At 50.7% G+C, this 70,200-nt stretch overlaps 1 protein-coding gene across 2 annotated transcripts; it reads left to right on the top strand.

Moving 5' to 3' along the window:
* Positions 1 to 19,838: 19,838 nt before the first annotated feature.
* On the top strand, positions 19,839 to 59,324 carry Cntfr (ciliary neurotrophic factor receptor). 2 transcript variants are annotated; one of them, XM_042696080.1, is made up of 10 exons: positions 19,839 to 20,009; positions 28,301 to 28,412; positions 41,833 to 41,917; positions 45,973 to 46,206; positions 52,242 to 52,359; positions 52,536 to 52,702; positions 54,030 to 54,193; positions 57,837 to 58,017; positions 58,423 to 58,591; positions 58,684 to 59,324. In XM_042696080.1, coding segments are annotated over exons 3-10 (1,119 nt in total). In that variant the 5' UTR covers positions 19,839 to 20,009; positions 28,301 to 28,412; the 3' UTR covers positions 58,685 to 59,324. The 2 variants fall into 2 exon arrangements, with proteins under 2 accessions (XP_042552014.1, XP_042552023.1); XM_042696089.1 differs by lacking the exon at positions 19,839 to 20,009 and adding an exon at positions 20,040 to 20,105.
* Positions 59,325 to 70,200: the final 10,876 nt, after the last annotated feature.

The following is a 70,200-nucleotide window of genomic DNA, read 5'->3' as shown; positions in this document are numbered from 1 at the left end:
TCAGTCATGAGAAAAACAGAAAATTAGGGTTCTGGGTTCACAAAGCGGAACCAACAATTTGAGGATGTTGAAGTGGTGGTTTCTTGAGAGAAACCAAGAGAGACAGAGATGTTAGGAAAAAGAATTGTGGGCACTGGCCACCTTAATAAGGGCTTCAAAGATGGATGAGGAGACCACAGAGCCAGCAGGCTTTAGTCAGAGCTCAAAACATACTGTTTGCTTTTCAAGATAGGTTACCCAATGGAAGACCCTGGGGCAGGTGGTGAGGATTCAGAGTATTAAGCGATCTGAGACCTCAGTTGCTGCACCATAAGGCCCTATGATGCAGGTATCAAACACCCCTGAAGGTGATTATGGCTTCTGTGCTGATTAGGTATCCTGAGAGCAACAACCTGATCTCCAGCTAATTCAGGATTTGGGGTTTTGGCTTTCTCTCACCCTCTATATTCTTCCAACCCCTCCCTCTCCTTTCTTGTCATTAAGAGACCCACACTGGCACTAGCTTTTAATACTGCATCAGCCTCCCCAGTGCTGGATTAGGGGCATGTGCTTATACTCCTTGGAATTCACTTATGTCTTCTGCCATCAGCAGAAGTTCTGGGTGTCCAGAACTTTGGGGTCAGAATATCTTGCAGACTACTGATATTTGACCCTGCATCCCATCCTGATCCATTTTGCTGTGGCAGGGTCACATGTGCTAGGCATGGTGATCTGGGCTGAAGGAATGATTTCAGTAAGGTGGCATTGAAAGCTATGGAGTCCTATGATGGACTCCCAATTGTGCTGAGATACCATCTAAGTTCCCCAGGGTGATGGAAGAGGTAACGTGAGTGGGAACAACTGAGGTCACAATCCTTGGGAACACAGGACCCACACCTCGGAGATTCAGGACATAACTACAGATTGAGGGAGAAGTAGGTTAGCAGTTCTAGGAATTTTCCCTTTCCCTGTTCCCTATAGGGCCCAAGTGAGACCCAGGCAATAGAAATAGAAAGTGAGAGGGGTGAAGTCTTTGGAGCAAGAAAGTCTGCCCAAGTTTGTTTGTTTTTTTTTTTTTTTGGTCCGGTTGTGGGCTTGAACTCTGAGCCTGGGCGCTGTCCCTCAGCTCTTCAGCTCAAGGCGAGCGCTCTACTCTACCACTTGAGCCACAGCGCCACTTCCAGCTTTTTTTTCCTGCTTATGTGGTGCTGAGGAATCGAACCCAGGGCCTCAGGCATGCAAGGCAAGCGCTCTACCACTGAGCCACCTTCCCAGCCCCAATGCCCAAGTTTTTGTTTTTTTTTTTTTTTATTGTAAAGCTACTATACAGAGGGTTACAGTTACATGAGTGAGGTACTGAGTACACTTCCTCTTGAACATTGTTACCCCCTCCATTGTTTTCCCCCTACCATCCCCTCCCTCCCTCCCTTCCCCGAGGTTCTTTTTTTTTTTTTTTGATTGTGATTAAATGATTACATAATTTCAAAGTCACAAGTTCATTCTAACTTCCCTGGAGCAAACTGTCTACCACAGTCTGTAATATATAACAGTGTTCACATGTTATATACCATATTTGTGATCAGCAGCAATGCCCAAGTTTTAAGAAGGTATAACATTCAAGTATGATTCTTCCCACTTTCTCCTTAATCCACTACAATGTGGCCTTTGCCTCTGACTTCTTAGAACAGATTTTGCCTTGGCCAAAAGATAAGGATGTAGGGATACCTCTTTCAAGAATTTGGAGGAGAGATGGCTCCCCGTGAGAGGAAGGACTATGGATGTGTATGCAGGTAGATGTGGAGGGGAAGGTAGAACCCTAGGAAGTTCTGTCTTTGTGAAGCAGCAGTCCAGCTGAGGGTGAGGCAAAGAAACGGGATGAAAGGAAGAGTGAGACAGATGTTGGAATTAGGAGTACATGGAGATGACCAGGCAAGGCTAAAAATGTGGAATGGTAACTATGAACTTGTATAATCAGTGGGAGGGTGTGAGCTCCAACAGCACCCACGAGACAAATGAGGACACAGAAAAGGCACAGATGCATTCTTCCAGACCGTGAAGTTAAGACAGGCAGGAACAATTCACTACTAAGAGAGTTCATGTAAGGAGCTGGGCCCCAGTGGCTCAGACCTATAATACTAGCTCCTTGGGAGGCTAAGATCTGAAGATCTCAGTTTGGAATGAACCTGAGTGGCCAAACATGTGAGACTCAACTAATTTGCAAAAAGCTGACAGTGGAGGAGGTATAGCCTAAGTGGTAGAGTGCCCAGCCTCAGGTAAAAGAGCCAAGCAAGAACACAAGGCCTTGAGTTCAAGCCCCAGTACTGACATGCATGTGTGTGCGCGCGCACAGCCACACCCACACCAAAGATGTAGTGAAGGGCCCAGTTATGAAAACTGTTGGAAAGGACGAGAGGAAGGGCTTGGGTGAGTGGCCTAGGAGTCCTCATGAAGAGCTTTGGAGTGAACAGAGATGAAATGCCATAGCAAGAGAGGAATGGCGTGGCTATATTCGTTTCCTAAAGTGGTCGCAAAGTGCTACAAACTGAGCAGCTTAGAACAGCAGAATTTATTGACTCATAATTCCGGTAGCTAGAAGCCCCAAACCAGGAGGTCAACCCGGTCACTTTACCTCTGAAACATGTAGGGGAAACCTTCCTTGACTTCTAGTTTCTGGTGGTTCGCCAGCAATCTTTGCTTATAAATTTATCACTCCAATCTTCTGTCATCACAAGGCATTTCCCTTGTGTGTCTCTTCACATCATATTCCTCTTGTATGTATTTGTCCAAATTTTCCTTTCTTCAAGAAAACCTGCCATATTGGATAAGGGTCCACCCTAATGACTTCATTTTAACTTATCTCTGTAAAGACTCTACTTCTAAATAAAATCAACATCCTGGAGTACTGGAATTAGGATATTGAATATATCTTTTTTTTTTTTTTTTTTGGTTGTAGGTAGGGGCACACACATAATTCAATCCATAAGTATTGATGAGAGAAGTCAGTGGTTTGAGAGTTTTAGAAGTTGATAGGATTTCTTTGTGGCCAATAGAGTTAGTAGCTGGGTGGCCTGGAAGAAAAGTCACTGATGACAAGGCAGGGACAAAGGAAGAGTCATCCAAGATGCAATGTATTGCCAATACTCAAACCTGCTTTGGAGATAGCTTATGTAGCCTCATATATGTTACCTTAGGAACGGGATCTTCAGAGCACAGTATTTCTGGAAGTATTACATACCAAATCTAAGCAGGCATCAAGTTCTGCCATTTACCTCTCAGGTGTCCCTCCACTTCTGAAGCCTGGGTTGGAGTGTGTCCTTCATTATCTTACAACAGTCTTCTTGTTAGTTTCCCTTCTTTACTCTTCCCCTCCCCACCCCCACCTCCCAGCTGTCCTCCACACCAAGCTACTGGCTTTTCTTTTGTTTAAAATGCTTTTCCCAAATATCTTCATGGTTGTTTCGCCCACTCCTTTAAGTCTTTGTTCAAATGTTTATTAGAGAATCAAGTCTGTTGATTTCTTTTGAAACCACAGACCATCAGTGTGTGTGTGTGTGTGTGTGTGTGTGTATGCTGGTCATAGGGCTTCAACTGTCCCTGAGTTTTTTTGTTTTTTGTTTTTTTCTCAAGGCTAGAACTCTTTTACTTGAGCAACAGCTCCACTTGTGGTTTTTTGCTAGTTTATTGGCAATAAGAGTTTCCTGCTCAGGCTGGCTTTGAACTATGATCCACATATGTCAGCCCCCTAGCTGTAGCTAGCATTACAGGAGTGAGCCACTAGTACCTAACCAGACTACTATTGGTTTTTTGTTTTTTTTTAATTTCCCCTTACTGTGCCGAGTGTGTGTGTGTGTGTGTGTGTGTGTGTGTGTGTGTGTGTGTGTGTTTTACCTTCTAAATATAAATTCTTTAAAATCCAAATTTATTCACCAAATAATCTAAAAGGACTCTATTGCTTGGTTGTTGCCCATGACTCAGTCCATCTTTGGCCTGGTCTCCTTGAAACCTGTTCTCTGACCACACTAATGCCTCACTCCCAAGTGTAGTGAGTTTTTCTTCTTCTGAAAGACCTTTCTTTGCCCTTAACTTTCTGCCTTGGAAATCATTAACACCTTTGCTAACCTCTGAGAACTCCCTTGGGGCCAAGCTTCCCACTCCCTACTGTTTAACTGGTTCACCTGCTAGCTCAGGAGTCAGGCCTGATTTGGGTGTCTCAGGCTTCCACATTGGTCATTGCACTGGGTGTGGCGTCCTGACTGAGCTGTATTTGGCCACAAGGTGGCAGCATATGCAAAGGGATATCCCATCCATTCCCTTTGCAAGATCTGTAGATTCCTAGAAGCCTTAACCAAGAGCAGACCAGACTTGAAATTTGGCCCTAAATAGGCTCAGTTACTTCTTAGTTGTTCAACAAACAGATAATTATTGGCTAGATGACAAAGCTAGGTACTGGCTCAGCATCAACAACTCTATGTGTTATAGGCAGATAATAGATGATGGACAGAGATAGATAGATAGATAGATAGATAGATAGATAGATAGATAGATAGATAATGTCACATAACATCCTCATGAGTGTGACTGAGGTGCACAGATCCAAGATGTTGAATATTGAAGAAACCAAAGTCTTTAGGCAAATTTCTTTTTTCTGTAGGTCCTTTGCTGGAACTCAGAGCTTGGGTACTGTCCCCGAGCTTCTGTGCTCAAAGCTGATGCTCTGCCACTTGAGCTAAGGCTCTGTTTCAGGCTTTTTGGTAGTCGATTGGAGATTGAAAGTCTTATGAACTTTACTGCCTGGGCTGATTTTGAACCACAATCCTCAGACCTCGGCTTCCTGAGTAGCTAGGATTACAGATGTGAACCACTGATGCCTGGCGGACAGGCAGATCTTCAAAAAGTATAGTGTTTGTAAATTAGTTAGCTAGGAGAAACATAGAAAGGGCATCCACAGTGACCAGAAGTCATGAGCCAAGGCATAGAAGCTTAGAGATGATCACTGACACATGAAGTTCAAGGCAGGGAGTAGGAGGAGGGCAGCTCAGAAGTGAGTGGAGGGCTGAACTGGAAGGCCCATGGGCATAGCCAAGGAACTTGGACTTTATCTAGAAGGCGATGAAGAGTCAGTGAAGGCTTTGAGGAGGGAGTGAGATAGAACTCAGATTATGTTTTTAGAGGAAGAATTCTGGTGCAGTGGACTGGGGGCCTGGGGTAGAAGTGAGGAATCTGTTGTAGGGATCCAAGGAGAGACAAGGAGGTAAAAATGATGACCTGATCAGGCCCTGGAGAAGTTTTACCCTGCTCACAAGGGCATTCAATGTTCTGTACTGTTCATTGTTCTATATTTGGTCCTAAGTGTTCTTTGCCTCTCCATATGAGCTACTTCAGCTTCTGCTCCTGAGGCTCCTTTGAGCTCCATCCTAGCTCCTCAGATTGTTTTGGCTGGAACCAGGATCTCTGTCAGCTTTCATATAGAGGCCACAGCATCCTAGGTTCCTCTGTTAGTAGATCTTTAAGCTTTCAACTCATCCTACATCCCAGCGTCTCTCAGGGTGACCGTTGTCATGGGTCCTCAGGAGTATGGCTGAAGGACCTCCTCTACCAAGGAGCCAAGGTAAGCATTATTCATTCCTTGCTATCTCCCATAGCCCCCTACTTGAATGTGGGGTGTTTGGGTGACACCCTCAGTGGGCAGAGAGGCATAACTGAAGGAAAAGGCCTGGAAGTAGGAGAGTACAAGTTGGTGTTTGAGGAGCATGGGAGAAAGTTGTTAGTAGGGTCTTGCAGATTCAGGTCAGAAACTGGAAGGTCAGGCCTGGTGCCATGACTGTGGATTTCCAGCAGGGGGCACCAGAATCAGGTTTTTGAGCAGGGATTAGAAGAGTCACCTTCATTTACAGCCTCATGAATATGCACAGAACCTGTTGAATTATGCAGACAGAAAGGATGTAAATGTGTATGCAGATCTGGTGCTGCCCTCCTTGTTGTTATGGAAACCAGAAAAGGAAGGGGCAACACCTTAGGGAGACCAGGACACTTCTTTCACTGCTTTTTCCAGTCCTGTCATTTCGATCTCTTCACCTCACTGTTTTTGTCCCCCTTTGTACCTCTTTCTACCTTTTGATCTTGCATTTTTTCCTCTCTCCTCTCTCCCAGCCTTTTTCTCCTCCTCCTCTTCTTGTTCTTCTCAACTATTTTTTTTTCTGTCTCCCAGTCTCTGAGTTTCAGTCTTTATTTGCCTCCATACCATTGTTGCTTTGTGATCGAAACACGGACTGATTTCCAGTCTCTTTTTGTCCTTAACTTCATGTCTCTCCCTCCTTCTGCATTGCACTGTCTCTTTGTCCTTGGTTCACATATCTCTTTCTCCATGTCTGCAAGTTTCTTCTTTTTTTTCTTGTGGGGCTGAACTCTGGGCCTGCCCACTGTCCCTCAGCTCTTCAGCTCAAGGCTAGTGCTCTACCACTTGATCCACAGCACCACTTCCAGCTTTTTTCTGTTTGTGTGGTGCTGAGGAATCGAACCCAGGGCCTCATGCATGCGAGGCAAGCACGCTACCACTGAGCCAACTTCCCAGCCCCAAGTTTCTATTTTTTGGTCTCTCTCCCAGGTTTGCTCTCTCTTTTGCTTGCTCTTGCTTTTCTGAACCTTTTGTTCTAAAACTTGTCTCTATCTGATGGGAAAGACAGGAAGCGGCACATCTGTCCTTGCCTGATGAGATGTTCCCCCCCCCCCCCCCCCAGCCGGCTGCCCACATGTTCAAGGATTCCTAGGCATTCTCCCCACATAAAGTCCTGTTTTGGATCTGGCCCCTGCCCCTGCCACAGTGTTGGCACAGGATCTCCATGACAGACCCAGGCTGGCTGCCAGAACCCCAGGACTCCTGACCCAGCTTCTGCCTGTTATGTGACCCTTCCCAGTGTTTCTTCCTCTCTAGGTTTGTACTCACTGAGTGCTCTCCTTGAAGCTGCTTGGCACCTTAAGGCAATGAAGTGTCGGGACTAGGAAAACAAGGGGAGAGTCTTAGTTGCTCACCCATCTGGCCCTCTGCCTGAGAGCTGACGTGAAGGGTCTGGCTGGAGCCCAGGTGTGGGGGCGTCTGGGGCAAGTTGAGACCAATCCAGGCCCCCCCAGAGAAGCCTCCTTGCTGAGCTACCAAGTTGAGCAGCAGTCTTTAGGTGATCTACCTTCCCTGCCTTTTACAGCCTCAGCTGTCCAGTTCTTGTTTAGGGTCCTCTTCCTATATTTCATGAACACCTACTCTGTACCATGTCCTCTGCTTTCACAGGACATTGTGATATAGAAATGAAATCGGGACTGCTTCTGCTCCTCCTCCTACCTGCTCCTCTCCTCCCTCTCCCTGCTCCTCTCCTCCCTCTCCCTGCTCCTCTCCTCCCCCCTCCCCCCGTTGCTGCTCCCCATCCCTGGGGCCAGGAACTCTTTTGATCAGGTGAAGAGCATGGACTTTTCTGTCACCTGACAGCTTCAGTTTGGGGAGGGCAAACAAGCAGCTGCCAAAGTCATGGATTAAATCTGAAAAGGACAGCCACAGTAAGAAAAGGCGACAAAGGGCTGGGAAGGTGGCTCAGTGGTAGAGTGCTTGCCTTGCATGCCTAAGGCCCTGGGTTCGATTCCCTAGCACCACATAAGCAAAAAGAAAAAAAGCCGGAAGTGGCGCTATGGCTCAAGTGGTAGAGCGCTAGCCTTGAGCTGAAGAGCTGAGGGACAGCGCCCAGGCCCAGAGTTCAGGCCCCACGACTGGACCAAAAAAAAAACCAAAAAAACAAAAAAGAAACGGTGACAAGAGAAAGTAGGTGGATGAAGGCAGTAGGCTTCCATACAGAGTATTGGGTGAGGTGTGAGAGTTCTGGGGGTTTGTGGGGTTTTTTGGTCTTGTTTTGTTTTCTGGTGCTGGTCCTGAGACTTGAACTCAAGGCTTAGGCATTGCCCCTGAGCCTCTTTGCTCAAGGCTAGCGCCCAACCACTTGAGCCACAGCCCCACTTCGGCTTTTTTGGTAGTTAATTGGTGATAAGGTTCTCATGAATTTTCCTGCTTGGGCTACTTTGGACCTCAATCCTCAGATCTCAGTCACCTGAGTAGCTAGGATTCCAGATTGAGCCACCAGCTCCAGGTGGTTCTGAAGTATTTTGAGGGCAGGTAAGCCATCCTATGTTGGAGGTAGAGAGGTTCCCCTTTTGGTCCTGGCCTCTGGGCAGGTTACTTCACCTCTAGGCAGGCAGTAATCATGGGGGATCTGGCCTTGGGCCCAGGTGTGGGGGCGGCTGAAGCAGTCAGGACAAGTCCCCCTCCTCCAAGCCCCCAGCTCTCCTCCCCAGCCAGGAAGGACCACAGACACAAGCGCTCTCCTCATTCACCCATGCTCAGGCCCAGGCGTGATCCTGTGGCTGGGAATTCCATGTCTGAATTGAAAACATCCCTGGACTCCTCTATCCCAGCCCACCCCAGCTGTGCCAGAGGGCTGGGGAAGAGTCAAGGAGGGCTGTCTAGGGGGCTGCAGGTCTGCAAAGCCAGACACAGAGAGCTACAGATCAAGGATGGAGAGAGAGACAGTTAAACACTGAGGGTGAGGAGATGACATAGAGAGATGGAGAGAAGAAAGACATCATAGAGAAGGGACACACAAGGATTGGCAACAAGACAAAGCTAGCGTACGAAAGGGCCTGCCGCCTGGTGCCGGGCTCAGGCCTCCTGTAATCCTAGCTACTCACGAAGCTGAGAACTGAGAGACCACAATGCAAAGCCAGCCAAGGTAGAAAAGTTTGTGGGACTCTTATCTCCAGTTAACCACCAAAAAGCTGAAAGTGGAGCTGTGGCTTAAGTGCTAGCCTTGAGCCAAAAAGCCCAGAGACAGTGCCCAGGCCCAGCTTCAAGCCCCAGGACTGACACAATAAAGCAAGAGGGGGAAGGGGGGAAAGGGGGGTAGTCTTACCAAGCCTACTGCTAAGAACACTTAACTGGGTTATTTTATTTAACTCAATCTTACAACAGTCTTAGGAAATAGGTCCTATTATCATCCCATTTTACTGCTGAGTTAATTGAGGCCCATTTTACTCCTGCGGTAATTGAGATATGAAGTCATTTGCCTGAGGCCCTAAAGCCAGTAAATTACAACCCCCTTCCTCCCCCCAGTTTGACAGAAAAGCCTGGGAAAGAGACAGACATAGAGACAGAGGTGGGGACAGATTTCCACATCAGACTTCTGAGGAATCTGGAAATCCTGGAATCTTCAGGCAGCTGTGCAGGGGAAGGGCCTTCCCATCAGGCTGACATGACTACAGCTTCCGGTCCTTTCTGTCAGAGTCAGAGGAAGGAAGGAACGGGGGAAGGGCAAGAAACAGCAGCGCAAGGTGAAAGATGGAAGGGATCCTAGGCCACAGAACTCTTTATTTGACCCTCCTCCTGCCACCTTGATGTTGTGACTTGTCCCAACACTGTTCAGATCAGCCAGCCAGTACCTTGCTCTGGGGGACACAGGCTTTAATAACTATTCTTTCTTCTCCATAGATTTATTGAGCACCTGCTAGTTGAGGGCACTCTGCCCCATGTCTAGAAATACTCCCCATTGTCTAACTTACACACACACACACACACACACACACACACACACACACACACACACACACACACACACACCCCGCCCCACTCCAAGATCAGTTCTGCTGGAAGGGAATAAAACTCGAATTTGGGACCCTTCAAAATGAGGAGGTTAACCTGGTATGCAAGGTGGTTGTCTGAGAAAAGAGAAGAGGTCCCTAAGGGCTGAGTTGGGGTACCACCTGGTTGGAGGCCCCTTTTAGTTTGGGGAGAAGGGTCAGCAGCCCAGCTGGTGGGGATCTTGGGGAGCCAAGCTGTCAACAGCAGGGAGGACCAGGGGTGAGAAGAAAACCAGGAGCTGTCCTGGGGGAGCCAGGGAGTTGGCGTTATGGTTTCTAATGTCTTAGCCCTGGTTTCAATTACTCTCAGGGTCCCTAGGGGCTCCCCAACCACTGCAGGCTCCTGAGCTTGAGGAAGGCTCAGCAGCCTCCTGGGAAGACTAGAAACCAGGGCCTCAGGGATAGAAGCCTAGGGACCCTGAGCCTTTTCATTCTCTTCTGCCCCTGTGCCTGACTGAGAGAGGCCCCTAGACCAAGAGGGGGTTCTGGGAACAGCAGAGAGGCTGGGGAGGGATGGATCTGTGCTACATTGCATTAAGGCCCTGGAAAGGGGTCTGCAGTATCAGCTCCATTGTTACAGCCTGGTCCCACCCTGCTATTGGCTTTGTGCTAAAAACCCAGGGCTCTTATTTGGTCTCTAAGCTCCTCTTTAGGCTCATAACGCCTCTCATGAGGTAGAAGAGACTCTAGACTCTCCTTCTAACTCTGAGGCCACCATACCTTTCTTGTCTTCAGGGAGTCTCTCATCTTCCTGTTCCAGTTTTTTTAGGTCCAAGACAGGGACTTGAACTCAGTACCTGATATTTTTTTTTCTGGTCCTGGGACTTGAACTCTGAGCTAGGGTGCTCTCTCTGAGCTTCTTTTGTTCAAGGTGAGTGTTCCACCATTTGAGCCACAGTACCACTTCCAGCTTTTTTGAGTAGTTTGTTGGAGATAAGAGTCTCACAGACTTTCATTCCTGGGCTGTCTTCAAACTATGATCCTTAGATCTCAGCCTTCTGAGTAGCTAGGGTTACAGGTGTGAGCCATTGGCACCCAGCTGGTACCTGACGTTTTTGCTCATTGGCTAGTGCTCTACCAACCGAGCATGCCTCAAACCCCCGGTTCTATTTTTTAATCACGGGTCCTAGGGTTTACTTTCTATCCTGCCTCCTCTTACCACATTCCCTCCTCCAAACCTGACATCCATCTCACCTCCCAGTATGGTTAGAATGCCCAGATTGGCCTGGGACTTTGAAGAAGGTTCAAGTTTCCACATGTTCTGGAAACTAACAGAGACAGCAGTGCATCTCCAACCAGCTAGCCCTCACTCGGTGGTTTGAGACTTCTCTCCTTCCTCATTCTTGCTCCTGCCTAACCATTGTTACACAGCCCCCCCCCCCCCCAACCAAAAGCTGGGTATGTCAAGGACCTCCTCTCCTCGCTCTGTGAATGGTTCCATCATCTCCCAATCACTCATGCCAAAAACCTGGGAGTCGCCTATGCTTTAGTACACAATGTTCCCTCTGGGCCTGGCACACAGTAGGTGCTAATAAATGTCTGTTGGACTGAATTTAATTCAATTTTCTCTCTTGGGCGCTCCCTCTGCCTCTTTCTATTTCCCTCGGACTTGATGTCGCTAGCATTCAGTCTCCAAATTTCTAAATTATCTCTGTCTTCCAAGTCACCACAGTTGAGTTTCCTGGAGGAAGTTGAAGCCTCTTTTATTTTTCTCCCTCTTCTCCCCAATCCTGGGGACTCACAGGCTAGCCAGAGGTAAAGTCATAAGAGGTGAAGGAAGAGAACCAGTTTTTTTTGTGGGGGGCTACATGACCCTCATCTCTTCTTGGAAATCCCAGCCTTATTATCAACAGCAGCCATCAGACTATGCTCGCACTGGAAAGGGACAATTCTTTGAGGACAGATGCCTCCAGAAGAAGAAAAAGAAGAAGAAGAAGAAGAAGAAAGAAGAAGAAGAAGAAGAAGAAGAAGAAGAAGAAGAAGAAGAAGAAGAAGAAGAAGAAGAAGAAGAAGAAGAGAAGAAGAAGAAGAAGAAGAAGAAGAAGAAGAAGAAGAAGAAGAAGAAGAAGAAGAAGAAGAAGAAGAAGAAGAAGAAGAAGAAGAAAAAGAAGAAGAAGAAGAAGAAGAAGAAGAGAAGGAGGAGGAGGAGGAGGAGGAGAAGGGAAGAGGGGAGGAGGGGGACGAGGGGGAGGAGGGGGGAGGAGGGGGAGGAGAGGGAGGAGGAGGAAGAGGAAGGGAAGAGCAGGAGGAAGGGAAGAGGAGGAGGATGGAGGAGCTATGTGCCTCTGAGCAGGGAATCTGTTTCATGCAAATTTTTACAAAATGAAAAATTGCATCTGTGATTTTTGCAAGTCTGTTTCCCTGTTCTTGCCTTCAAAAAACAGTCTTCTGATCCCAAATTTCCTCCCCCCCCCCCCATCTCCCATCCTCCAATCCCATCTGGATCCTCTGTTCCCTCTCTGCCCACCTGCTTCACTTTCCAAACTTAACCCCACCCCAGTATCACTCCATGGGGGGACAAGGTCCTCTTTCTTAATATTAAGGCATGTATACAGAACTTTCCCCCATGGTGCACAGGAGAGATGGAGATGATTATTTTGAGAGATCCCCCCCTCCCCTGCTCCTCAAAGCCTTGTCCTCACTGCTCAGCCCATGACCTTGTCCCATCAGGTTGGAAGGTGGACCTTACCCAGCAGTCTCAATGGTCTTGCTGACATTCAAATGTGCTCCTTATCTACTTTCTTCCTTCCCCAGCCTCTGTGGCCTTGGCACCAAAGGCATTTTAGGATGTGGCCTCTGGAGTCACTTGGGCTTCTTCAGCCTGCTTTCCAGGCTTCTGATTAACCCCTTCCCCGATCAACGCTATCCTACTCACTTGTGGTATTTATTCATTCCACATTTATTTAAATCTATTTCAAGAGTTAGGAGTACCTGTTCTATGCCTGACCTACCGCCTGGTGTTGGCCAACACAGTACTGCTTTCATAGAGGTCGCAGGCATCACACAACTAACTAGGTCTTTTTTTTTTTTTTTTGGTCAGTCATGGGACCTGAACTCTGGGCCTGGGCACTGTCCCTCAGCTCTTCAGCTCAAGGCTAGTACTCTACCACTTGAGCCACAGAGCCACTTCTGGCTTTTTCTGCTTATGTGGTGCTGAGGAATTGAACTCAGGGCATCATGCATGCAAGGCAAGTACTCTACCACTGAGCCACCTTCCCAGCCCCAAGGTCATTTATTTTTAATGGTAGTTTTAAAATTGTTTGTCGGTCATGGGGCCTGAACTTAGGGCCTGGGTACTCTCCCTGACACCTTATGCTCAAGGCTGGGGCTCTAGCACTTTGACCCACAGCTCTACTTCTGGCTTTTGAGTGGCTAATTGGAGATAAGAGCTCACAGGGACTTTTCTGCTGGGCTGGCTTCAAACTGCGATCCTCAGACCTCAGCCTCCTGAGTAGCTGGGATTACAGGCGCCTGGCCTAACTAGGTAATTTGACAGCACACTAACCATTCTTTTACCCAATACTAAGAATTGAACTCAGGGCCTTAAGCTTGCTGGCAAATGATCTACCACACTAACCATTATTAGGTAAAAGTATTATGGCACTAGGGGAAAGGACAAATGGGTTTCGTCTAGGCCTCTCTTAGGAGAGAGACGCTTCAGCTATTTCCTCTTGGCTGAGGAGACTGGGGAGTCAGGCACAGGACAAAGTGCTTTATTTCTTTTTCTGTCTTTCTTTTCTTACTTTTTTAATACCCACCTTCCTATCTTCTCTGACTAGAATGTAAACACCATAAGGGAGGATACATTTAATTTGTTTTTGAGACAAAAAGGTAAAGTATGCAAATCTTGAATTATAGCTCAAATTTTAGTTTTTCCTGTTCTAGAGCTTTGTCTAAATGAAATCATTCAGTATGTCTTTTGTGTCTGGCTTTTTCCCATCTTTGCTCACCATTTTCTCTGTGAGATCTGCCCATGTTGCTTTTGAAGCTGTAGTGTGTTTTTTCTTTTGCTGTGACCATAACACAATCGATGTATCTACACTGTTTCTACCTGGGGACTATTATGAATAGAGCTGCTATGAACTTTCTTGGTGAGCATATTTGATCATTTATTTGGGGATATATCAGCTTAGTAGAGCCTGCCAGTGTTCCAAAGTGGTTGTACCAACTTATACACCATACACAATGTAAAGGATGTAGTTGTTTCGCGTTCTTGAGAGATAAGTGTCTGGTACACTGCAGTATTGAGATCAGTACCTGACACGGTAGGGGCTTTATATTTATTATCTGATTTATGAACAGGAGGAGCCATTAGCATTCCTGAGGTACTTCTCTGGGTCTGGCACTAACTTACTAAGTGACTCTGGGCAAGGCAACTTCCCTTCTTTGGGACATTTCCCTGACTGTAGCATGAAAAGACCAACACTGAAGGCTTTGCCTTCCAGTGCCAGCTGGGTACTGTGAAAGCTGGACACCTGTTCTTTCACTTACTCTACTTATATTGCTTAACAACGGGGCCTACTATGTGCCAGCACGGTGAAGTTGGGATGGGTGATGTGCCATTTTCAGGTCATCCAGGGCCAGGGGTCACTGCCTATTTTGTCCCTAACTCGTCTTCCCAGAGCCCGCTCCTCCTCCCTCCCCTGTCCAGCCCTGACCCTGGTGGGAGGGGGTCTGGACTGAGCCTGTGGATGGAAAATGTGATTAATAATCAAAAAAACATCCAAGAGGAAGAGACCAGGAAAACAACTTGGGGAAGGCTCCTCGCCCAGGGGAGCGGGGCCATGTCCTGGGCCTTGGGACAGCTTCGGCTGCCCTCCCCGCCGCCCTTTCTGGGTAGCTGCCACAAGAACCAGTATTTTAGCCAAAAGGGAGGGGGGACACCCTAATTATTTACTTAAAAGATGCTCCCCAATGTAAATCATGCTTCCCCTAAGGGCTACTCTGGTACCCCTCCACAAGTGGTCTCTCTGCTTGGTTATGTGGGGGGTGGGGGGAGGGCTAGAGATTCTGGACTGGGGGCAGAGGAGGAATTTCAACATGCAATGTTTTGTTCATTAACAGAGAACATGGGGGGAAATTCCCTTCCTGCTTGGGTCTGGGCAGCCCAAGCGGACACTCCAAAGCTAGTTTGAAAAATGGAGTTTGGGCTCTAGAGTGAGGCGAGGGTTTCTACTGAAGCACCATAACAAGAGACCTCGTCCTTCTTTTCAGACTCCTAACTACTAGGGGTGGTGGTGGTGGTGGTGGTGGTGATGGTTCTCAACCTTAATCCTTCCTCCTTCCAGGGATTTGGTTCCCAATGCCTTAGATTGCCCTCAAAATTCCTTCATAGTAAAACAGTAGAAACTGTGATTAGACTGGAGGTAGAACTTCCCACTGAGGAAGAAGAAGAAGGGGGAAAAAAAGAGTATCAAAGTGAGGGAGGAGAGAACTTGGACCTATCTGAATGAAGTAGAACTCTGATAGAACGTGCTGGTTTGATAGGCAGGGAGGCAAACATGGGAGGGGAACCTTTATCAGTGGATTTAGGCCCTAGTGAGGAGAGAAAATGCGATCGTTCCAGGGTATTGGGGTGGGGTGGGGGGGACTTCTGGTTCAATACTTAGCTTCCCTCACTATGGCTAAAGCCCTTTCCCATTTTCTACCTTTGAGAAATCGTTGTCCTTTTCTGGTGTGGGAGGTTGGAAGGGTCAGGGCACACAGAGGCAGAAAAGTCCAGATAATAGGATTCCAGGAGGAGGTGGGCAGAATGAGGGTGTTTGAGTGCAACCCAGGTGCTGTCCCAAGATGGGAGGGTAAGTCGTCGAGCGGGGGCGGGGGGGGGGGGGGCTGGACTGGACCCTGGACTTGGTGGGGCTCTGGGCCCCCCTCCCTGGCTCGGCCCAGGGCTGTGTTGGGATCGGGTTTCTCGGCGCCTGGAGCCTCCGCGAGGCCGAGCTGTTCCCGGGCCTCGGCCAAGCCGCCCCGGGCGCTGGCACTGCTCGAGGAAGCAGGGGGGGGGGGGGTTGGGGGAGCGAGGGGGGGGCTGTGAGGGCGTTTACGTAACTGCCTCCCAAAGCCCGCCCCGACCTGCCAAACCCCAGTGTGATTGAGAGCGTGTGTGACTGCGTGTGCCTGTGTGACAGTGTGTGTGTGTGGTGTGTACGTGTGATTCCCACTCTTGTGCAATCTTTAGCCATTAGAACGTGCCATAGCGAGGTGGAACACAGACATTTTACTGCCTGTGTGAGGCTGTGTGACCCCATATTGGGCGCTTGCAGGACAGGGACCCCCCCCCTCCCCCAGTGAGGGATGTAGAGCCAGGAATGGATCCACGGTGAAAATACTGCAGGGCAGACATGGGTATAGCATTTCCTTTCCCAGGAGCATTGGTAAGGGGAGATTGAAGAGGAGGGATGTGGGCTTTCCTTCCTTGGATGAGGGAGAGTCCTTGCAGCCCAAAGGCTTGAGTCTGGTGAGAAGCTGTGATCCAAGTTTAGGTTACTGCCAGGGTGGAGTGTGAAGTCACAAGTCCTGGCTTTTGCTGGGCACCAGTGGCTCACATCTGTAATCCTAGCTACTTGGGAGGCTAAAATGTGAGGATTACGGTTCAAAGCCAGCCTGGGCAGGAAAGTCCATGAGACTCTTATCTCCAAATAGCCACCAGAAAACCAGAAGTGGAGCTGTGGCTCAAAGTATCCTTGAGCAAAAGAGCTCAGGAACAGCGCACAGGCCCAGAGTTCAAGCCTCACAATCCAAAAAAAAAAAAAAAAAAAGAGTCCTGGCCACACATTCCCCGCTCCGTTCTTTTTCTTTCTTTTTCTTTTTCTTTTGCCAGTCATGGGGCCTGAACTCTGGGCCTGGGCGCTGTCCCTCAATATCTTCAGCTCAAGGCTAGCGCTCTACCACTTGAGCCACAGCGTCACTTCCAGCTTTTTTTGCTTATGTGGTGGAGGAATTGAACCCAGGGCCTCATGCATGCAAGGCAAGCACTCTACCACTGAGCCACCTTCCCAGCTCCCCGCTTCTTTCTTAGTGGGTATAAAACTGTAGAGGACCTGAGGACATAGCTAAGTGGCATGTGAGAGGTGGTGGGTCGGATCCCCAGCACAGCAAAAACACGAAGAGAAAACCCACAGCAAAACAAGAAAATCTGGGCTGGGAAGGTGGCTCAGTGGTAGAGTGCTTGCCTTGCATGCATGAGGCCCTGAGTTTGATTCCTCAGCACCACATAAATAGAAAAAAAAAGCCGGAAGTGGTGCTGTGGCTCAAGTGGTAGAGTGCTAGCCTTGAGCTGAAGAGCTGAGGGACAGTGCCCACACCCAGAGTTCAGGCCCCATGATCGGACCAAAAAACAAGAAAATCTTTCAGGAAGTCAAAGTTAAAAACATTCCAAATGTCCCAAGGCATCTCTAAATCCGGGGCCCCTATGTCTTGCACAGTCTGGGGGCCTCACTTTCTGCCACTCCTCATGGGAGAGGCAGATGGTGAAGACAGGAAAGGCAGTCAATATGCAAGTTGGGGCTGTGGAGAGAGCGCTGACGTTTAATTTAAGCATAGAGAAGGTAGGTGGCACAGAAATAGGGAGGCCAGGAGTAAGAGCAACCAGGTGAGTGTTGGATGGGAGACCAGCCAGAAGACCAAATAGAAGCTTAGCTCTAACCCCAAGGCAGTGGGGAAGAGACCCCAGAGGATTCAATACTGAGGCTTAGGAGCACAGGAGTTAGTGAGCAGATAATGCAAGGTTATCGGAATTAACAAGAGCAGGAACCCCACCAGTCTTCTGTGGCCCCAGCTCAAGTAGGAAGAAAATGAGTTCTTTGCCAGGTGATGGAAGCTTGGAGAAGGAGCACTGTAGCCCTGTCAATTAGCCAGGCCTCCCCGCGTAACGCGAGCCAGAGGGGCACGCGCTTCCTGCACCGACCGCCAGGTGTCGCTGCGGCCCCGGGGAAATGAGCAAGGCCACTGGATCCCGTTTCGGGAGGAGCTGCTAACCCCCCGCCGCCGCCCCCCCCCCCCGCCCTCCCTCCGCCCCGTCACTGCCCCCACCCTCCGACCCCCGGATCCGACGTGCGCCTCTCCCCATCCTTCATCCTCTCACACAAGTGCACGTCGCGTTCCTGGTCCTTTGATGTCGGGTGTAGGCCCGGCACCCCGGGACTGCGGCAGTGACGACGGCAGCCTCCGCGAACCCGGGTGGCACGCGGCGGGGGGGGGGGGGGGGGACGCTGGTTGGGGCGGAATCCCTGCCTGCTGGCAACCTTGCAGCAAGAGGCCGCATGCGGGCATCAAGGCAGCCCACGAGCGAGCCACCCATCTCCACGGCCTTACCCACCCATCCACGTGGGGATGGACCGGTGTGAGGCCCGGGCTCTTTGGCCCTCCACCACACCTAACCTCGCCCGGGCCCAGCGCGGAGCGAAGGTCCCCACCCCCTGCTCACGCTCCCTCCTCGCCCTCCCTCCCCACTCTGGTCACCTCGGTCCGGGGCCTGAGCCTCGCGGGCTGAGGCCCCGGGGTGCCGGGGGAGAGGACATCTTTCTGGCGGGCGTGTGTGGACTCGATCTCAGCTGGGCGCAGCTATTTCCCTGTGTTTCCTGATGCTCAGGCCGGCAGTCTCTGAGCCTCAGGCCCGGCGGACCCCTGACTTGTATGGTGGGGATTCTACTGCCATAGAAGTGAAACTGAAAAGCCTGGGCCGTGGCGGGAAGGTTGTTTTGTGTGAGTGTGTGTGTGCGTGTGCGCGTGTGTGTGTGTGTGCGTGTGTATGTTTTCTTTCCCTCGGCAAAGGGAGTCTCTGAGGCATTTGTTGGGAGAGGGCCCGGGCGCTGTAGGCAGCCTGCAAGGGGAATAGTGTGGAGAAACTGCGAGATCTTTCCCTCTCCTCGCCCTCTGCCTTGGAACAGTTTTCTGGAGGGACAAGGCCTAGGGACTGTGGGTCAAAGGCCAAGTGAAAAGTCCAGAGGTGGGGATGGGGTGGGACCTCTCCTCCTCTGCCTCGCGCTGCCGCTCTCCGTGGCGTCCTCGCGTGGCCTCGGAAGTTGAGCAGGCTGTCCACCCTCCACCTTCCACGTTGCAGCCACACCGGAGGCCCGAGGTCGCCCCTTCAGAGGCCCAGGCTGAGGAAGGGTGTTGAATGTCCAGTGCCAGGGGCTCGGAGTTGGGTGAACCGCGCGTTCTGGAGCTGCCTGGCCGGGCATGAAGGGCAGAGCCGAGGGTGCAGCGCCCAGGGCGGGGTGGTGGTGGTGTGGTGGTGGTGGTGGTGGTATCACGGGAGACATGGTAGGAATCCAAGGCCGGGGCTCCCAGCCTGGTCCACCCTGGGTCCGGCCCCCCGCAGTCCTGAGCGAGGGGTTTATCTGTGTGTGACTAGGAATCGAGGGGGTCGCTGCTGGGGGCAGTAGGAATAGGGGAGGAGCGAAGCCAGCTGGCTTCTTCTACCAAAGTGGGGGCAGGGGACTCTGCCTCGCGCTCCTCTCGGTGATGCTGGAGGGAGGACCCCAGAGTTGGCCCCGGCTGGGCTAGGGTGCGTGTGCGAGACCTGGTGGGGCCCGAGCCTTACGGGCAGCGTGCGCAGGAGGGACGCGGCCCAGGCTGAGTGAGTGGGACGAGTGATCCCGGGGGAGTGGGTGCGCGCCCGGCCGTTCGGAGGGTGCGGGCGGAGTGGGTGTGTGTCCGCGCGCTCGCGGCGGGGAGCCCCGCGGCTCCGGCTGTGCGTGAAGCGCGGGAGGGCACCCACAGCCCGTCTGGAGGGCGCGCCAGAGAAAAGGGCGAACGTGGAGGGGCCACGCGTGCCAGTGCGGGGCGAGTGTGCCAGCGGGGGGTAGGGCGCGTGCCTGCGCTGGGCGAGTGGCTGTGTGTGTGTGTGTGTGTGTGTGTGTGTGTGTGTGTGCGCGCGCGCGAGGGGGGGGGGGCTCCCAGGCCTGGCGCAGGCACGCGTGCCCTCCCGAGCGGGCTGCGCGTACCAGGCGCGGGAGCGTGCCCCGGCGGGGGCGCGCGGGGGCCGTGGAGGGGAGGGGGTCGTGGCGCGCGGCCGCGGAGAGACAAGGCGAGCGGGGGAGGGGAGCCGGGGCGCGCGCGGCCGAGCGGGCGCCCGCGGTCACATGGGCGAGGGAAGGAGGGAGGGAGCGCGCGAGGGAGGGAGGAGGATGGGGGGGGTTAAAGCCTCCGAGAGCCGAGGAGCCGGTGCAGAGCGGGCGGCGGCGGCGGCGGCGGCGGCAGCGGCAGCGGAGGCGGTGGCTCCAGCCGGCGCGGCGCGGCGCGGCGCGGGGTTCGGCTGTGGGATCCGACCGCGGTGCTAGCTCCGCGCTCGGGGCTTCGCTCCCTACCCAGGGGCGGACGAAGGGCGCGGCGCGGAGCCTTGGTGGCCCGAGGGCGCGGTGAGTACCCCGCGGCGGGCTGCGCGAAGCTTGGACCCTCGAACCCTTCCAGGCGGACAGACCCGCGGATCCGCAGCCCTCGCTTGCACGACAAGAGTGAGGGGAACACGCGTGGGCCCCTGGCCGCGGGGGGAGGCAGGAAAGTTCATGAGAAACTTTGCCCGCAAACTCGGGGGCGGGGGCGCAGGAGAAGCGGCCCCCCACGTCCGCGCGCGCCAGGGGTTGGGCGTGGTGGTGCTGCTGGTGCTGGTGGGGCTAGACAATCGGCTCGAGGGAGGTGGCCCGGAAGGTTTGTCCTAGGGTCCCTCTTCTTCCTACCCTTCAGCCACACGCTCAAAGGTCTGCGAACATTCCAGAGCTTGGTGGGTCGCCGAGGCCCCCCGCGCACCCAAAGGCGGCTTCTTTCTCGGCCACGGTCTGGACTTCAAAGCGCCCCGGGGTGTGAACGGAGGGCTGCGCGTCTGCTGGTGTTGTGTGTCCGTGCTGATTCGGCTCTGTGTGTGTGTGTGTGTGTGTGTGAATGTGTGTGTTGGTGTGAGCCTGCCTATGGTTTCCTCCTGAGTCCGCCTGGATGTATCTCCACGCAGTGGGTCTCCTCCGGCGTGTCTCTTTGTAAGTCCTCTGGCGAGTGTGATTCCGCCTGTGTTGTGTTCCCAAGTGTCTCTTTGTGAGTGTGCCCCTGTTGTGCCTCCTCCGGTGCGGATCCGTGTGAGCCGCCCTGAGTGTCCCCGTGTTGCTCCGAGTAGTGGATCTCCCCGTGCGTGGGGGGCTGGGCCGCGCGGAGGTCACCAGACGGACAGCTCTCCTGCTCCGCTGCTCTCCTCTCCTCGCCCGAGCCTCCCAGCCAGCGTCTCGCCCGCTTGCTCGGCTCGCTCGCTCGCTCGCTCGCGCCCTCGCTTCTCTGGGCCCCCTCCCCCTCCAGTAGCTTCAGGCGGGCAGGACTATTTCACGCCTTGTTGAAAATTCAGGATTTTCTTTCTCTTTCCGTCTAGTCTCTCTCTTTGAGAATCGGCTGTGTGTGTCTGTGTGGCTAGCAGCTTGTCTGCAACCCTGGGTGCGAGTCTGCATGCTGTTGTAAGGAGTGTGTCTGAAACACCAGTTGTGTTTTGCATGTGCTACGTGGTATATTTGTGACTCTGTGACTGGGGGTGTTTCTGAAGCTGTAATCACCGAGGTGGTGAAAGTCTGAAATGCTGGGCGTGTTTGTCCATCTGTACTTGTTAGGAGTCCAGGGGGGCCTAAAACCGGGTGTAGTTTTGTGTGTCTAACCCCGCATGTGATGCTGTGCCCTTGCATGTGTGGGGATGGGGCTGGAACAATTGGATATTCCTGGGGAAGTAGGGATGATCTGAACTTGAGGAATGCCCTTGTCTATCCTTACAACCCACACAGATCCTTTCAGCTGGCTCCTGGGGCTCTGGTTGGGATTGGTGAGATGGTTCATACTCTGTCAGAACTGATACTCCAACAGGGACCCTGAACCTACACAAAGCCTAGGAGTTTAAAGTTCATATTCAGTACTAGGGGTTTAGGGGGCTGGGAGCCTGGCTTAACTGGTAAAGCATTTGCCTAGCAGGAATGGGGTTCTGAGTTCAATCCTCAGCAACCCCCCCCTCCCCGAAAAAAGACATCTTGGGGCTCTGGGAATTCATACTCAAGATTCACAGTGAGGCAGACACTTAAACTCATTCCAAAATCTTGGGGTTTATACTCATAGTTACATGTGCATGTGTTCAGAATTACACCAGGACAGTGAGGCTAACATGTGGATTCACATTTACATTCTGGGGTTCACATTCAGATTGGGGTTCTGTCATCACACTTGGACTCACACTATAGACTCACATGTAGACAGACATTTCTGTTCTTTAACTTACAGATTTACAGTGTGACTTAGAAGCTCATTGGGGTTCTAGGCTGGATTTGCAGACCTGAGAGCTTCCCAAGTTCATATTTACATTCTGTGACTGAGAAGCTCCCACTCAGACTCACAAAAGCAATGTTGGGTTCATATTTGAACCAAGGACTCCTACAGGAAACTGCTGCTCCTCATCAAACTCATGCTCCTGTTTGACATGCACACTCACTTTTCCCCACTGAGTCTCACGTTCAAAGTTCACAGGGACTCTGGTACTCACTCAGATTCATATTAGACCTTTTGGGTTACACATATATGCAGAGACTAGGAGTCACGTGATTTAGAGCTCACACTTAGACTCCTGTCAGGATCTGGAGGATTCCAACAGATCTGGAAGTGCTGTGACACACTCATATTCACATGAAGGTCTTGGACTCACACTCTGACATTTGAGTGTTCACACTCAAAATTCTGATTCCATCTAGGATCATGTAGCTGTCCACTAGAGTTCTCATGTTCACACTCAGACTTACATTGGTAGAGTGGCGCTCACACTTAGACTCAAAAATATAATTCATATGGGACAGTTAGTTCATAATCATAATGTCCTCAAGCTAAGGGCTCACCCTCTGACTATAATTCTAATACTTCACCCTTACTTGTTTGAGTATCCTGGAACTCACAGCTACACTCATAGTTCTGTCTTTGAGGAGTCACATTCAGACCCACACTAAGATTGTGACACAACCCCAGAGGAACTTAAGACTCAGTCAAATGTACCCATGATTGCCTTTGATTTGTGGCATATGTTAGAGTAATCGAGGTAAGGAACAAGACTGGAACAAGAACTGTCCCCTCTAACAATGGAGAGGAGATGGGATACATATTTAGTTATATTCCTCACTTGGGCAGATGGAGGGGGTGGGGAAACAATCCATCAAATCTTCTTGACTTGCCTTCCACATGAAGACTTGGCTCTTGGCAGGAAGTTCTGAGCGCCTTGTTGTACAGTGGTGTCACAAGCCCTCAGAGTCTTCTGTGTTTCATACACATCCCCTTAAGTAGTTTCTGGACACTGCTTCTGAAGAAGAAAGGGAAAGGTGTAAGGAAATAAAGCTCATATCCTCCCAAACATCTCCCCATCTTCCTTAGAATGAAGAAGTGTGAGGCTGACCTCTGGGCTCCAGAGAGCATTCCTAGATACTGAAGTTGTGATTCTAAAAGCGATGGTAGGTAGCCTTGTCTATGTGAGAAGGTAGTTGAGAGGGGAGACTGGACAAGAACACATTCTCTCTTATCTCTCCTGTCCAGACTGGAGAGAGGTAGGGGCCATGTTATGTTATGTTATGTCTCACAGTATTTCCTGGAATGTCTGTTGAGCCCTTACCCAGCTCCAGGGCTTGCCCAGGGATCTGCCTTCTACTTTCCAGAAGAGAAGTATTCTGGAGGGAGGAGGAGCTAGACTGCAGCCAGCCTTGGACTCCACGTGCCTTAGGGACCTGGGCTTGGACTTCACATACCCTCGTGCTATGGAGACAGGAGGGTGAGGCCACCTGAGCTACCTATACCTCCCATGGGGGCTCACACAGTAGTAACCTGGCCTATAGCCTCCCACCCGCAAGCTGAGATGGCTGGGCTTTAACTGCTCCTGGTCCCTGAAGGGGACACATGCTCTCCAGCCCCCCTATGGGGGTGAGGGACTTGGAGGCAAGTTGCTCTGCTCTCTGCCCCCCCATGGTGAGTTGAAGTGTAAATGAATCGGAAACATATGGAGTAGATTTTCTTTGAAATGCAGATGGGTTGGGGGGGGACCATGTGTGCCTGGTTTTGAGGGGGGGGGGTCCTGGGAAGCAAAGAGGCTGAGAAGAGAGAGCTGACCCTCCTCCAGACCCACTGTGGGTTGGGGGAGTGAGGGAGAACTCAGCTGTGTAAACTCCTGTGGCCCTGGCTGACCACACCCACAGGGACTCCAGCTTCCTACAGGGAGAGGCTGGGGAAGCAAGTGGTCCACGTGAGCGGAGAGCTTGCTGTTGTCTCCCTTCACCTCTGCAAGCCGGCAAAGGGAGCTCCTAAAGCACAGCAGCGTTCTGGGTTGGGGGGTCACCAGAGCCAGGAACTCTCAGGGCCAAGGACTAGAAGGAGGAGCTAGAGTAGATGGGGTGGGAGGCGGGAGAGAAGAGTTCAACTCTGCTCTTGTGAGGAAACGGCTTCCAGAAGATGGAGGCAGGGACAACTCAAGTTAGACAGTGAGGGTGACTGTCAGCATGAGGATCCATCTGGGGTTTAGGAAGGGACCAAAGAGTCCTCAGTTCTGCAAGAGAACAAAATATTCTCTTTTTCTCTCTCTTACACACACACACACACACACACACACACACACAGACGCGCGCACACACACACACACACATACATTTTCTCTCTCTTTCCTCTTCTCTCCTCTTCCTCCTTCTTTGTGCCAGTATGGGGCTTGAACTCAGGGGCCTTGTGCTTACTTGCTTGCCTGGTTGGTATTCTACTACTTGCATCACTTCCAGTCCAAGAGAACAGATTTCTGTAGGCCTAGGGCACCCCAACACCCTACTTACTCATTCCTCAACTAACACTCAGCAGGGTGGCGTAGTTGCCTGTGAGGTTGGTAGGACCCCTCTCCCCTGATCCTGAGTCTGCCTTCTTCACCACTGACTTTTGATCTGTACACAGACCTGGTACAAAGTAGGAGGGCAGTGTTTGAGTGGGTAATGTCCCTTTTCCCCTTCCATCAGACACAGTACTCCATTTGGGCTGTGTCCTGAGTTCCCTGTACAGTGCATGGCAGGGAATAGATGCCATGAAGAATGAATACAAGGAGAGAGGAGACTCAACGGCTCCTCTTGTACACCTCTATTGGCTCAAAGGAGTCATGTTCAGGCTGGATACAAAAAAGATTTTCCCTTCATGCAAGAAAGGAGTGCAAAGGATAGACAGACACCCTCTTCCTTGGGAAGGTCAGGGTGGGGGAAAAAATGGCAGAGAAATAACCTGATTCTGTGGCAGAGGATGGAGCTCATTCTGCCTTCTCATCAGCTTTAGGATTTTTCAGAAAGTGGGAAAACCTTCATTCCTCTGAGGTGGTGAGCGTGCCCCTCATTCTCTCTAAATCTTACTAAAGTGCAAGAACTCTGGGCCTTGGGGGCTGAGTAGCTGCTGAGGGCAGCATGGACTGTCTGGATTGGTTATTAATGTTGTCTGAGAACACAGGGTTCAGATCCTAAAAATACTCTATCCTGCCAAAGCTCAAGAGTTGCTGGTGGGGGCTCGTATAGCATTAGAGAGAGAGCAAAAGAGTGTGTGTAGAGCAGGGGGGAGAGACATCCAGATTATATCTCTGGGAGGTACTGTGTGTGAGCCTGGGAAACTGAGGCAAGAATCGATGGGGAATGCACAGGAGACAGATTTTTATTTATATAGAGCAAAGATTGACAAAATTAGTGGTGCCAATTAGTCAAATTATGGCAATATTGAGGGTAATTGGTGATCATCCTACACTGCAGAAAATTTCCTTCTTAGAGAGTCTGGAGACACATCTGATACTAGACATAAAAATCAAGTAGTCGGTAGGAACCCTTTCAAGTCCAGCTTCGGTGTGTTCCAAATAAGTATGTGGCAAAGAAACCAAAATCTTCCTTAAGTGCTTTTTTCTGAGCCACTGCCCCATTCTAGCCTCTTCTTTACAGCTAGAATCCCAATGAGGGCTTTCAGAACCTCTTCTGTAGACCTCCACCTTACTTCTGATCCCAGGCACCTCTTTTCCAAGAGAAGGGACTGCATGGTGGTCCTAAAATGCAAGAGGAGCCCAGCATCAGAGGGCAGATGCCATGTGACCTTGGCCCATGAGTTGACCTTTCTGGGCCCCTCCATGAAATCGAAGGATGGGGGGTGGCAGGGGGCTGAGCCCTGGCCCAGGCCTGCAGAGAAGGCGGTTTTGGCACCCATCCAGGCCCCTGACGTCAATGACTCTCCAAATAATGGAATCAATATTGGGGGGGGGGCGTGAACCAGGCCCCAGCGATTAGAAACAGATCAGCACAAACCCGCAGCTGATTCTGATAGAGCTGGTTTGGAGCTCTAGGGTGGGAGGCCTGGAAGGGATGTAGACCTGAGGGGGTAAGGGAGGGGGGCCCCTCAGGAATGGGGAGGCGGAGCCATCCCGTGTCCAAAGTAGGGTCTCAGCAGAGGCGGAGACCAGTCTGTCTGGGATTGATGTGATGGGGTAGAACGCCACCCCCCACCCCTTCCCACCCCCCTTCCAGTTCTGGTTCCATCCTCTTTTGAACCTGTGAGATTCTAAGGCTAGGTGGTTTGTACATGGAGATTTCTTTCAGCCAGTGAATGGTAAAGACCGGGCAATGGGAATTCATCTCCCTGCAGCCCAGGCCTGGGCCTGTAGGCCTTGTTAGGGGTTATACCCAGATAGGGGGAGAGGGTTTCGAGTGAGTCCTAAGTGAGATGGAGCCAAAGGGCATTTTCACTTCGTGATAGAGAAATGAATATCTGACCTCAGACTGGGAGCGTTACATCCAGTCAACTCACATTCTCTGGGCCTCCTAGAAGGCAGCAGGTGAGAATGGAGTAGGTCATGGGGTCCATGGGGGGCTGGCCCGGCGGCAGCTGACAAAAAGCACAGGAAGAAGGGCTGGGGGGGACTGCTGTAATTACGGAGCATTTATTATTAATCAGATGAAATTGCTGGAAGCAGCTGGTGTAATGTGCGTAGCAATACTGCATGCTTCCCCTCGACATGCACACACACACACACACACATATGCCACACACACAGCCTGAGCCTGGCTTGTTTTCACAATTTTTTTTCCTTGTGAAGGTCAGATGGATCTATAGGGGTCTCCGTGTCTGTGCTTATTGTCTGTGCTCACCAAGTGTGTGTCTGTGTTTTCATGTCATTTTCCATCTACTTGTCATTCTTGGATTGATACATGTCTTTGTCTTCTCTGTCTCCTGTCTTTGGGCCTGTGTCTTGATATGTGTATGTATCCCTCACTACTAGCCAGCCTGTCTCTTACATTGTTTTAGCTTTGAGCTCTCTCTTCCTGATTTGAAGTATCTGCATATCTGGGCAGGTTTCTCGTTGGTATGTGGTTAGCACCTAATCAGCCTTTGCTGATACATCTAGGACCTGTTGAAGAGCAGCAGAATCCTCAAGATTTCCTGGGGACTTGGAGAAGGCAAGGGCCTGTTGAGTGGTTGGATTTTGTTGATGTGTTAAGATACCACTGAGTTCAATGCTAGCTCATTTAGCTCATTTAGTTGTGTGACTTTGGGAAAACTGATTATCTCAGTGTCCTCATCTGTAAAATGGAAGCAGGATTACCTCTGAGGGTTGTTTGAATGATTCAGTATAAAAATCTAAGTAAAGGGCTTATTACAATGGCTGACTAACCAAGGACCTGAATAATTACTAACTGTTGGGACTGGGGTATATCTCTATGGTAAAGTGCTTTCCTAGCATGGGTTTGGTCTCCAGCTTGATTTTTAACATGATTTTTTTTAATTTAACTTTTTTGGTTGTGGGATTTGAACTTTAGGGCCTGGTCACTGTCCCTGAGCTTTTTTGCTCAATGCTAGCACTCTATACTTGGAGCCACAGTGCCACTTCTGGTTTTCTGGTGGTTAATTGGGATAAGACTCTCATACTTTCCTGGGCTGGCTTTAAACTGTGACCCTCAGATCTCAGTCTCCTGAGTAGCTAGAATTACAGGTGTGAACCACCAGCACCCAGCTTGGGATTTTTAAAAAAATGCTGTCTGTTATTGGAAAGGCACTGTGCAGTGGGCAAAGTGCACTGTGAGTGTTCTAGGGGCAAAGTGGTACTATAGAAGGCTTTGGAGTTAGCTCCGAATTGCAGTATAGGCTCTAGGATTGATTAGCTCTGTAGTCTTGGGCACGTTACTTCTTTGAATTTTAGTTTGTATGGCTTTCACATGGACAGAATAGCAGAATCTACTTCATGAGGAAGCCAAAAGGATTAATTAAGATAACATATAACTTGCCTAACCGTCATGGCTCATGACAGATGCTCAGTAAGTCATAGTGGTGACAGGGAAAAGGATGTTATGATGGCGGATGTTGACGCCCTGCCTCTGACCCTGTCTCTCCGTGAGTGTGAGTGTGAGGAAGTGTGTGATATGGTAGTGCTTGACTCTGCAAACTGCTTGTGTGAGGATTTTGGATTGTATGCAAGGGGTGTCAGGCCACTGACTTCTAGCCTTTGACCTTGTGCTTCGAAACTGAAATGGGAAGGTGTGGGAAGGAATCTGTACTATCCTAACTTCTCTTCCACCTCAGCCTCCCCTTCTTGCAGTGGGTTTGTAAGTTTGGAATGAGTTGGCTTAAGACCTGTGACTCCTCTGTGACCTCTGTGTGCCCTTTGCCCTTCTAGAATCCAGCCTTGTCACGCCATCCTGCCTCCTTGTTTTGGAAGTCCTGGGACGACTTTGGTCTGGAGGAGGAGGAGGAAGATTTTGATGTGTGTGGAGTGTGGTTGGTAGAAGGTAAGCGTGTAAGTGCTAGGGACCCAGGTAGATAGAACTGTCTCAGGGCAGGTGCATTGGGGCTGTACATCTGGGGGCCCTGGGTGAAAGACTGAGATCTTTTCCCTCTGTTCCCTAGGCCATCCTCCTAAGATGTTGAGTTTAGTATGGCTGGAGGCTTTTCAGGCCCCTGTGCTAGGCCCAGAGAAAGGAAGAGACTTACCCATGATAACACAGGCAAGGGCAAAGCCAGATCAGAAAACAGTTCTACACTGAAAGGGTGTGGAGTCTCAGATGTGGGAATGTTTAGGTTTTGGAGCCTTTGGCTTTTCTCTCTGCCCTCCAGACATCTCTCTGGCTTGATTAAGGGAGCAGCTGGGCTTGAAGGAGGTGGAATGGCAGGTCGGAAGGTCCAGAATCTTCTGGGGCCAGCTGTGGGTCTGAGTCTGCCTCTCTGCCTCTCATTCAGTCCAGGCAAGGCCCCTGGATTGGCAGCCCCGGGGTGGGGGCATCCAAGGAATCGAAGCACTGGAGCGGAACGGAAGGGCCTATTGTCCAAAACCCGCCCGAGGCCCACAAAGGCCGGCTGGGCTTTTCATCTCAGCTCCCAAACAGACTGGCCATTTTCCCGGCCTGGGGTGGGAAGGTGGGGGCACTAGCCCTTTAGAACTAGGAGTGGGGTGTTGTTGAGTGTGGAGTGGGATACCCCAAGTTGACACATGGCCTCAAAAGGAACTTAGATGGAGTCAGGGCCCTGGAGAGCAGGGAAGAATGGTTGGTTATAAAGAGCTAAGCTTTCTACCCCACAGTTCCCAGAGGACCCAAGGACTAGGAGTGAGGTATGTGCTAGCAGTTCAAATGGGATGCAACTAGGAAATAGATTTACAGAATGATAGATGATATTAATTGGGGGTACACCTGGGAGCTCGCAGGCTTACTGGGAAAATGGACTACTGAGCTATGAGGGCATGCAATCCTCCTCTCCCAAGTTGGGAACACAGTTAGGGAGCTAGGAGAGAGACTAGAAAAGAGGGAGGAGGGCTTACAGGAGAGAGTGAGTTTCCTGCAGCAAGAGGGACTGAGGCCAGACAGCAGGAAGGACTTCCTGCCAGTGAACAGTAGCTCAGATGCCCTGACCCTGTCCCTGGGGATCTTAGAGGATCTCAGAGAGCAGGGGAGCTGGAGACACCCCAGGGGCTCAGGCTGAGGCAGCTTCTGTGGGGGCCAAGGAGGAGGCCTAGGAGGGAGGACTTGGCAGTTTCACCTACCCTCCCCTAGCAGCACCTCCAGCACCACTTTAAAAACAGCTTTTTAATTTAACAAAGTGGATGAAAAACTGTTTTTGGAAATAAAAGCTATCTGCCGTCTCCGGGCTAGCACTCAGCCCTTGCAGAGAGCCTCTCTTCGGGTTTCTCACTGCTGCCGGTGCCTCCTCTCCTCCCTCTCTGTCTCCTTTTGTGTTTGTTTCTGCTCCTTAGGGCCCCCCCCTCCTTTTGGCCTCTCATCATCTTAGCCTCCGCAGGAGTTTCATCCTCTGTCTCTCCCTCATCTCCGTTCTCTGCATCTCCTCCCGTCCCTCCTCTCCCAGTCTCTCTCTTCCAGGGCATCTCTCTCCCTGATTTGTCTCTGTCTCCCAGCCTGTCTCAATCTCTGTCTCCTTCCACCCCCCTCCTTCTCCCCCAACCCCAGCTCTAAATGGGTCTATTTAAAACGCCCGACGCTGCCAAGTCAGAAAAGCGTCTCCTGATAAAGCGCATTAGGCGGAGGGAGGGAGGAGGAGGGAGGAGGGAGCGGCAGGCGGACGGATTGATCCAAGCCCGTAACCCCATTAATCAGGCAGCGTGGATCCCCCCCCCCCAGCTTCAGCCCCTTCGGAGCTAAAAGCCCCTTAAATATTTATCACCCCTCCCCCACGGGGTGAGGGGAGTGGTGTGTGGCCCTTCCCCTGAGCATCCCAGCTGCCTGATGCCCCCCCCCCCGTGCGAATGTGTGTGTGTGCCTGCTTGAGTGTGCATGTGCGCGTGCTCCTGGGTACATGGATTGGTGTGCATCCCCTACAGGCCTAGACCCCGCTGGTCACTTGTACCTCCACCATCTGTCCTGGCCTCTGGGGACCTCAGGAGTCCGGCTCTAGATAGGAATGAGGTATAGGAGACCCCTCCCCCCCCCGTCCGTCGAGGGTTCTCACGTCTCCCCTAAATGCAGAGGAACGGGAGGACGGGGTGGTTGGCATTGGCACCCTCACTCCCAGAAGTCCAGAAGGTGGATCTGTTTGCAGATTCTGCGCGATTCCCAGTGCAGGAAGTACTGCGTCCCCAGTCCCTTTCCTAAAGTGCTCCTCCGAGGTGGCTGAAGCGCCCCCTCTCCTTCCCCCCTCCCCGTTCTTAGGGGGTGCGTCGGGGGGGGGGCCTTCCTTACCCTCCGAGACGTGGGAAGGTGAGCTGGGCCCGCGGAGTGGGGGGACGCCGCGGTGCGGCACGCCGCGGCGCGGGACGCCCGGGGCAGCGGAGGGCAGCGGAGGGCAGCCCCGACACCGCCGTGCGCCCGGGCTGGCCCCAGGCAACGTCGCCGTGGGCGAGGGAAGCGGGGAGGTGGCCCTGATCACCCCTGGGTGAGAGGAGGGGCCCAGCGGGAGCCCGGGGGTCCCTCCCGTCCCCTCCCCCAGCATCAAGTGCCACATCTCCTCCTGACTCAGACAATTAGATTCAGAAGATGACCTCACTGCGCGCCGTCCCTCGCCCGCTCCCGGCGCGCTCCGCGTCTCCCTCCTCCCGGCCCGCTCGCCCGCAGCCCCGCTCCCCGACCCGGCCCGCCGCCGGCTCCCGCGCTCGCCCGCTCCCCCGCGCGCGGGTTCGGCCCCCCATCGCTCCCGGCCCGGCCCCTCGCCAGCCAGGATCCTCCGGGGTGGGGGGTGGGAGGGGCTGCTCCGGCTCCCCGAGCCCGGCTGGGACGAACTTGGACCCCGGTCTGCAGCCCCGGGGACCCGATGCCCGCGGGCGGTACCCCTGGGGTTCCCGCACGGGGACCCCCGTCACCCCGCCGCCGCCGCGGAGACGCCCCCGCCCGCGCCGGCCCGCCAGCCCGCCTCGGCGCTTCCCGCTCCCTCCCCGGCCCCCGCCCCCCGCGGCTGCTCGGCGCTCCCCCTGCCAAGCTGTCTCTCTTCTCTTCTCTTTCTCCCCCCCCCCCGCCCCCCTGCCTCTGCAGCCGGTGGGAGGGACTGGGACTTCCTGAGGTCCCAGGGATGGGGCCGGGGCCCATTGGCTGCAGACGGACCAGGCCTGGGAGAGGGAAGGGGGCTCTGGCTGTGTCCATTGGCCTGGGGGAGGAGATCTCTGCCTGGGTGGGAGGGGGGACTACCGAGAGAGAGGCCCAGGGTGTAGGGGTGACATCTAGACAAGGGGGATGAGCTCCTGATATCTTCCTTTTCTCACATCCTGTGGGCCTCTTGCCTAGTTTCATTTGATCCCCCGAAGCCTGGCTTCATTTGTCCACACCTCCTAGCTAACTTGAATCCCCATCGCTGGCTTTCATGTGGCTCTGTAGCCTATCTGGTTTGGGGGCCCTGTCACCTGGTATCCTTATACCCCACTGCCTGTTTTGTTGGTAGTTTGGTTTTGTTGTTGTTGATCGCACAACAGCTTTCTCCAAGACCCTATCATCTAGCTTGTATGGGAATGCCCAGCCTGCCGTTAGTTAGATTAGGTCCTGGTGTTTGCCTGTTTTGTCTGGCTTCTAGAGAACCGTATCAGGCTCCTTTTAGGATCGAGGCGTCAGGACCCCAGCTACACCTGGAGTGGCAAGCTGTAAGGTTGCCAATTGTTCCCCAGTTGGGGGCTGGCCAGTATAGCCTAGCTTCCATTCTGCCTGGACAGCGACTCAGCGTCCCCAGGGCCAGGTGTGTATGGCTGCAGGGTCCAAGATGCCTGAGGACTCTTGTCCTCAGTGATTTGTTAGGGGAGCACCATCTTGCCTGCTGCTGGACATCTGCTCCCCCTCACAGTGATGACAGGGCTTTGGTGGGAGAAGAGCAGGACCTCATTTCCCTCCCTTCCCTGCCCCTTCTGCATAGAAGGGCCTGACATGTAGGTGCCCTCAAGACAGTTATGAGCACAGAGATGTTTCCTCGAGGCCTAAAGTTATCCAGCATGTAGTTAGGCTGAGAGCTGTTACTTCTTATCCTGAAGAAGGGGCAAGAGGGGTAAGCAGAAAGGCCTGGGAAGCAGTGCGGGAGGACTCTGCTGCCTATGCTCCTACTGCTATCAGTGCCATCATTTCTACTCTCCTGGGACCTCCTTACTACCCCCAGCCTCACCTGGATCTCCCCACACAGCCTAATGCTGTTGAAAGCAGGATTAGTGGAGGAGGAGCTGCCTGAGGAATAATTGCCTATTGTTTTACCTTGAGGAACCAACAAAATTTCTCCTTTCCCTTCCTGCCTTAAGCCATCTGGCTTTCTCCCTTTTCAGCACAGTGAGGCAACCTGAGGCTCCAGCAGGGTGTGACTGCCTGTGGATCTGTGTACTTCCCTTCGTGGTGTGAGGATGTGAGAGGCTCAGGGTGACTGGGAGGTTCTGGGTTTCTGGAAGTATATAATGGTGTCTGTGTGGAAGGTTGAATGTTGGGAGTTTGTGATGGTATCCATATGTGAAATCATGACTGTTTGGTGTGAATGCGTATGTCTGACTATAATGTGTGTGTGCACACAGACCAGTGTGTGTGAGGCAGTGGCACTGGTGTCCACGTGGGAGGCCATGATGGTGAACCAAATAGCAGTGTGTGTGAGCTGCCTGGGTGTGTCTGCAGAGCTCTGGCTGTATGGATGAGGAGGTGGGGGTGCTCTGAAGAGCGCTGCTGGGTAGCAGTGAGAGTAATGTGTTTCCTCTTGGGGTGAAGTGAGCATTGGGTCCTGTGTGACCTGCATCGATGGGGTGTGCACGAGCATGTGTGTGCATACTCATGCCTGTGTTTACCCATCAGGAACAGATTGCTCTGGCTTTCCCACTGTGAGGGAGGGGGAAGGGGAGGAAGGATGGCTTGCTCTTGCCCAGCAGACCAGAAGGTTCCTCAGAAATAGCCTGCAGGGTGCACATGCATGTTATGGTGGCAGAGAGAATGGAACAAAACATTTATTCCATGAAGATGGTCCAAGCTCTATCCCCTCACTCAAGTCTGGCTCCCTGGAAAGGCTGTATTTTTAGTTCTTTTTTGTTACAAACCCATGTTTCATATGTATTGGTGCTCCTGCCCCTTAGAGAGTGTGTGTGTGTGTGTGTGTGTGTACTCAAACTTGCACACATGAGTTTCTGTATGTTTCAAGGACGTTGTAGCAGAGATGGGAGAGGGAGATGCTGAGGCAAATAGGTTTTTGAACCATCCTCCAAGTCTGGAGAGCTGTTCTATTCATCCTCTGTCCACCCAAAGGACCCAGCCTTGCAGCCTCCTTCCTGCTCCTCTTTACCTACAGTAGGTTCCATTTTGCCCTATGTCACCCCAACTAAGGGAAGAATCATCATACCATCTTGCTCTTCCCATCCCCCACCTCCCAGAGAGTTCTTCCAGCTATCTAAGCTGCTACAACGTTAAGGGCAGCATCCCTCTCCCCCCACACTTGATCTGACTGGTAGGAGAGCCTTTCCTGGGTGGAGGGATCCTCCTAATTCTGCTCAAAGTCAGAAGAGACTCTGGACTGGGCTTGGGGAGTAGGGGATTTGGCACCTGTGCTTTAATTTCTATGAAGCTGTCCAGAGCCATGGGCCCAAAGCGAGGATATGAACTTGTGAGGGAGAGAATGATTTTTTTTTTTAAAGGATAAAGCCCAGGCCTTCTACATGTAAAAGAGCTGTGTGTACACAGGCTGGTGTGTGTGCATGTACAATCCTATGCCTGGGTCATCACAGCTTGCAGAGCCCCAAGTAGGCCTCCACATGTGGGCACAGGCTGGTGGGACATATTCCCATCTCCCTAGGACACCTTCCAGCTGCGCAGCCAGGCTCATCACAGGAGGGCCCCAACATGCACGCACACACACACACACACACACACACACACACACACGTGCAGCAGGGCACGCACATGCTGAACTCAGGGTCCCTATGGTGCAAGAGGCTGGGGGTGGGGGCTTGAGCATTCAGAGTCCAGGCTGCTGCCAAAATCCATCGGAATCTTGTTGTCCCACCCCCCCAGGCCCCCATCTCCGGCTGTGGAGGTCACAACAGCAGGTGCGGATACCCACCCCCCCAACTCACTCACATTGGGCCGCCTCCTTTTCTACAACTTCAGCCAGCGGCTGGAGCTGGGGGACCGCTGGCCCAGCCTTCCTCCTGGCCCCCCTCCCACTGGCGCTCAGCTTCTCCTGCCCCTTTCTAAGAGGAGGAGGAGGAGGACTGGCTGCCATAGGGTACTTTCCCTGGAGCATTGAGGCTTTGCCCTTAATGAAGGAGGAGGAGGAGTGAGAAGGGGGGTATCCCCAGCCTCAGTTTCTGGATCCCATACCACTTAAGGTGGTAGTACCAAGAGCTGAGAGGCAGAGAGGAGGAAAAGAGAAAGGCCAGAGACTAGAATCAGAGCGACAAAGGAGATCACAAGGACTGTGGGCTTGTCTGTGGCCAGCCATCCTAAGCCCAAGAACTGGCCCCTGACCTGGACCCACATCCTCTTCCTAGTGGGGGGCCTGCAGGGCCAGCTGCCAGGGGCTAGGCTTCCCTCCGTAGCCTGGTTCCCTCCCCAGCCTCTGGGCTTCTCAGGCCTCTGCCCCCCCTCCCCGCCCCACCCACGCTGTCCAGGCTGCCTAGGCCTGGTGGGATCTGGGGGCCTCCCGGCCTCAGCCCCTCCTCCTCCTCCTGGAGCTTCCTATCTGTCCGGTCTCTCCCAGGCTTCCTCTTGATAAAGCCAGGGCTCTTTCTCCCTGCCCACCGTGTCTTTGTCCATATTTGCCCCTGCTCTGCTTTTCATTTTCTTTCTCCATCTTCAAGTGTATGTCTCTCTTTTCTGCCTCCATCCCAATTCCTCTGTAGTTCTGAAGCCAGCAGAGATCACCAGACATTTGGATGAGTTCCTTCATTCTGGGTCCTGATTTTACTCGCCTCTGGAATTGCTATGGGTAGAGGGGAAGAAGATGGGACCTCAGGGAAAAGGGTGCCCTTTTTCTTCATGTCATGGGATTGTAGAGTCGGGGTTGCTGGAGGAGACTGGAAGCTGTGAAGAGTCATCTCAACCCTGCACTGGGCAAAAGCCCTCCATCAGTTGAGTATGACTGATTCTACCCTCTTCCCCAGGAATGCTGGATGTCCTAACCAGTGACCTTCAAATCTCCATCACCCATCTTAAAAGTAGACTGGTAACCTTGCTTTGGCTCACCACAGTGGCCTACCTGTGCGTTGTCTAGGCCAGATTGGGTCTACCTGATCCTCATATCAGGCTACCCAAAGCTCAGAACACATGACTTCAGATCAACACTTGAACATAGTGGTGCTGAAACCTAACGAATGGTGGTCATACCCTTCACCCCAACCTCATTGTGGCAGGGACTCCCCAGGCTTGCTCTTGGTAGCCCAAAGTGCTGGTTATAATTCTACAGGATAAATTGAGGCTTTCCCAAACTCAGCTCTTGAGCCTTGTACAGGTTCTGCATTCAGTTGAGCAGAGGGTAAGGAGGGCACAGATAATTGGGACATTGCTGGGGCTGATAACAGGGAAAACTGGGCTGAGTATTGGTGGCTCATGCCAGTAATCCTAGCTACTCAAGAGGCTGAGATCTGAGGATCACCATTCAAAGCCAGCCCAGGCAGGAAAGTCCATGAGACTCTTATCTCTAATTAACCACTAGAAAACCAGAAGAGAGATCCTCCTAACTCTGCCCAAAGTGAGAAGAAACTCTGGACTTGACTTGGGGAGTAGGGGATTTGGCACCAGTGCTTTAGTTTCTATGAAGCTGTCCAGAGCCACGGGCCCACTTCTGAGGGAAAGGATGATTTTTTTGAAGGAGAAAGCCCAGGCCTTCTACATATAAAAGGGCTGTGTGTACACAACCTGATGTGTTTGTTGTAGAGCACTAACCTTGAGCAGCAAAAGCTCATGGACAGTACCCAGGCCGAGTTCAAGCCCCAGGACTGACAAAGAGAGAGAGAGAGAGAGAGAGAGAGAGAGAGAGAGAGAGAGAGAGAGAGAGAGAGAGAGAGAATTGAGTTCTGTATCCTGAAGCAGACTCTAAGATTTGGTGATTGATCTAATAGCTATCAGTATGGCTGGTAGTGTTGCTAATGGTAGTGTCAGCCTCCATGGGAGTCAGTACTGTTGTGGACTGGACCAGTGTCATTCTGTGTGTCATGGAGTCTATCAACATCCCTGAGTCATTGTTTCACTGTTACTCTGTGTGACTGTCAGTCTCATTGAATCTTTCACCTGAAGTTCCTTTCACTACAACTGTGACATTCTCAACAGGTTGGTATGTGACTGTCAATCATTGCCTCAATTCTTATTATCCTGGTGATTGTCAACAGTGCTATTGTATAATTTTCACTGAGTGTCTTTGTGTCATAATGGCAGTAATTTGTGGTCCCAGGATTTGTCTTAAATAATGATAACAGTGGAGCTCCATGTTGGAATCAGTGCTGGACCCTTACTCTGTTGGGCACTAGGTTCCCTTCTGGCTGGTGGGGTGTCCTCCATTCCCTCCTCATTCTGGGGCTGACCTCTTCAAGGGGCTTTCTTGGAGCATGCCATCTGCATAGCCCTATGTGGGATCCTATAGCATTTTTCACCCAAACTTATCCCAGAGTCCTGGGGTGTGGACTTGGAAAATTCCTGGGACTGCCCTGGGATGGAAGCCTGAGGTGAGCCAGGGTAGGGCAGTTGCATGTGTGGTATTTTTTGTTGTTTTAGTGTGTGTGTGTGTGTGTGTGTGTATGTGTATGTGTTTATGCCAGTATGGGTCTTGAACTCAGGGCCTGGGTGCTATCCTTTAGCTTTTTCCACTTAAGGCTGGTAATCTACCATTTAAACCACAGATCTGCTTACAGATTGCTTGCTTGCTCTCTCTCTCTCTCTCTCATTCTTCCATTCTTCTATTCCTCCTTCCTTCTTTCATGCCAGTCCTAAGGCTTAAACTCAGGGCCTGGGAGCTGTCCCTGAGCTTTTGTGCTCAAGGCTAGCTCTCTATCACTTGATAACTCTCTATCTGCCTTTTTTGGTGGTTAGTTGAAGATTAAGAATCTTACGGGCTGAGCACTGGTGGCTCACGCTTATAATCCTAGCTACTCAGGAGGCTGAGCTCTGAGGATTATGGCTCAAAGCCTGCTCAGGCAGGAAAGTCCGTGAGACTCTTATTTCCAATTAACCACCAGAAAATCAGAAATGGTGCTGTGGCTTAAAGTGGTAGATTACTAGTCTTGGGCAGAGCTGAGGAATAGAGCCCAGGTCCAGAGCTTAAGCCCCACGACTGACCCCCCCCACCCCCACAAAAAAAAAAAAAAAAAGAATCTTACAGGCTTTTCTGCCTGGGCTGATTTTGAACTGGGACCCTCAGATCTCAGCCTCCTGAGTTGGTAAGATTACAGGGTGATCACCAGCACCCATTACAGTGGTATGTTTTGGATGAATGGGTCCAGCTAGGACTCTAAGGAAAGCAGGGAATGAAACTGCCTTAGTACTTTCAGGTCCTCAGATGATGCAGGATAGGGACAAGGTTTCAGTCTCTCTCTCTGTCCCTCTCTGTCTCTCTGTCTCTGTCTCTGTCTCTGTCTCTCTTTCTCTCCTGGTCCTGGCTTGAACTAAGGGCCTGGACACTGTCCCTGAGCTTTTTTTGCTCAAGGCTAGAGCTCTACCACTTGAGCCACATCTCCACTTCCAGCTTTTGGGTGGTTCATTGGAGATAAGACTCTCATGGACTTTCCTGCTCTGGTTTGCTTTGACCTCAATCCGCAGATCTCAGCCTCATGAGTAGCTAGAATTACAGGCATGAGCCACTGGATCCTGGCTCAGTTTACTTTTATCCCCTGGGGCTGTGCTCCTAGATCCCTAAAAAATCTCTCTAGCCCTAGATGGGCCCCACATCAGTTCTTGATGCACTGACCATCTCTCTCTCTCCAGCTAGAGGAGCTGAGTGGGCTTCCTCAGATGCTTTGGGGGTGGACAGAGACCCTTTGGCTCTCTCTCCTCCCTCTGGAATGCCTGACATCCTTCATGTGCCTCGTCTTCTTCCCTGCCTCTATTCTTCCATTTCTGTCTCTGATTCTCCTGGTCCCTCTGGGTCTCTACTCAGCGCTCTACCCCTCTCTCTGCTCCCCTCACTTTTGCCCAGGCTCTCTGCCTTTTCTGGGTGCCCTGACCTGCAGAGTCTGTCTTGGTCCCCACCCCCACTCTGCAGCTCTAGCTTGCTCTCAGCAGCGTGTCTCCTGTGGCTGCAGCCCTGTTGGCCCAGGGCCCGGCCCTTACAGTAACTCATCGGGCTGATGGAGGCGACTTTGATGAAGAAGCTACTCCTCCCCCACAGAGGCCTGAGTTGAGTGTGTGTGTGTGTGTGTGTGTGTGTGTGTGTACAAGTCCATGGGGGTATTGCTGTGTACATGCCTGGCCATCTTTCCCCTCTAACCTGGCTGAGACCCAGAAGGATCAGGGAGCAGAGGCTCTGCCTTTCTCTTCTGGCACTTCCATCCTGTCAGCTAACCTTCATCCACACTACCTGCTTGTCTGCTGTCTAAGCACTGGTTCATGCTTCTATGTGGTGGACAATGAACCTGGCCTGTTGGTGGCAGGTGTTCCTCATCGTGAGGAGAAAGGCATGGGCAGATGGTAGAGATTGAAGGGGAAGGTCTGAGGGCTACTGGCAAGGGCTGAGGTGCAGAAGCAGGTAAGTTCTCTAGAACCAGCTCTGAATTCAGAGCTTCCTAGCTTGCTGCTGTATGACTTTGATTGTTGTCTTGAAACTCCAAGGCCTGAAGAATAGCTAAAGATGAGGAGTGGCTGAGGATCAGAAGGAGTTAGACTAACTGGTACGTAAGGCCTCAGGAGTCACTTAAGCAGGAATAGTGTCCAAGGCCACATGGGCAGAGGGATGATCCCCTCCCCAGAAGAGAGACAGAGCATCTGAACTGTGACCATGTGAACAAGCAGGTTCATAGAACTTTCTAGACTTTTTCTGGGATGGGTAGAGAGTAGCCAAGGGCAGCGGGGAACTTTTTCCCCTTCTCCCCTTCTTCTCTCAGCAAGTTTGATTTATTCTGCCCTCCACCTCAACTGCTACAGGTTGACGCCCACCTTTATCTCCTCACCGCTATATCCTTGTCTGTACTGACGCTAGCTTTTATCTGCAGTTTGTGTCTCTGGCACTTTCTCAGGGTGTATCTGGCAGTGTGTCTCTGTCAATTACTCTGGCCGTGGGTCTGGCTGTCTTTTTTCCTGGCAGTATTTCTAATGGTGCCTCTGATTGTTTTGCTGAGAGTGTTTCTGTCAGGGTGTTTGGCTGTGTGTCTGATGGTATCTCTGGCAATGTTTTTAGTGGTGTAGATACTTCCTGACTGAGCATCTGGCTGTGGTTCTGGCTTTTTCTGTAGCTGTTTGTCTGGGTGTACGCCTGTGTCTCTCAGTTCCTCTGGTATTTCTCTGCTTGTATGTCAGACAGTTTCCCTGGAACTGTTTCTGACAGTATCTCTAGCTCTGTGGCTGTGTCGCTGATGGCTTCTTTGCCTGTTTTCCTTGCTTGTCCTCTGGATGTATCTGCTCAGGTATGGCTGTGTTTTACAGTGTTTCTGGCAATTCCTTTTATTGTATTGACTGTTCTCTGACCATTTCTCCAGTTATCTGGGTATACCTACTTTTGTCTGATGATTTCCTCTAACAGCTCTAATATGTGTGTGAAGCAGTGTCTCTGGCCAGTATCTTTGCTCTGAGGCTGACTGAGTCTGACTGGGGACCTGGTTAGATTATCTAGTAGTGTCCCTTGTCTCTGTATCTCTGTTTCTGTGTGATTGACAATCCCTCTCTTTCTCTCCTCCACTGGGGAGGAAAAGTTGTCATTTGGGGCAATTTCTGTAGGAAATAGTTGCTTCCTTGCTCTCAGGTATGAGTGTATGCTAGATCAGGAGTGGGAGCAGTAATACCCTCCCAGGAGGCATGATTCCGTACGGTGGCCCCTGAACCCCTTCTGGCTTCTTGGGAATGCATCCTCCGGGTACTATGTACTTGCATGGATGCAGATAGACACTATTATACCTCTGCTAGTGGGAGTACCAGGCTACTGGGGAGCATGTAGCTAGGGTGAAGAAGGGCCTGAGGTCCCTGATAAGGACTGAGCATATAAAAACGCCTCTGTTTTCTCTTGCACAATAAAGCAAAAGCCACATCTAACCTAGCTCATGTGCCACTGCCCGGGTGCTCTGTGTTGTTCTTAACGCAGTGGCCAGGCTCCCAACAGGATGGCTAGGGACTAACAAGAGATCCAAGGACTCCTGAGCATCCAGGTTTCAGATTTTATCCCCATGGGCACAGCAGGGGACCTTACATTCAAGGCAATTTAGAGAAGTACAGAACTCCAATTAAAACATTACTCTTGCACAGAAATGGAGGGACAAAGGGTGAAAAACACAGCAGTGGCACTCAAGAGACACTGTGTTGAAAATGAACTATACAACATGTGGGTAGAAGGGAAAAACTGGGAAAGAGCAAGGAAAGAGGTGACATTGTCCAAAAAGAAATGTACTCTTTACCTGACTTATGTAACTGCAACCCCTCTGTACATTACCTTTATAATAACAATAAAAAAGGAACAACAACAACAAAAACCCATTACTCTTGCACTGGTGACATGCCTATAATCCTAGCTAGTCAGGAGGATGAGATCTAAAGGTTGTAGTTAAAGCCAGCCTAGGCAGTAAAGGTCTGTGAGACCCTTATCTCCAATTAACCACCTAAAAAAAAAACCAGAAGTGGAATTGTGGCTCAAAGTGGTAGAGTACTAGCTTTGAGCAAAAAAAAACTCAGGGACAGTGCGCAGGCCCTGAGTTCAACCCTAAGACCAACAAAAAATAAATTTAAAAAAATTATTCTTTCATTTTGTAATGTTCATAGCTAACTAGCCAGCCTCACCAGTAAAGTGTATATGTGTGACAGAGAGAGAGAGAGAGATTAGAAAAAATGGCCCTGGCATTACCAATATTCTATAAGTCATCTGTGGTTGACCCTGTACAGCTAGAAGTCTTATTGAACAACAAACCACTATAGGTTGTTTTCTATTATCTTAGCTAACTTTTGCCTATAGATACCAATAATGTTGTTTTCCATTGCTTGGAAGAGGATCCTGAGCCCCTATTAAGTAGGGCATTTGGGGTCAAGATGTCCTGACCCCAAATGGACTGGGATTTCCCAGTCTTGCCTGAGAACAGGGGGCTCCCCAGGAGGTTCCTGCTTGGGCTGATGCTGCCTCTTCCCTCATTGTTTCTTCCAACAGATGGCTGCTCCTGTCCCGTGGGCCTGCTGTGCTGTACTTGCTGCTGCTGCTGCTGTTGTCTACACCCAGAGACACAGTCCACAGGGTGAGTAATTGGGAGGAGCTGTGTGTGAATCCTCATTGGCATAGCTGCACACGGATACCACCCAAGAGTCACATTGGCACTCAGTGGCATTGTCACCCCTGGGAACCCTGAGGGAGATGTCATGTGACATTGAGATGCAGGGTGACCCATGGATATCTCATAGACACAGCCTTCCACAGTTACGCCTGGGAGGTCACATGCTACTCAAGCTTCTGGCTTGAAATGTTCTGTCTCTGTTTTCACTAGGGAGGGTTAAGGTTGGGAATGGGTGGGATAGGAGTTGGGAGTAGAGCTAGGGGCAGTGCTCTAGTGCAGTTTTTGAGCAAAAGGGGATATCTCCTTCAGGAGATATGCGGGGGGGGGGTGCAATTTGGGGCACTGATAAGAGGCCATGGGCAAGCCTGCTGGTCACATTCTACTCTCAGTCTTGTCCTAGAGGAAGATGGGAACAGAGCTGGTGGGACAGGCAGGGGAACAGATGGGAAAGGGTTGTTGGTATCCTAAGGATGAGATGCAGTTAGCCAGAATGACGGAAGGACAGAGGGACTGCTCAGGGCCAGGACTATTGACCGCCTTACTGTTCTTCTTTTACCTTTTTTGTCCAGTGAAGTCTGAGTCTTTCCCACAGCCCATAAGACAAGGAACTGGCCCCCTGCTGGGGAAACATGGGCCCTCTTCACATCAGTCCCTCTACTACATTTGAGGCAGCACCTCAAACAACCGTGCCATAGGTCTGAACTTGCTTCAAGTCCTTAAGGGTCCCCATTGGGGAAAGTGTCAAAGACAAAGGGACTTTCCCAAGTCCACTCTGGCTGAGATGGGTAGAAACAGGGAAGGAAGGGGGCATCTCCAGGGCTCAGGTATAGAGAGGACCCTGATAGTTGAGCTCTGCCATCCTTCCAAGCTACAGGTGTCAGAGGGTAGGAGGTGAATGCTTCTATTGCTTCTTTCTTATGAGACCACAAGGAGGCCCAGAGAGAACCTAGGTGGACCTAGGGATGCTGACTGGACCTGTCCAGGACCTGCCGTTGCTTTCTACCATTGTGTGCAAAGGTCTCTACCTACGCATAGAGGGCTGCACATGGCCAAGGCCCTGGCATAAACCCACGTCTCTGAGTGTATGAGACTGTTCCCTTGTGCATGTAAGGGCATGCCCCTGCTCAAGGTGGTTTCTCTATACGGCTGTATCCTTGTTGGGCTATGCCCACATGCGTGACATTGCCTGTATGGACGACCATACTCTTTTAGGGCTGTATTCTTGTGTTTGAGGCTCTACTCCACATGTGATAGCTTCTTTGTGTGTTTGTGTCCCTGCTAAACTACATCCCTGTGTAACTTCCTGTCCTCACCAGGTGTAACTGTGCCTCTGGGTGGCAGTGGCCTCCAATGCATACATGTCATTGTGTGTCAGGTGTTACCATCCCTGAAGTCTGGTCCAATGCCCTTATGTGCCTGAATGAATGTGTGATTGTAACCTTGTCGATGGATGATTGTCCCATGAGTGCTTCTTCTTTGTGGGCAACAGTGTTCATCCTGTGTATGTGGTGTGAAGTGCTTAGGATGCCCTGGGGGGGGGCTGTTTCCGGCATGTGGTCCCCATGTGAGCCTGTGCTCACAGGTGTGAGGGGAGCCGTCAGCTCTGTCCCTCTGTGTTCTTCATGTCTATGACCTCATCCTGTCTCTGTCTCTCATCCTGGCTTCTAACAACCTTTTCACAGCTGATTCCTTTGGAGCATTTGTCACCATGTCAGGGCCAAGAACCCCATCCTCCCCCTGCTGCTTGATTTAATTTCTGAAATGGACAGCACATCAGTAGGGGCACCCAAGGGGCGGGAGGAGAGCTGTCCAGAAACAAAGGATTAAACCACAGCCCTCTCTGAAGCTGTTGTATGGCTGTGTGTATTTCCATTGCTGTGTTATTGAAGCTCTTGTGATCATCATGTCGTGTTGCCCCTTCTGCTTCTGCATTATGGCTTATAGTTTTCTTTGTCGTCATGTTGTCTTTTTTTCCCCTTCCTGTCCTATCCTTCTATCTTTGGATTGTCATTGTTGTATGGTTGTGTTTCTGTTTCTTTTGTGAGACAAAGCATGTTATTCCAATACTGTTGTATTTGTTGTGTTGTTGGTTTGCTAATTCCTCATCTGTGGCTGTACCTGTCTCCCAGTAAAGGGCCATACTGAGTCCATGTTAGTTCTGAGCCGTTGTTGGTCAGTGCTGATGTGTTGCCTATGGACCCTGATGGCCACACCCCCTCCTCAACGGTCAGTTTTCAGCTTCTTCCTTAGGCAGCTGGATGCAAAGTCTCTGTGGGGGGGTTGCAGAGAGGGGCTTGGCATGTTTCCTGGAAGCTCCAGGTTTTTGGAAGGGAGACTGGAAGGGGGCTCAGTGGCCGGAGCTTGTGTATTGGTGGGGGGGGGGGGGGAAATGACTCGATGGCCTGAGTTTTGGACACTGGGCCTCTTGGTCAGGGGGAGGCCCCATTCAGCCTCACAGCTGTGGCCTCCAAGGCCCCCAGCCACCGCCCTTCCGCCCCGTTCATCCTCTGTTCGGCTTGTCCCAAGCTCCACAGACAAGTGGTCAGGGCTGGCTGGGTTTCCTGCTTCCCTCTCCTCTGACAGGGACAGAGAGGCTCAGAGAGGGGCAAGGCAGAGACAGGCAGAGAGGGAGAAAGACACTGGAGACACAGAGACCCTGGCTCAGGAAGGATGACAGAGGCAGCAAAGAGGGACAGATGTTCCAGCACAGAGCAAAGCAGCCCTGGGGAGGGGGCTGGACCGAGGGGGAGGGGCAGCTGAGGGGCTCAGGGGGCTCACTGCCCCCCCCAGTCCTGGTGGTGTTAACAAGTCTAATTAAGAGGCCACTGGCCCAACTTAATTGGCTCGTTAACAGGAATTGCCTCTGAAAATCCCCCAACTCAGCGGGGTGGCTCTCTGGAGGGGAGATGTGAGCGAGTGTTAACGAGGGATCCCGCAGCCCCCCTTACTGCCCCTTCCCTCTCCCTTTTCCCCTCCCACCCTCACTCCACAGATCTGGCTGGGATGAGGGAAGCATCTGTCCTTCCAGGCTCAGGGGGCAGGATGAGAAATGCGCGTGGTGTGTGTGTGTGTGTGTGTGTGCGTGTGTGTGTGTGTGTGTGTGTGTGTGTGTGTGGTCACTGGCTCTTCATGCCTACCTCATGGCGGCGGCTGGTGGATCTGCCTCTCTGACTTGTTCTGTCCCATTCACTGCTGCCTCCCCCACCTGGCGCTGCCTCTGGACAGGTGCTCCCTTCCACTCTTCTGTCTCCAGTCTCCTGGGCTCAGTCCATCACGCCTGGGTTGCTGAGGCCAGGGCTGAGGTTTGCTTTGGCTCTGACAGGCCCCTCCTGGGGGCAGGAGAGGAATGGTCAGAGCATTCATTCAGTCCCAGCCTCCTAACCCCCGAAGTAGTTCTTGCCTTGCAGAGTTGACAGCTGCCAGGAGTTCCCTAGAGCTCACTTTAAGGCCTGCCCTGTCTCCCTTCATCCCAACTCTTGCAGAGAGTGAGAAGGGCTTGGGCAGAATTGAGTTGAGGTGAGGGTGAAAGAGATAGACAGTCAGACAGACAGTGAGTGGCACCCCTCAGCACCAACTTGCCTAAGTAACATGTTAGTGGCTGGGGCTAGCTTGTTAGTAGCAAGAGGATCATAGGAATCAGGAAACTTTCTGAAGAATTCAGGGACTGGGTAGACCCAGGTTGGAGGAGAACTGGATTTCCACTGGAGACTAGATCCTTCCAACCTCTCTCTCTCCCTCCCTCCCCCCTCTCTCTCCCTCCCCCTTCTTTCTCTCTCTCTCACACACACAGCCCCCTTGTACATGTACACACATACAAAAATGAAAACACTCAAACCTGCATACTTGCACAGCTACAGAGTTTTGCACAAGCCCACCTTCATAGGCTTATGGACACTCACATGGTCAGCCACAGAACATCTCTGTGACTCTCACAGAGTCTCATCTACGCACTTGCATCAGGGGTTGTTAGGCAGAGCTCTGACTTGTAAATTTTGTCCTGTGCCCCCCTACCCCTGCAGAGGTACCCCATGTACAGTATGAGCGACTGGGCTCCGATGTGACACTGCCCTGTGGAACAGCAAACTGGGATGCAGCTGTGACGTGGCGGGTGAATGGGACGGATCTGACCCCTGACCTGCTCAACGGCTCTCAGCTGGTGCTCCGTGGCCTGGAACTGGGCCACAGTGGTCTCTATGCCTGCTTCCACCGTGACTCCTGGCACCTGCACCACCAAGTCCTGCTACATGTGGGCTGTAAGTGTTGCCCCTGACCCCTTTTATGACCTCTCAACCTCCTCCACACCCAGACCTCTAGACCAAATCAAGTTCTCTTTTGAGTAGGAGGCAGGAGAGGAAAAGAGGATGTGCTTCATTAGGATCTGAGGTTTGCTAGAATAACCAAAGATGAGAATTTGTAGGCAAACAGTTTATTTGACAGGCGATGAAAACTCCATAAAGGAATGGGAAAGTTATTAGAAAAAAGAAGCTAAGCTAGCCAAAGTGCATGAGTTATTAAGATGATGTTCCTTGACAGCTAGAGGTATTTTTGAAGGAGTTCTGGGTACAGAGAAGGAAGGCTTACCTCAGAGGCATAAAGGAGCTGGAATTTTTGTATGTTCATTCCTGCCATTATTTGTGGAAGGATTCTCTTGACATGGGAGGTGGTGCCTTAATTCCCCAGAATGTTTGGCCTGATACTACAGCAGGCAAAGCAGGCCTTGGTGACTGGAGAAAGCTCTTAGATAAACTGGGCACCAGTGACTCACTTCTGTAATCCTAGCTACTCAAGAGGCTGAGATATGAGGATCACTGTTTAAACCTAACCCAGGCAGGAAAGTTTGTGAGACTCTTCAATCAACCACCAGAAAAATGGAACTGTGGCTCAAAGTAATAGAGTGCTAGCCTTGAGAGACAGAGCTTAGGGATAGCGTCCAGGCCCTGAGGTCAAGCTTCTTGATAGAACAAAGAAAAAAGAAAGAAAGAAAGAAAGAAAGCTCTTAGGCAAATTACTGTAGAAGTTGGCAAGGAAATTGCAGCTCCATAGATGTCTTCCACAGATACGGTGGATGGAGAGTCTTTGGGGAACAATTGGGACTTGGTGACTGGTAGTAAGTGGATGAGAGGGTTTAGGGTGAAGGGAGAAGCTTGTGCTGGAGATAGACATCTGGGCGGTTGTCAACTGTATGACTGTGACCGAGGGGTGAGATGGGCAAAGGAAAGATGGTGGGATAAGATGACCTAGAACTGTGCCCTGAAGACCATCCTCATGTAAAGGATTGATGAAAAGAAATGAGCCACAAAAAGAGTGAAGGAAGAGCTGGTAGGAAGGTAGAAGACCAGGTAAGTAGTATGATTTAGGAAAGTGGTTTAAAGAAGGCATAATGATGAAATAAACATTGACAGAGGCACCCACTAACGCAATAAATACTCAGAAAGCCTGTTCCTTTACTCTTGAGCCAAAGATTCAAGCTCCTCTGGGCTAGTTACATTTGGGTGTGTTTTACCCCACAGCTGAAAGATAGTTCCTTTTGTTCTCTGGAAGCTACCTAGGAGACAAGAGGATCTGTCCCCCAGACAGACCCATTGTTAGACCCATTGAAAGGTTCTTGTCCATTGTCAAGAGACTGTACAACCCTGTGAGATGTTAGACTGAAGAGTTGCCCACAAAGTACTGACCCACCAGTGGGAATGAATGAGATACACAAAAAATACATTTTGGTAGGATGTACCTTTCCTCAAGGAAATGTGCTTGAATTGAAGAGATGGCATTCACGCTCTTCAAGTTGCAAGCCAAGGGTGGAGTGACCCCTGTTGGTCATATCAAGAAATGCAGGACCAGCTTAACTGAATCCTCCCTTGCCCACCATGGGGAGTCAGTCCATCATGAGTGAAGCAGTTAGTTTAGCTCCAAGGCTGTTTACTCAGTGTGTGGAAGAAGGATGGGGCCATCTTAGCATCCACCAGTCATTCACACCCTTGTATTCTCAGCTAGGCTCCCCAAAGTCCTCCAGATGGATAAGGTTGGCAGTGATAGTTGCTTAATGATCCTAGGACTCTTTTCCTGATGTTATGCTCTTCTTTGAGAAGAAGCTGGAGGGGAATCCGGTCTTTTAAAGTGTCTATAATCCCTAACAGCAAGTCATACTCACAGCTTCCCTGTCGTGACCAGAGCCCAGATCATTTAGATACAGTGCTCACTACTCTCTAAGCCTCACCCCTCAGGGGAAGACTGGCCATGCATTGCCAATGGCATTTGTAACAGGTACTTATCTCTCATTGCCTTATTTCCTTCTAAAGTCCTGGTCAGAGGAACAGGGGATATTAATCACGATCATCTCAGTCATTTTATATTAGTAACAAGGGACTGGGTTTGGCAACACTCAATATCAAATTATCTTTCTTGCCAGGTACCAGAAAACAGGACTAAGTTACTTCTGACTTGTGGATCATTCAGACCAAAAATTATTTACTATTTATACTAAATATGTAAGATTTTTTTTTTTTGTCGGTTGTGGGGCCTGAACTCTGGGTCTGGGCGCTGTCCCTCAGCTCTTCAGCTCAAGGCTAGCGCTTTACCACTTGAGCCACAGCACCACTCTGGGTTTCCCTGCTTATGTGGTGCTAAGGAATGGAACCCAGGGCTCATGCTTGCAAGGCAAGCACTCTACCACTGAGCCACCCTCCCAGCCCTGTAAGTTGTTTTTGTGCATATGTTTCAAAGGGAACCTGGTCATAATGATACTCTGTTGGAAGTCTCCTTAGCCTGAGAGGTCCCTCACTGCTTCCTCCCTGTTTACCTTCTTGCCTTCAGGTAGATTCTTATACAGCTCTAAGGACTCTCCTACTGAGGGTGACGAAAGGACCCCCACATTAGGAAACAGGATCACAATGTTCCTTTTAGTAGCATCGTTTTGTTTACCAGACACTGCTGATTCAGTATCATTCTGATTTTAAGCTAAAACAAACCAGAGATTAAAATAATTTTAAATGGACTGTTTCTTGTCCAGTATTTAATTTTTTTTTCTTTAAGAGTGGTCAGGATAGAAACTCCACACTGGTTCAGCACTGCTTCCTCCCTAGCCCTGCTTGGCTGGGAAGGAACGAGTGGAAGGGAGAGGACTGTGGCTGATGATGACTGGAGAGAAATCATGAGTAGGGGGCCGGAAGGGGTGTTTGAGAGTCCAGAACTTGGGATGCCTCCAGGAAGGCCACAAGGTAAAGTTGAGAAGAGCCCTGGGCTTTGAGTGAGGGCCAGGTTGGAGGAGGAGTGTGGGTGTGGTGTGGGCAGGGCTAGAGCCAAAGGGTCACCCTGCCTCACCCTGCCCTGGCCTGAGCTGGCCCAGCCCAGGGTGTGGGTAGCCTGCCCCCCTCTTCTCTGGGCCAGCGGGCAGGCCTCATGCGTGCCGGGGGCTCCAGCCCAGGCAGGCTGGCGAGATGAAAGGAAAAACATGCGGTTTGGTGGGCTGGACATGGAAAAACAAGCCAATTAGGAGGAAAACAAACAAACTTCGGGCCAGCAGGGGCACACACACACGCGCGCGCACACACACACACACACACACACACACACACACACACACACACACACGGCCCCACATGGGACTCCCTGACACAGTCACTTAGGCATCTCAGGAACCCCTACCAGGAGAAACTTAGGATGCCTGGGCATCTAAGAACATGCCTGTCTGCCCAGAGAGTGCTCTTGTGATATGAACGTGTACAAGCTTTTGCTTCCATGCTCCCTCTAACATCCTCTCACAGGGCGAGACTGTCCAGCTCCAGTGTGTGGACATGCTGGGAATTTAGAGCATCTTCCCACACCCAGTTTGAAAAACATGCTCAGGTTTAAGCTCCATCAAATACGCAGTGTCTCATGTGCAGTATAGCACATCACCAGTCACTGAGGACAATCTGCAGCTGAACAACTTCACCCCAAGCTACACAAAACAGCCATTCAGTGTCTTCCAGTTGCATGGCTGCTCAGAGTCTGGCCCATGAAGTCTCTCAGAGATGTACATAGTGCTGCACAAGCACAATGCCTTAAAAACAACCTCCCCCCCCCCCCCCCCCCGACACACAACTCACAACCATGCTCACCACAGGCTTCCTGATCTCCACTGTCCTGCACTCTCACAGCACCCCCATCTCCACCCACCCGGCCCCTCAGCTGGGCTCCAGCTGCAGCAAGTCACTCCTTTTCTTCCTTTGCTTTGTTTTTCTTTCCTCCTTTTCCCTCTGAGAAACCTGGTCCCTGTCAGGAAACCCAAGCCCTTCCCTGCTTAGGGCCCAGGGCCAGGCAGGAGTAGCCAGATGACAGACAAAGCCCCATCTCCCACCCCCCCCACCCCCTGTGACCTGCCCAGTGAGAGAGGGGAACTGGTTTGAGGGGGGAGGTTAAAGAGGAGACTAGTCTGAAGGGGAGGAGGGTCAGAGAAGAGTGGAGGAGACTGGTCAGTGGGGAAGCCAGCCGGGAAGGGGGCCTGTGAGTCCAGTGCCATGGCCTGCTCTGCCCTCCAGAGTCCCAGGCGGGCAGCAGGGAGCTGACTCTGCAGTTTCACCCCCTCCCCCAGCGCCCTTCTCCTTTGAAGTGGGGGCAAGGGGGGGGTGGCGGCAGGAGGGGGGAGTGAGGCTTCTCGGCCGACCTCGGAATGTCCTTTCCTCCTGGAGCAACTGCCAACTCTGGCTTGGCCCACAGGCCCCCAGAAGGCACTTCCTGTGTCCTTGGCCACCCCCCACCCCACCCCCAGGCAGAGCTTGATACTCGTGGGCAGATAGGGAAGGGAGACCAGCACAACACGAAGGCTTCCTAGGGAGACAGGCAGCAGTGGGAAGACTGCAGAGCGCCCTTGTGGGGTCTGAGCTGGTGCCTGGCTTTGCTCTGCAGGCTGGGGGAGTGGCTCCGCCTCTGCCCACAGCAATGCCATTCCACCTGCTCTCCACTGACGCACTCTTGATGCCTCTCTGCCCCTCATCTCTCATGCTGCAAAGCCAGATCTGGAGTCCAGGGGTTGTGGCCCAGTCTCCCCGACACACCCCAGCTTCATACATACAGGACACAGAGGATGTGTCCACACAACCACAGTCCCTCCATATCACGTGTCCCTCATGGATGGAAGCCCACAGTTCTCCGTGTGTCACCATGGCCACGCCACAAGCATAGACATGTACTCCTCTTCACCCTTCCTTGAGCTGCCCCCTCCCATTTCCTGTCCACCTGTCAGGCGGGGAGGGGGGGGCACAGAAGGGAGGTGTCAGTGTCCCTGGAGCCACAGACGGACATTCTTTGCCTGGGTCAGATCACAGGAGCAGCCTCCTTCCAGGAACTTGAGCTGCCTGTCCTCACGCCTTGCCCAATGCCTGAGGGCGGGACAGCTGAGCCAAGTGCTCACAGCAGCAAAAAGTGTGGTTAGACAGCAGAAAGGACTTCCTAAGTAGGTTGGTAACTGTGGCTTGCTGTGTGAGTCTAAGCAGATCCCTCCCCTTCTCTGGGCTGTCTTATTCCAGAGTGAAAGCAGCTGCTGGCCATGTCATGGGCTTCTTAGGGGATTTGTGGTGGAGGAGGGGGAGGAACACCCCAAGGAAACAGCAGCTTCCTTCCAACAGGCGCTTATGCACACGTGTGCACATACATACACACAATCATACGCTGACATGCCCTTCGAGAGCTACACTCATGCACACACAAATCACGAATGCTCCTCTCTGCCACCAATCACTTGTTCATGTAGACATGCACGAAACAGGCATCTAGATACACGTGCGAAACAGGCATCTAGATACACGTGCACATGACCAGCCCCCAAGTGTTGCCACTCTGTGTAGCCACCAGACCCATCCTGATGTCTCTGACTGCACTGAGGGAAGGCCTGGGGTGATTTTTACCCAGAGAACATACCCAGTCAGCCCAGAAGTCAGAAGACCCATTCGAGACCTGAGAGTGGACATAGTGTGGCAGGGGCTGTGGGCTAGGACGGATTCCCCCCGACATCACCTCCATCCTGTGATTGATGAGCTGAGGCCCACAGTCCCCTGTTCCCCACAGTTCCTGCCTTCATTGAGCAGGTGGGGGGGTGCTCCTCCACAGGCCCTTGTTTTTCTTTAATTAAACATCTGGCTCTCTGTGGCCTGGGAAGCCTCAGACCTTCGCTGACAGCCCTCACCCCCCACCTTTGGCATCGATAATGGGTTGAGGCGGGGAGAGCTGGGGCTTTGGGGCCCACCTGTCCCCACACGAGTGCAGAGGACCAGAGGCTCCAAGAATGCCCTGACCTTGCTGTCTTCATCTTCAGTGCCACCGCGGGAACCTGTGCTCAGCTGCCGCTCCAACACTTACCCTAAGGGCTTCTACTGCAGCTGGCATTTGCCCACCCCCACCTACATCCCCAACATCTTCAATGTGACTGTACTGTGAGTAGCAGCACCTGTGACCAGTTCCAACCCTGACCTTTGACCTCCCCAGCTCCCCATCATGCCCTGCCTGAGTCCTGACTCAAGTCCAGCTTTTGGCTTGACCTTTCCCCAGCCTGTCCCGTCCTATCTGATCCTTGAGTTGGTAATAATGCCTGGCCCTTATTCCTTCCCAGGCATGGCTCCAAAAGTATGGTGTGTGAGAAGGACCCAGCCCTGAAGAACCGTTGTCACATCAGATACATGCACCTGTTCTCCACCATCAAGTACAAGGTCTCCATAAGTGTCAGCAATGCCCTGGGTCACAACGCCACGGCTATCACCTTTGACGAGTTCACCATTGGTGCGTGTAGTAGAGAAGGGGGGGGGGCATTGTATTGAGTATCCCTACTGCACCTTCCACTGGGAGTATATAAGTGGAAATTTGTCAGAGGTGTACATGAGCACGGGTGGGGATATTCACATGTATGCCATATATATATATATATATATATATATATATATATATATATATATATATATATATATATAAAACAGACATGCCTGCACACTGGTTTATGTGGTTTGTATATACATGTACACACATGTGTAACACGCACCTGTGACCGTGTAAGTGAATGTTACTAGCAGCTCTTTCTGTCATCTCTGTGGATCCCAGAGCATACTATAAGGTGGGGGGGCAGGTTGGGCCAGACCCTTGCACAGCTGCAGCCTCCCCCCTAACCCATGCTAATAGCTTCCTTACGGCCTGTGATGAATGAGGTGTCAGAACAGGAGACATGACTGGGACAGATACGGATCTCTCCCTGAACACCCCCCTTTCCCCATCCCAGCCAGACCTTCTGCTTGCCTTTGCCCTATTCCAGGAAGGCTCTGCTTGCTCCTACCTCATCCCAGGCCAGATCCTGTGCCATCTTTCCCATCCCAGCCAGGCCCTCTCCTGGTCTCTGCACTCTTCCAGATAGAGTTCTGCCTTCCTCAGTTCTACCTTCATCAGAAGCCCAGCCTGGCCATTGTCTCCCCAGACTCCATAGTTAGATCCCCACCCAGACTATTGCTATATGAACTGGACCTTTAGATGCTCTCATCCAATACCTAGCATCCTTTAGCTAAGAACTGCAACAACTGTGGACTGTCTTAAACCCAGACTTCCAAAGGAGGTCAAGTATTGATAGCCGGCGACCTTGGCTATAGTGACCATCATTAGTGATGATGGACATGGCAGAGGAAGGAAGGTGATGTTTTGGTTTTTTTTTTTAAAGTTGTGATTGTTGCCAGGAGCCAGTGGCTCACGCCTGTGTTATCCTAGCTACTCAGGAGGCTGAGATCTGAGGATGGCAGTTCGAAGTCAGCTCAGGCAGAAAAATCCAACCTCCAATTAACCACCAGAAAACAGGAAGTGGCACTGTGTCTCAAAGTGGTGAGCTAACTAGCCTTGACAAAGCTCAGGGAAAAGTGCCCAGGCCCTGAGTAACAAGCCCCAAGACCAACAAAAAAGTAAAAATAAATGAATACATACATTGTGATTGTCAGAACTAACAACAGAGAAGGATAGTGGCCATGATGATGACAATGGTTGGCAATAGAACAGATCAACATGGTGGTTGGGGTTGACAATCTGAACTTGTTTTCAGAGATTAGTGCATTAAGAATCTGTATCTCCTGAACAGTGAAGCCCGATCCTCCAGAAAATGTGGTAGCCCGGCCAGTGCCCAGCAATCCTCGCCGTCTGGAGGTGACATGGCAGACTCCCTCAACCTGGCCTGATCCTGAATCCTTTCCTCTCAAATTTTTTCTGCGCTACCGGCCCCTCATCCTGGACCAATGGCAGCATGTGAGTGCCTTGCCCTGCCCTGCCCCTCCCAGATCCTGGGTATCTGAATCAGATGCAGAAGGAATACCCATGCCCCAAGTGGTAGCATTCTAGTGTGGGACCCAGTGAAAGGGACCAGGTGGGCCTGGGAAAACAGATAGTGCCAAGGGAGGTACCCTTACGGAATCTCAGCGAACTATGTTAATACAATAGGAACATATCCGGCTTTATGGCACCCCAACGTAGTGAACAATATTTACCTCTCTTTACCTGTCAGCCCTGACCAAACATTTTTCTTTATACTCTGGCCCAGCATCTGGATGTGCTGAGTCCTAGCAGGCAAGACTGTCTCTGTCCTCAAGAGCCCACAGATGAGCCCAAGGGGGTAGGAGCAGGCATTGGATTCAAGCTTGATCTGGGGAATGAACTCAAGCCATGATTATCATCCAGGCTCCAATGGCAGAACTAGCTTAGAGATCAACTGAAGGTTATAAGTCAGGTGGTGGCCTGGGCAGGGAAACCAACAGTGGACCATCAGTCTGGAGTCAAGCTAGAAGAGCTCTGGAGAGCAGCTAGAGGCTTTTGGCATAATTAAGGTACTCTCATATTGAGAATCCAAGGCCTATCAGGCTGTGGGTATTCTGTGTGGGTCACGAAGAATGAGCTAGGATTATGGTTGTAAGGGTGCTTCATGAGGCAAGCTAGGCTGCCTCCTGGGGTTCAACTTGTACCCCCACTACATTCACCAGGCTCCAGTCTCCTTATCCTCATCTTCTTATGTCCCCCCACTCCTGGTCTGGCCTTTAAAGTGAGTAATTTGATTCCTGGGTGCCTGTCCAGGTTATGGGCCTGGCCCCTACAAAGGCTGCTCACACGCTCATGTGTTCCTTTACAGAGTCCGGAGTCCCTCCCGCCTGGCCAGCTGCCCACGCCTAATGCATCGCTAATAACCAGGGTCTAGTTTCACAAGCCCCCCTCCCCCGCTAACGAGCTACAGGCAGCAGTCCTGCGCGTTGCAGCGCACACGCCTTGCAGTGGACCTGGCACACTGCCCACCACACACACACACACACACACACACACATACACAGGAACATGCACACACACACACAGCTCCCAGCAGGAACCATGTTCCATTCATGCATGGGATTGACATGCCAAGACCATGCGCTGGCCTGTACTGTGCAAAACTGACCCCCACACCGACATGTGGCAAGAACATGTGTGGTCTAAGGCACATCCTAGCCCTGTTCCATGTCACACTGCTATTGGCATTGGTTTGATTTATGTCTCTTTTCAACCCAAGTTTTGCTGTGAACAGAATCTATTCTCTTCTATCCTTGATCTTGGAGAGAGAAAGGTGTATGATTGAGAAGAGGGAGCAAGAAAAACATCACTTAGAATTTTATGAGGAAAATATAGACCAGTGTTTGCAAAAAAAATGATTATAATAATAATTGCAACTACAAGCCAGGATTTGCTCACATCTGTAATCCTAGCTACTCAGGAGGCTGAGATCTGAGGATTGTAGTTTAAACAAGACAACCATGACACTCTTTTTTTTTTTTTTTTTTAAACCAGGGCTGAGAGCCGAACCCATGGCCTTGGGCGCGCCAGGCGGGCGCCCTTCCGCTGGGCTAAACCCCCAGCCCCCAACCATGACACTCTTATGTCCAGTTAACTACCAAAAAGCTGGAAGTAGAGTGTGGCTCAAGTGGTAAAGTACTAGCCTTGAGTAAAAAGGTCAAGGACAGTGCCAAGGCCCTGGGTTCAAGCTCCAGAATGGTGAGCATGCATGCACACATGCACATGCATAAACACACACACACACACACACACACACACACACACAACCAGTAGGGCTGGCAGTGGCTGTCCCGCATGGACAAGGGTGAAGCAAGTACTGGGACCCAGTGTGAGTTCCTTGCATCACCTGCTCTGGCCCTAACTCAGCCAAGAGGCCTGGTGGAGTATGTCTGATATTTGCTGCAGCTGACTAGGTGGAGGATTCCAAGGTGAGGTGGGTGGCAGTGACTAAGTTCCTGCCAATTGAGGAGCCTTTCTCTTAAGGGATCAGATTAAAGGATCAGTGACAACTTAGCAAGAAGGGTCTGGTCTAGCAGTTGTAACTGCCAGATCATTGGCTCCCTGGGTCATATTCCTAGATGCATGGTGCCATGAGCCCACCAATGAGGTAGCCACTTGAACTGCTCCCCCCACTTTATTTTTTTCTCAGTCTTTGAGGAAAAACAGATATAGAGGCCTACAGACAAAGAAGGAGGGAGAAAGGGCTCAGAGAGCTGAGACTAACCAGCCAGAGGGGTACTTTGCAGAGCAAAAAGAAATTGGTGGAGGGAAGAGATTGGACTAAACCCTCAGCTTCAGGAGACGAGAGTCTTTAGAGCCCACCTATCTCTCAGGGCTGGGAATAGGATTTACTGGACTAGAGCTTGGGCCCAAATGTCTCTCAGCATGACCCTGCCCTTTACTAGAGCCTCCTACATCAGAAGCACAGACTCAGCTGGAGCTGGGGGGAGAAGGAGGACTTTCTGCTCTGCTTGAACCCGAATGCACACATGTGGGCACATGTCCTCAGGGCCTGTCAGGTCAGGTAGCCCACACCCCAGTTTTCTGGGGGAAAGATTGGAACAGGGACCAAAAAAGCCCTAAAGCCAGACGTGGCCTACAGCGGGGGCCCCCTCCTCCGCCCCCACCGGCTGCCCCTGTTTACGAGGCGGCTTAATGAGGCAGCGGGTGCCGCTGAGATGAACCAGAGCCCAGCCTGGGCCTGGGAGGGGCGCCGGACAGGCAGGCCAGCCTGGAGGGGGGGGCAGCAGGATGGGGCCAGCCTTTGGGGTGGGATGATGATGCTTCCAGGAGGAAATGGAGCAGCTGTTCTGCCACCCCAGGGACTGCCTCCACCCCTTTCTGCCTTAGGCAGGGTGATGACCACGTGAAGGCCTCCTTGGGGGAGGTCCAGCTGGGGCCAGGAGGGTGGGTGTACCAGGCATCTGGGAATATGGGCTCTGTACTGGAATCTACGATGACAGTGCTTGCTTAATTCTGTTTGGTGCTTTCCCCATTGCTTAGTCCCTGTGGTCACCCTAAGAGGTAGATACTGTGGTTAATACCAATGCTAAGCCATGGAAGCCAAGTCGCTAGTGAATAAGGGAGGGAGCCAAAATTTCAACTTGGGTAGCCTAACACCAGTGTCAGTGCTCAGGACCTTCTCCTTGAGGAAAGGGGAGGGGAGAGGAGGAAGACACACCATCACCTTCCTTTCTCCATCCCTCTTCCCTAGGTACCTCTGGGTGAGGGCTGAGCTCAGGCCTCAGGGTGGGGCTTGCAGGATGGCTGGGGGTAGCTGGGACAACAGCAGCATCAGAGCTGCTGAGCAAAGTCTTCCTCTTTTCTCCTAGGGCATCCTAGTGTCCTTTGAGATTTCAATGCTCTCCTCCAGGACTGAAGTCCCTTGGGAGTATCCTGTTCAAGACGCTCTTACTTTCCCTTATAGATTTCCTCTCTTCGGGAGGTCTTATTCCCTCCAGGGGTGCCTTCCTTCCCCTCTCCCCAGAGGTGTCCTTGCTTCCTCTGGGGGTACCTCATTTCTCATCTGCAGAGATATCTTACCCCCCTCTTCCTCAATGCCATGATTTGGCTGCAGGTGGAGCTGTCGGACGGCACGGCCCACACCATCACGGATGCCTATGCTGGGAAGGAGTACATCATTCAGGTGGCTGCCAAGGACAATGAGATTGGGACATGGAGTGACTGGAGCGTGGCTGCTCATGCCACACCCTGGACCGAGGAACCACGACACCTCACCACTGAGGCCCAGACCCCGGGTGAGCCTACCCTTTGCCTCTGTTCCCTGTGCCCTCATGGCCTACCGTGTTGCCTGGTCCTCTCCTGCTCCCTCCAGCCTCCACCGGAGTGCAAGCCTCTGCTCTGTACTCAGAGCATCCACATTCCCATCTGTCTCTCTAATCCCTGCATTCCTGGTCCGTGTTACCTGGACATCCTTGGTAGGATTCCTAAGTTCCTGGGTGCATGGATTATCAGTGACCCTCAGGAAATGGGATCTGCCTGCCGGGAGAGGCAGGGAGCACTAGAGAAAGGAGACAGCCATCTGCAAGGGTAGGCAGCGCCAGTCTGATGTAGGAAGCAGGAACAATGTGCCTTATGAACTTCTAGATCTGCGTGGGCACCTTAGCCGTGTCCCTGCCCTAAGTTTCCTCCATGTTCCCCAGAGACCACGACCAGCACCACCAGCTCACTGGCACCCCCTCCCACCACGAAGATCTGTGACCCTGGGGAGCTGGGCAGCGGCGGAGGACCCTCAGTACCCTTCGTGATTGGTGTTCCTGTCATTCTGGCCCTGGCTGCCGCTGCTGCTCCTGCCAGCAGTCTCCTGATCTGGTAATGTTGAGCAGGGCTGAGAGGCAGGGAGAGTCTGAGGGGAACCTCCATCCCAGCCTTATCCCTCACAGCCCCCTACTCTGTCTTCCCAGAGCCCGGCGTCCCATGAGGACATGCCAGAGCACCTGCAGAGGAGCAGGAGGCCGGAGCTGAGCCTGCAAGACCCCGGTTTCTATTTTGCACACGGGCAGGAGAACCTTTTGCATTCTCTTCAGACACAATTTGTAGAGACCCCGGCAGGCCCGGGCCTGCCGTCCAGTCCCATACGTAGCCCCACCACACCAAGCCGGCCCTCCTCCCTCCCTCAGGGGAGAAGGACCATGCAGCTAACCCACCCACCAAAGACCCCCCCCCCTTTACCCTGGCCCCTCCCTTGGGCTGGATCCTCCAATGCCAGCGACTCCCAGGAGCCCTTGGGGGGGGGCCTGAGGGGAGCCCCTCACATCCAGTTTCTCCTCCTGCCCCAGCCTCCTGTCTGTCCCAGGGTCTCTGTTGCCACCATCAGATTATAAGCTCCTGACGCTGGGGGGGCCCAGCCATCCCCCTCCCCCCAGTGCCCATACTTTTCAGTCCCCCACCTCAGTCCCCTACCTGTTTTGTACAACTCTTCCCTGACCCTGTCCTACGCCCAGTATTTAATGCCCCCTGTCAGTCCCTCTAGTCTGACTCAATGGTAACTTGCTGTATTTGAATTTTTTATAGATGTATATACTGGGGTGGGAGGGGTGGGGGGGTTCTCATTAAACGTCATCATTTCATGAGTCCTTGGAGCAGAGCCACTTTACAGGGGTAATCTTCCAATGACCCTCCCCTGGAGGGTCTGGAGGAGGAAAGGGAAGATGGTTGAGGAAGATGGGAAAGCAGTAGAACAGTGTGCTCTACTACTTGAAGTCAGGCTTCCCTGGAGTACATAGCCAGAAACAAACGTGTGTGAAATGGGTCCTCATGGAGACTGATCCTACAGAGGGGTAGGGTTGCTAAAGTCCTCAGCTTTAGGCTCTTCCTTTCATGTGTCATCTCTAGAACTGCTTTCCAGGACTGTCCAGACAAAGATGGAAGATGATGGGAGGCCAGGCCTTATATGTAGGAACGGGGGGGTGGGGGGAGGGTGTGCATGCGTGCTTGTGCGCACGCACCCATGTGGGTGTGCAAGAGGGGAAAAACAGAGAGGAAGAGAAAGAGAAACATCTGGGACCAAGGGGCCAACAGGTTGGGCCTTGGGTTCAGCCAGACCATAAAGTCTCAGAGCAAAATGTTCTGGGGCTAGCCATTCAAGGAGGACACTTGAAGAAGGAGACTGCTTAGAGCATGACTAGGAGTTAGATTTATGTTTCATCCCCAAGTTATGGGATACAGGGTTGACCACTGGGTTTAGATGAGAGTTAAGACTCAACGTAGAGCCAGAGAGGATAAGACTTTGGTTACAGAGTGATCAGTCTTTTTTTTGTGAGTTGTGGGGCTTGAACTCTTGGCTTGGGCTCTGTCCCTCAGCTCTTCAGCTCAAGGCAAGCGCTCTACCACTTGAGCCACAGTGCCACTTCTGGTTTTCTGAGTAGTTTATTGGAGATAAGACTTTCACAGGATTTCCTGCCTGGGCTGGCTTTGAACAGTGTTCCTCACATCTCAGCCTCCTCAGTAGCTAGGGTTACAGGCGTGAGCCACCAGCCCAACTCAGAGTGGTCAATCTTTAGTCTAGTTCCATACCTTTATAATCCCTAAACTGGGGTCCAAAGTCCTCTGACTTCAGGTTTTCCTAGGCCTTCCAAAGGCCCAGGATTTCTCATAGAAGTCACCTCACTGAGATTTCTTAGTTGAGAGTGTTCTGGAACTAGTGCCAAGCTGGCAGACTCATTAACCTGGAGGTACAGGTAAGGAAGTGGACTCTAGCTCCTGGCTGCAGAGCCAGGCTTGGCCTTGCTGTTGGTGAGAAGTGGACTCAAAACCATGTGCACAGTTGGGCACCCTAGCTACTCAGGAGGCTGAGGTCTGAAGATCACAGTTCAAAGCCAGCCTGAGAAGGAAAGTCCATGAAACTCTTATCTCCAGTTAACCACCAGAAAACTGGAAGTGGAAATGTGGCTTGAAGTAGTTGAACACTAGCCTTTGGCAAAATTGCTTAGAGACAGGGCCTAGTTCCCCAGAGTTCAAGCCCCATGACTGACAAAAAACAAAAACAAAAACCCATGTGCAAACTGACCTGTCCACAGATAAGTCCATCCTAACACACAGACCTCGCAGTAGGTTATAAGCACTATATAATCCCTAACACCATCACAATCCCACCCCAATTCAAACTCTTCTCCTTAGATCAGGTGTAGAAGCTGGACACTCCTTCTGCCTTGCCAGGCCAACCTGGGCTCCTGAGAGTCAGTTTGGATGCTGCATGCCCAGGGTATGCTGCCGCAGCCAGGCCAGAGTAGAAAGGGTATTCTGGATGGGAGACATAGGAAGCAAAGGCCTGGCATCTAGGAGACCTGCAACCTTTTCAAGCTGAACAGCCCCAGTGGCGGGAGCACATGGCTCCTCATTCCCAGGAAGAAGATCCCAGGATGGACATCCTGAGAAGTGGCTGTGGGCCTTTCCTTGTGCCCAGAATTCCCAATTTTTCCTGTCTGTTTAGACCCTGTGAGATATGGCTCAGGCAAGAACCTGACTCCAGGGCCCAGCAGGGGAGAGAGAGCCAAAGACCGAGGCTCTTGCAAAAGCCATGATTCCTAGGATATATTAGCTTCCAGCCTTGTCTATGCTTAGGATGGATGAGCTGAAGTTACAAGATCTCTGGCCTGCACTGTCTCTCCCTTGAGAGCCTTGGTCAGCCTTGACCCACTCACCGCCCACCCAGGGCTTGGGCATCAGCAATCTGGCCTCCATTAGCAACATGGGAAAGCAATTATGTGGGGCTAGGAGAGGAGGGGGGCCTACTGGAGCCTTGGAGACTGATGGAGGAGACAACTGGGGTATTTCCCTGCCCCCAACCCTTTCCCGAACTCTGCTGGCTGCAGCATTGCCCGTGGAGTGGGCCTGGGGGTGACTATTCCTCCTTGCAGGTCCTGGTCCCTTCTCACAGAGATGACCCTGGAGGGTCTTGGCTGCTGTCTGCTGCTGCTTCCTTTGAGTATATTGTCCCTCCACATTCTAGTTCCAGGGAGCATGGAAGGGTTGGATCCTAGAACCAATATGCACAATGGCCCAGTGACCCAACCTCCAGCCCACTAGCTCTATTCACTCCTCCAAGGGAAGATGGGAACACAAGACATGTCTTATTCTATCAGCTCCCCTGGCCACGTGATTTCTACTTTCAGGGTAGCTCAGTCCCATTCTTACAACTCCAAACCCCCTACATCCCTCTTTCTTTCTTGTTGAACCTATTCCCCCATCTCTTTCTGTTTCATCCCTGTCTCTAAGTATGTCTTTGTTCTGGTTTCTTCCTTTGTATTAAAAAAAAAATTCCATCTTTGTCTCTCTGTTTGTCTCAATCTTTAGTCTCTTTTCCAGTCTCCTCTATCTTTTCTATCTTGTGTCTCCACCCTTATCTTTTACTCTCTCTTCTTAGCCTCTATCTTCCCTTTTTCTGACTTGCTCCTTATCTCTCAGTGTGTCTGCATCCCTATCTTCATGTCTTTTTGTGTCTCCATGATGCTCTCCATTCCCATTTCTATGTGTGTTTCTCTCTATCTCCATCTTTCTACACGTATCTTCATCCCCATCTCTGTTCCTCTCTCTCTGCATGTATCTTCACCACCCTTTCCATCTCTGTCTCATCCCTTCTTCCTTGACTCTGCCATGTCTTCTTTTTTTGCTTCCTTATACAAGTTTCAGCCTTAGTCCAGACCCCAGTCTGTGGCCTCTGCTCCTCTCTGGCCTGAGCCAAGGGCAGTCCTGGATTCTGCTGCCCCCTCTCGGCCACCTGCCTGCCCTTCATTCTTGCTCCAAGGCTGATGGCTATCAGCAGAGAATACCCTATCAGTGTTCCCAAGCAGCCAGCCAGGAGAGAGGGAGCCACTAGGTGAGACTCCTTTCTGGGCAGCCACAGCCCTGAATACACCATGTATGGAGCTCTCTACCTCTGTAAGTTGGAACTCAGAAGATTTATTCCTACATGTAAAAAAGAGTGTTTGACTCAAAATCTTAGCTATATGGCTTTTTGTCCTGGGTCCCACATGTCTTTATACCTCAGGCCCAGAACTACTGACCCTCAGAAGGAACCTATCAGGACACAAGAAGGAGTGCCCCCACTTCCCTCTCCCCAGAGGAGGGGGAAGAACAATAAGGACCGTTATCTAACAGTGTTAGGGAAGGTGATAGGGAAGGCAAATCTGGAGGTGAATGAGTCTAAGAGGACTCTGTGGAGGGTCAGTCTGAGGGTGCTGGTCTGGGGCATGCATGCTTTGCCAAGGATCTTATTTGAAAAGAACAGTCTGAAGGGGACTCATCTGAAGGCACCTGTGTATAACAAATAAGATCTCCAGCTGGTCCTTGTTTGCCCAGGACTAAATAACCCCAAGTCCTGGGAAACACTCTGTCCAAGGACATCTGGGACCATTGGTTATTTTGAGATGGCCTTGCTGACCGTACCAGTCTGAATGGGCAGGCTGGTCTGGAGGATGTCTGAGGGAAGCTAGTCTCGGGTCACTTTGAGGGAGAGACTCTTCTAGGCCAGAAGCTTCTTTGGTCAGAGACTAGATCAAGAAAAAAAAGGGGGGGGGGGGCATAGAGGCCTTCCTGAAGGGCACTGGCTTGGGGAGTGGCCACCAGGGGGCAGGGCAGGTTCTCAAGAGATTCAAAGGCAATGGCCCCAGAGAAGAAGCCAAGACTCTGTGGGGCTGTGTTCAAGGGACATCCGCAACAGTTAGTGCCACCATACCATACCATTGCCTATAAGATGTAGTGCTGATGCGCAACCACGCACTGTGCGCTGAGGACCCACCTATGTCCCATTAGAGAGTGGTTTGTGACGGACAGTACTGACGGAGCCATGGCTGAAGCCTTCCTCTGGCTCTAGGAAAGACTTTGGGGTTCACCAAGACAAGAGAGGGATGAGAGTGGAGCAGCCCTGATGTTTCCCCAGAAAGGGCTGAGAATGGAAGAAATGGCACAGAGAGAGGATCGTGTACTCGCACCTGCCCTGACACACCCAGATTCCCTGGTGTTCCAGGTACTTAAGTGCTTTGGTCACACACAGAGCAGCCTCCGGGCCAGCCTGCATTGTACCTGCCCACCCACCTCGCCAGCTCCTCTGCTGCTGCTTCAGCGGGCACTCCTCCAGCCATTGTTCCAGTGTGCTCCTTCTCCCATGCTTGGTTAGTGCTTCTGCCCAAGACAATTTTGTGAAGCATCTGACTTCCTTCTAAGGCTGCCTCCAGGAAACACTCCCTGTTCATTCCTTTTTTATCACGGGCCAAACAGCCACCACGCTGAGGCTCACTTCTGCAGGCTCTTACCTCATTCCAGGGACCTGAAAGTGCTAGGAGCAAGGGCTTCCAGAATCTTCCCTAGAGGAAGGGATCTGAGGGAAGAGGAATGGATAAGTGTGGGATGGGACAGCAAAAGTGAAGACATCAAAGAACCTCCCTCTCCTCCAATGAAATGAACAGAAGCAAAGCTTTAAGTGCTACTACGAACTCACCAAGTCCAAAGAAATCTTCTTAACACCAACCCTTATACACTAAAAAAAAAAACACAAAGTAACAAAAGATTCAGGTATAATAAGTGAATGGTAAATGTCATATCCCATTCCTGAAAGAAGCTTGAGACAATGTGAACCAGCAAACACCAAGCGTTCTCATCACTAGCCTGTAAGCTGAGAGAAGTACATCATTGTGTGAATTAGAGAATGTTGGGGAGCCTTTGGAGGAGGTAGAGGCCTCTATGTTCCTCCATGACACCTTAGCAGAAGCAAAAAGAGCTAGGCATCTTCCATAGTATAGCACATCTTCCATGGCATATGCAAGGATCAGGCCAAAGCTACAGAAAGGAAATATGCTCCATCCTCCAGTTGGAAGATGTCTAATAGGAACTCAGGAGAGAGGAGAGTATTTAAATGCCATCAAGGTCATCAGGCAGCTCCAACCAAGCTATCTCTGGCCATAGGACTAAAAAGGGGATGGGGATTGTTTAAAAGCAACAGTCAACTTCTAGGGGAAGATTAACTAGTCCAGAGAAGATGACAAGTTGCTCAAGGACACTCAGTCCAGGGCAGGGAAAGTTCTGCTCAACATGAGCCATGGAAGTTTCATAGTAAGAAAAAAGGACATGGCATGGCCTTTAGGCACCCAGACCACAAGCAAATTAAAAGTATATAGGAAGGAAAGAGGGATAGCTGGAAGAATGGAAGGAAAGAGAGAAGGAAGGGATACAGAATGTAAAAAAGAAATGAAGAACCCAATCTGGAAAGAAATGCAACTGAAGGAATAATAGCAGATTCCTGGAAAGGTATTCCTGTGGTAGAGGCCTTATTAATAGTATGAAATCAATACAACAACAACAACAACAAAACCCAAGGACAAGATGATAAAACAGCATAATGCAGTGAAGAGGGAGATTAGAGAACTAGGGGAAAATAATGGAAGACCAAAATAATACTAATACAGATGTGACAAGCTAGAAACAGCAGAACCCACAGTGGATATGGCTAAAAATCAAAGTAATGCTGTGTGGGAAAGGCACATGAGATATCCAGAGGAAATGTGTTAGGAAAAGATAAAGATGTTAAAGTAAGTAGAGAGAAGATAATAGGACAAAGGAAAACAACCATAAGCATAACTATTAGCATCCTTAAAATGAAGACTCTAAAACTGGGACACGAAAAGATCTTAACGTATGAAATACAGAAAAAAAAAAACTTCCCCACATAAAGGAAGAACTGAATATTCAGTTTGAAAAGGCACATACCACATACTAGTAGAAAATAACACAGAACAATGACATAAAAACATTGATTCAGTTACTAAACCTTAAGGACTGTTAGATTACATCAGGCACCAAAAAAATCAAGTCACTTACATTCAGTCTCTTAAACTTCTTTATGGTAATATTTGACAACGAAAAATAATGAAGAAATATCCACAACATTCAGAGGGTAAAAAACTATAACCAACAATGTTGATCTCAATCCTGAATTTGGGGCTAAAGAACTCATGAACATTTCAGGGGTGGGGGAAAGGGGAACCCTATTCCATAACAAAATCCAGTCAGCCAGGAGATTAATCAAAACCAGAAGCAGAGGAAGAGAGATTCATGGTAAAATGACTGATGGAGACATTAATTCCATTTAGGTTAAGATTAAACTCTGGAAATTTTAGTTGCAGAACAAAATGTAAATATTATAAATCCTGATGATAAAAAATATATATATAAATCCTGATGAAGTTACAAAAAAAACATTGACAAGATAATCTGGAGTGGAAAGGAGGGCTGGGAAGGAGGGCAGTACTAATCATATTTTCTTTTATACAGGGTAGTTCAGAATCAATTAATAATGTATAAAACTGAAATCTAGTGGTAAAAATTCTACTTCAACATCTTAATTAAAATCATTTTTTTCTAAACTTGAAAAGGTCTTTTTTTTTTTTTTTAGGTGAAGAAATAATTGAGCTTAAGGTCAGCTATTTTCTCCTTCAGTTTCTTTTCCCTCTCTTAAGTTCAAGGAAAAATACATTGTCTACTTTTGATTTTAAAAAAATAGTCTCAAGCCAGGCGTCAGAGGCTCGTGCCTGTAATCCTAGCTGCTCAGGAGGCTGAGATCTGAGGATAACGGTTCAAAGCCAGTCTACACAGCAAAGTCCATGAGACTTTTATCTCCAATTAACCACCAGAAAACCGGAAGTGGCACTGTGGCTCAAGTGGTAGAGCACTAGCCTTGAGCTGAAGAGCTGAGGGACAGTGCCCAGGCCCAGAGTTCAAGCTCCAAGACCGCAAAAAAAAAAAAAAAAAAAAAAAAAAGCCTCCACTCAAGAGGCTGAGATCTCAGACTGGGAATGTGGCTTAGTGGTAGAGTGCTTGCCTAGCACGCATGAAGCCCTGAAGTCCATTCCTCAGCACCACATAAACAGTAAAGGCTAGAAGTGGAGCTAAGGCTCAAGTGGTAAAGTGCTAGCCTTGAGCAAAAGAAGCTCAGGGACAGTGCCCAGGCCCTGAGTTCAAGCCCCAGGACTTTAAAAAAAAAAGGGGGGTGGGGCTGAGATCTGAGGATTGAAATTCAAAGCCAGCTCAGCTAGTAAAGTCTGTGAGACTCATCTCAAAAAAGCTGGAAACCAAAAAGCCGGAAGTAGAGCTGTGTGCTCAAGTGGTAAAGCACTGGCCTATGGCACAAAGCTCAGGGACAGCATTTATACCCTGAGTTTTAGTCCCAGGACCAGCATAAAAAAGCCTCTACAGTATGTTCCATTAGAACTATAAGAATAGTATAATTCTTAGATACATTTCTACCTGTCTGGCTCCCTATCTATCCCTCTCTATTTCAGTCTTTCTCAATGCTGCATTCTCTACATATGTATCTGTTTACTAAATCAAACACCAGTCATTTCTGGGTGGTGAGATTGAGATTTAGTGATTTATTTATTTTTTTCTTTTTGTGGTAGTACTGAGACTTAAATTCAGAACTTCATGTTTGCTGAGCATCCATTCTACGTGAGCCATGCCTCCAGTCCTTTTCACTTGGGCTACTTTTGAGGTAGGCTTTTTGCTAGGGCTGGCATGAACCACAATCCCCTACTTACACATCCTTCTGTAGTTGGGATGATACGCGTACACCACCATGCCCAGCTAGTGGTTCATATGAGGGTCTTGAATCCCCTAATCTCAGTCTTTTAAGCAGATAGGATAACAGGCATGAGTCGCTGGCACCTAGCCAAGATTGAGTGAGTTCTTGCATTTTTCTTTGTATTATTTTGTATGGTATAGGTAACTTAAATAACAGCATGCATCTTTTTCAGTATTTTAAAATATTTTTATTGTAAAGATACTGTACAGAAGGGTTCAGTTAAATGAGTAACTTTTTCAGTATTTTACATTTATCTATCTAACTATGTCTAAGGAAAAATCACTTAACTTCTCTGAGTCTCAGATGCTCATCTTTAATTTCAGGACAACTAATTTTATACTAGAGGGCATTTTGAAGATTTTGAGATAAATATGCCATCCTCCTTGTAGTAATCTGAATAATGACACCCAGATATCCAAGTCTTAATTCACTGGACCTGTGACTATTACTTAATATGATTTTTTTAAAAAAAGACTTTATAGATGTGATTAGGTTAAGATCTTGAGATGGGAAGATCAACCTGGATTATCTAGTTTGGCCTGATATAATCCCACTGATTCTGAAAGGAAATAGGAGGATCTAGAGTAGGGGATTCAATGGTAGCAGGAGAGGATGGAGCAATGAACTTTAAGGATGGTCCATCAGCCAAGGGACACAGGCAGACAAGAAAAGCTGAAAGGGAAACAGATTCACTTCTCAAGGAACCAGCCTTGCAGATACCTTGACTTCAGCCCAGTGAAATAGATTTCAGACCTCCAACCTTCAGATTGTCAGAGAATAAGTCTGTGTTGTTTGATGGCCATTAAGCTTATAGTAATTTGCTATGCCTGAAACAGAAAACTAATACTTACCACTTCTTATGTGCTCTTTTCTTGGCTCCAGTTGGCCTCCTCTTCCATATCTTTCATCTAGCCATCTCCTTCTTGTTCAACATTTGACTCAAGTTTCCCTGACAATGTCCTACTTTCTGATGCTGCCGAGAGTTGGGTGACTGTCCTCTAGTGCAATACTTGCCACTCTGGGTCATAGTTGTTCGTGGATAGGTCTCTCTCACACATACAGGCTGTGCCCTGCAGGTGACCCAGCTCAGGAGCTGTTGAACGAATGGGTGAGAACTACACAATAACAGATAACCATTATTACTCTTTCCTTGGTGTCAAGCTCTTCCCTACTTTCTATTTGGTTTTTCTCTCTTATCAGCCTGTCTTTCACATCCATTCTTTCAATTCTAGAAAACAGATCAGTGTTATTGATTCAAAACACATCTGTAAGATCGCTGTGATTCTGTTAGTAAGTGTATCTACATTTGTTTGCATGTTATGGAGACGCACAGTCCTTCTGGCTCACTCTCCTGAGAGTTGGGATATTCATGTACCACCATGCCTGGCAGCCTGTAGGCCTTTTTTATGTTTGTTTTCCTGTATATGTGTAGTGAGTGTTAAACATGTGTCTCTGTGGAGGATGTGTGTTTTCACGTGCATGCCTATGCCTATGGGTCTATTACTGCCTTTACACATGTCTTTATGTGTATAAATGCCTGTCTGTTCTGTGGGTGAAATGTATGTCTAGCTATCAGGATATACAGGTAAGTATACCTTTTTGTTTCTGCTTTCAAAGAGCTTGACTGCCTAGAAATAGTGTGCCAAGCCAGATGTGGGTGGCTCATGCCTGTTATCCTAGTTCTTCAGGAGGCTGAGATCTGAGGATCGCTGTTCCAAGCCAGCCTGGGCAGAAAACTTATCTCCAATTAACTACCCAAAAATGGGAAGTGGTGCTGTGACTCAAAGTAGTAACCTTCTGGCCTTGAGGGAAGAGCTTAGGGACAGCACCCCAGCCCCACAACCAACTAAAAAGAAAAGAAAAGAAATAGTGTGCCAAGATAATGTACTGAGATGTCAACTGAGTTTGGTCTCATGTAGAGGGCCAGGTGGCTTTTTCCCTTCTCTTTTGGGAGGAGAGAAGTTCTCAAACTCCGGGCTGAAGACCATGCAGACATCTGCCTGACTCTGATCTTCTAAAACCTACATTTCTTTAAGGAGAGAAGAGGCAAACCAATTCAGGTGTTCCTTCAAAGCAGAGGAAATCTGCATTTTCATAGGCAGGAGAAACTCTACATCCCTCTAATGATGGAATGGGGGCAGGGAAAGTTTAGAAAGGGGGATCCTGGACATTGAGCTTCCAATCTAGGGTATCTCTGAAGAGATCACATGAATCATTGCACAGCTGGGGAGGTGGCATGAGGAGGGGCCCTAATAATGCCTTTCCAATTAGCAGAAAGCCAGGGGAGTTGTTGTATTTAGTTTAGTTGTATTTAGTTTAGTTTCATCTTACTGTTTCAACATTCTGAAGTGTAAAGTTCCACAGAGGCAAGCACAATCACATTACTGGGCAACCACATATTTAGATTTTATAAAGTGGAAACACACTACTGATTTTCACACTTGGGCACACACACACATACTGGGTTCAGTGTCAGTGGGAGGTAGACTAGGATGCAGAGAAGCAGGGGACACCCCCTGCTATGGGAGCGAAGGGCATGGGGGAGGATGGGAAGCCAAGGCAGGACTCCGTGGTGCAGATCCTCCTGAGGTCGGGAATAGGCTGGGTGGAAGCTGGGGCTTCAGAGCAGGAGGGTCTGTGCTGTGGATTTTTGGAAGCCAAGCTGGAATTTTGAAGCTTTTGTTAGCTTTTTTCCTTTTTTTTTTTTTTTTTAAAGTTAAGGGCCTACAGGGGCTGGAGAGACCCGGTCAGCTTTGTGTTTTGGAGAGACAGCTCTAGAGGGTCCTGTAGAGGAGGGCAAGGGGGGAAGAGAACATGGCACTGAGCAAGCTTGAGGGAGACACTGTAA

This window comes from Dipodomys spectabilis, unplaced genomic scaffold, assembly GCF_019054845.1.
Source record: "Dipodomys spectabilis isolate Male_0828 unplaced genomic scaffold, ASM1905484v1 ptg000006l, whole genome shotgun sequence".
NCBI classification, from domain to species: domain Eukaryota; kingdom Metazoa; phylum Chordata; class Mammalia; order Rodentia; family Heteromyidae; genus Dipodomys; species Dipodomys spectabilis.
This window is presented reverse-complemented; position numbering and strand designations above follow the sequence as displayed.

Excerpts from the sequence above, each read along its gene's own strand:
- Cntfr (XM_042696080.1), top strand. The coding sequence starts at position 41,833 with ATGGCTGCTCCTGTCCCGTGGGCCTGCTGTGCTGTACTTGCTGCTGCT. Across the intron at positions 52,703-54,029 it reads CTTTGACGAGTTCACCATTG|TGAAGCCCGATCCTCCAGAA; the intron begins GTGCGTGTAGTA and ends TCTCCTGAACAG. Across the intron at positions 58,018-58,422 it reads CACTGAGGCCCAGACCCCGG|AGACCACGACCAGCACCACC; the intron begins GTGAGCCTACCC and ends CATGTTCCCCAG.